We start from the raw sequence: 71,420 nt of genomic DNA, 5'->3' as shown, positions 1-71,420 counted from the left end.
CAAGATCAAGATCCCCTGCGAACAACCTCCCTACTAGCGGGGGCTAATTACTAGCTAAGAGCATCTTTAGCTCTTCCCCAATCCTTTAAACCCTCAAATGACCCCGTAAAACTTAAGTCCTCAAGTCATAAAAAATTGCGCCTATCTCTTCCCCAAAATTCTTCACTCATCAGATGCTAAATTTTGCGCAAATACTCATTCAAACACAAATTGAAACTAGATTTATGTAACTTACTGCTTAAGTATACAATACTTCCATTCATTAAAACTAAAAGTACCTAATTATCGGAACTCCTATTCTTCTCCCGAGATCAAATGAGATTTGGATGAACAGTAAAATAAAAAAAGAATACAAGTTCAAAAACTTTGAAATGTTTTTATGGCAAACTTTATAAAAAAAATTATGTGCTTGAAAAATTTCAGCACGAAATGACATTAGAGGAAGTCATGAAAAGTTGAACACTCCAAAATTATGTGCTTTAAGAATAGCATTTTTGCAGCATCTTTTTTTGCCACGACTTCTCGGATGTACACAAAACATTTGTTAAAGTTTACCATTAAAAAAATCATATTCTTTTGTCTTTTTACTTTTTTATTTTACTGCTCATCATGGAGCATTTTAGCTCGGACCAGATACTCCACGTCCCTTAATTATATAATACTGATCCTAGATTAGAGCTAGACCGTCCTAAAACTACTCATCGTCGAACAAGAGGTTGATCAATGCCGCCTTGCCAGAGCCAAACACCTCATGGTCTTGGGTTGCCCTTCGAATCTACGGGTGCTAAAAACACTAAAGTGGTGTTTTTTTGGCACTTCAATGATGGCTTGGCGCTCATGGAACTGAAACATAGCACTGGTAAGTATACCAAACTTGATGGAGATGAGATTAGATTTACCATTTTCAATATTTTTGTAATAAAAATCTTATTTTCTTGCTTGAAAGCAATTTGAGGTAGAAACGGTAATATACATGTAGGATTTAGACTCATCTTGGATAAAAATTTTCATTTTAACCCAACTTGTCATGTGGGTTTGGAATTATTTTTAGCCGCCACAAGCCTCAGGAAGAACTATCTAGCTAAGCCTAGGCTCAGTGACAGTTAGCTTGGATAAGAATCTATTGGAATTTTCCAGTTAGAGTTTTCCATTTGGGTATGAATATTATATAAAGCTAGGGCTAATCTATGTTGTACGAAGAATCACTAGTAGAAAAAGGGCCATTTGTCCCGGTTCTTAAGGGCCTTTTGTCCCGGTTGTTGAACCGGGACTAAAGTGTCGTTACTAATGCCCTGGACCTTTAGTCCCGGTTCTTACATGAACCAGGACAGATGGGCCTCCACGTGGCCCGTGCGGCGAGCCCAGGCAGGAGGCCCTTTGGTCCCGGTTGGTGGCACAAACCAGGACCAATAGGCATCCACGCGTCAGCAGCTGGCAAGAGCTGAGGTTTTTGTTTTTTTATGAAAGGGGGTGGTTTAGGGGGTAATTTAGGGTGTGTAAGCTAGCTAACAGAGAGAAGTGTCCTCTCTTATTTCCGTGCTTGGTTTACCAACGCTACTGCTATGCCTAAACATGGCTTAGATTGAAGTGAAGGCAACATGTGGTGCATGTCGAAAGTAATATTAATCCTAACTTGATCAAGTTTGGATTAGTACTACTTTCGACATGCACCACATGCTTGTTGCCTTCACTTCAATCCAATCCATGTTCATTTCACCCACTGATATATAATAACTCTTCATGCCCGCATCATGCATCATCGTAATAATAAGTCCTACTAATCATCATCATACAACTTCTACTCGTTATTAATAACAAGTCATACGCTCATCATCCTCATAGTCATCGAACCAACCCTACTTAATTGTTCTAGGCACATGATCATCAGTATTAGGTAGGACCTAAATACCCTCTTTAAGGTAAAATAGCATAAAACAATATAGACCCTGACTCTCCATTATGGAGAATGGAGATCATCCTGTCTCCAATTCTTGCGCTTCGCTTCCTTTTGCTTCCAAGAACCTCCTTACGACCGTCCATACATTTTTTTCCATTCTTTGATTGTCATGTCTCCACTTCTTTTAGAAATCCGGTATGGACAGTTGAGATTCGTAGGATGACCTGGCAGTATGTTCAAAACATCAAGGCGACCACCATGCTGATACATCAGATGAGGCACACAATCGTTCGGGATTATCTGTTGAAAAACATAGTAATAACTTCGTAGTTAGCAATGATGTACTAGTTTGAGAAGTATGCAAAAGATGCAAGGATGTCGTAATAGTAAAAAATCTTACCAGGGTATCTCCATGGAAGTTACTGTTGTTCAACACATGCACTAGTGGCACGTATTGACCATAATGTTGAGGAGTTTGATTGTAGATATTGTAATTCTCAAGATCAGTACAAAATGTGATCAGATGATTTTTCTCCTGATAAGTTAATTCGCAGTCATCATAGTGGGTTTTGTCTACCATCTTTCGCACATTCTTTGAAGAATGAAAATAAGTTGTCAATGGAAATAAGTTGTCAATGGAAATAAGTTGTCAACATTTTGAAATAAACAATATAAATTAGTTAATAACTATGTTTGAGAAACTCACATAGCGGTAGAATTGGAGGCGTATCAACAAGGACCCAAATGTCCAGATTGTTTTGCTCGATTTCAGGATCACCAAGATCCATGGTGACAAGCATATCCTCATGAAAACCATACATCTTGCCAAGTGCTTCCCAATTTTTGCAACCAAAATGGGTTACGCTCTCAGAATTGTACAGTTTTACTTCGAAATCCATACCATGATGGGTCCTTAGGTGAATTTTCTTTGTTTCCATACTTTCATGGTCTTCAAAACCCATCCTCTCCAAGACATAGCGTCTTGCATAGCATGGGATAAGCGAGTCGAATTGTAAAAGATGATAAGTACGCACTGAAATATATAGTTGAAGTCGTGCTTAATTACGAAAAAAAACACTTGTCGTTGTTGCGTACCGTTTCAACATCGAAGGTCTCCTCGAGCTTAATGCTGAAGCGTCGATCTTCGTCCAGCTCAATGAACCTGTCGCACTGACCTCGGTCGTCGTGGCACCAGTCGCACTCCCCCAGGAGACTTTCGTCGTCCGAGTACGACATTTCCTATGTTCATAATTCAAATATTAAACGTCTACAATTAAATATATGTACTAAAAAACCTAAGTTAGATCATTATAATTCATTACGGGTTGACTATCGGTCTGTCGAGTCTTTTCTTGAAAACTCTCAGCTCATGTGGTGTATACATTCGACTGTTGGTGATGGTCGCTCCTCCTTTCATCCCCGAGTGCATTACACCAAAATGTCTAGCACACGGGAATGAAGGAGAAGTGACCCCATGACAATAGTCCGGATTCTTCGTCCTCTCATATATATATGGTGGAACTCTCCCTCACTGATTCCTCTCTGACATTTGCGACCGTCGGTGATGGTAGCTCCTCCTTTCGTTCCCGAGTGCATTACACCAAATTGTCTAGCACACGGGAACGAAGGAGAAGCTACCCCCACGACAACAGTCGGGATTCTTCGTCCTCTCATATATGGTGGAGACTCAACAGACTTAAAGTCAACCCGAAATATCGTTTAATTATCTTTCTAAAACAGGTTCGTGGCTGGTCTCACCTCGAGGTCGGAGGGGGTCGGTGACGGGGACGACGGCGGGGATGATGGAGGGGGGGCTCCTAGATTTCTGCGAAAACAAAAACCCTATAAGCTATCAACTAATCATATGCATACGCCTTGCATAGTGCTCTCCAATTTTAGCATTCAAAGTAGGAGTAGTTTTCCAATTTGAGCATTCAATAAGCAAAATCAAATCACAAAATAAAGTAGTATTCAAATTAGGATGCATTCAATTATAAGCAAAACTACATCATCTCCATGCGTCCGTATATCGTCGAATATTATCACTAATACACCTCGAATACTATCATACATATAGCATCGCTAGTACAGCTAGAACCGTAGCGCCCGACGGGTATCGGCGCGGGCGGTGGACACCCAAAGAGAAGGAACCATCACAGGATCATAGCTCCAGTGAGATCCCTGAAGAACCTGCCAGGTATTGTCGAACCTGCCCTCCAACGCAACCATGTAGCAACGGACGTGCTCGTCCTCCTCGCTGACACGGTGACGTACCGCCTCCGCGGTGTCCGGAAGCCTCGGCACCGTCACTGGCCCACGCGACCGCCACCAAACAAGGATCGGGTCAACGACGGGCTGGCTCCTCACCAACCTACGCCCCCCGGAAGGTAGCACCTCCCAAAACCAGCCCGGCGGAGCCCAGTCCCGGACATGGCCCCTCTGATCAAGCCGGCCTCCTCCGCCGAGTCGACGATGAGGATGCGGGATTGGCAACGTCGACGTCGATGCAGGAATAATTGCTTTAACAAAAAAAATAAACTAGTTCTATTAATTTTCTTGCTAAAAATAAACTACTTCTATAGTAAAATAAACTAGTTTTATTAAATCAACTAGTTCAACTACTAAGCACACTTACTATAAATAGAATAAAGTAGTACTTACTAAAAATAAAATAGTTTAACTAGTTCTATTATTTTTCTAACTAATTCTATTAAACACTTTCTCTTCTTATTCTATGAACAAAATTGCAACAGAAAAAAATCATAAAAATTCTATGAACAAAAAAAAACTATGAACAAAATGACAATAGAAAAAATCATAAAAATTCTATGAAAAAAATTGACATATTCTTTGCATATATATGAACACACAAACATTTGCATATTCAACAATAATATCACAAAAAATCTATGAACAGAAAAAAAATCTAACTTTTGCATATTACAACAACTCAATTAACCACACATCTAAACTACACATCTAAATTAACTACACATCTAAATTAGGAAAATTCATATGAGCTCACTAAGGGGGCGGCGATCGACGAGGAGGCAGGGCACGGGGGCGACGGTGAGGGTTGCGGCGAGCGGGCGATGAGGAGGCAGGGGGCGGCGACGGCGACGGGCGATGAGGAGGCAGGGGGGCACGGGGCGGCGACGGCGTCTGGGCAGCGCGGGACGACGTCGGAGGCAGCGGCGACGACGGCGACGGCGAGGCGCAGAGGGGCAGCCTAGCGGCGTCGTCGGGGCGGGGAAGACGAACAGAATAAAAAATTTCACAAGTGCTAGTTATATAGACTAAGCATTGGTTCCGGTTCGTGCCAACAACCGGGACCAATGCTCCCTTTAGTCCCGGTTGGTGCCACCAACCGGGACCAAAGGCCTCTTTTCAACAGCCCAAAGGCCTTTGGTCCCGGTTGGTGGCACCAACCGGGCCTAAAGGGGGGGCATTGGTACCAATGCCCCCCCCCTTTAGGCCCGGTTGGTGCCACCAACCGGGACCAAAGGCCTTGTGCTGCTGCACCCGCGTCGAAAGTTTAGTCCCACCTCGCTAGTTGAGAGGGGCGCGCAGTGGTTTATAAGCCCCACTGCCGCACCCCTCTCGAGCTCCTCTCCATTGCAGGTTACGTGCCTAATTGTCACTGCTATGCCTGATGGGCCTACTGGGCCTTCTACGGGCCTGAATCCTGGCCCATCGATGGGTTTCTAGTCGTATTCAGGCCGTGGTGGCCCAGTAGGTAGCATATTTTTTATTTTTTGACTGTTTTTTTGCTTTCTTTATAAATACTTTGTTAATTTTAGTTTCATAAATGTTATTAAAGTTTATTTTATTTTGTTTCTACTTATATATTTTATTAAAGTTTATATTATTTTGTTTCTAATTACTTATTTATTTTATTTTGAGCTATAAGACCCTAAAATTGAAAAGCATTTAAATGAACTCTGAAAAGGTTGAAAGTTGGCATGGTATCATCATTTCATCCACATAGCATGTGCAAGAAAGTTGAGAGGGTTACGGCAAAAACTGGATGCACTTCGTGTACAAAACGGACAATCTCTTTCGAAGTATCAGGATTTCATACGGAAACTCGTCTGTTACAAAGGGATTTCATTTTTTAAAACTTATTTGAACTCCTCACTTTTTGTGTGTTCAAAATGTACGACTCAAAGCCACATCATCAATTTTCAACCCTTTCTGACTTCATTTGTTATTTTTCATGCATTTACTGATTATTTTGAGCTATAAGACCCTAAAATTGAAAAGCATTTCAAATGAACTCTGAAAAGGTTGAAAGTTGGCATGGTATCTTCATTTCATCCACATAGCATGTGCAAGAAAGTTGAGAGGGTTACGGCAAAAACTGGATGCACTTCGTGTACAAAACGGACAATCTCTTTCGAAGTATCAGGATTTCATACGGAAACTCGTCTGTTACAAAGGATTTCAAATGAACTACGAAAAGGTTGAAAGTTGGCATGGTATCATCATAATAGTTGTGGAGAGAAAGTCTTCAGTTTTTCTTCGCTTGTGTCCTTTCCTTATTGCGCCGTAACCATGGATAATCTTCATCATTTATCAGGATGCTTGGGTCAGCCTTGACTTTGAAGGGAGGAATTTCATGAAACTTTTCATAATCTTCGGACATGTCTGACTTGCCCTCCACTCCCACGATGTCCCTTTTTCCTGAAAGAACTATGTGGCGCTTTGGCTCATCGTATGATGTATTCGCTTCCTTATCTTTTCTTTTTCTCGGTTTGGTAGACATGTCCTTCACATAGATAACCTGTGCCACATCATTGGCTAGGACGAACGGTTCGTCAGTGTACCCAAGATTGTTCAGATCCACTGTTGTCATTCCGTACTGTGGGTCTACCTGTACCCCGCCTCCTGACAGATTGACCCATTTGCACTTAAACAAAGGGACCTTAAAATCATGTCCGTAGTCAAGTTCCCATATGTCCACTATGTAACCATAATATGTGTCCTTTCCCCTCTCGGTTGCTGCATCAAAGCGGACACCGCTGTTTTGGTTGGTGCTCTTTTGATCTTGGGCGATCGTGTAAAATGTATTCCCATTTATCTCGTATCCTTTGTAAGTCAATACAGTCGAAGATGGTCCCCTGGACAACGAGTACAGCTCATCACAAACAGTGTTGTCACCTCTGAGACGTGTTTCCAACCAACTGCTGAAAGTCCTGATGTGTTCACATGTAATCCAGTCGTCACACTGCTCCAGGTGTTTGGAGCGCAGACTGTTCTTGTGTTCATCGACATACGGGGTCACCAAGGTAGAGTTCTGTAGAACTGTGTAGTGTGCTTGAGACCAAGAATATCCGTCCCTGCATATTATTGAGTCCCCTCCAAGCGTGCCTTTTCCAGTCAGTCTCCCCTCATACCGCGATTTAGGGAGACCTATCTTCTTAAGGCCAGGAATGAAGTCAACACAAAACCCAATGACATCCTCTGTTTGATGGCCCATGGAGATGCTTCCTTCTGGCCTAGCGCGGTTACGGACATATTTCTTTAGGACTCCCATGAACCTCTCAAAGGGGAACATATTGTGTAGAAATACGGGGCCCAGAATGACAATCTCGTCGACTAGATGAACTAGGACGTGCGTCATGATATTGAAGAAGGATGGTGGGAACACCAGCTCGAAACTGACAAGACATTGCGCCACATCACTCCTTAGCCTTGGTATGATTTCTGGATCGATCACCTTCTGAGAGATTGCATTGAGGAATGCACATAGCTTCACAATGGCTAATCGGACGTTTTCCGGTAGAAGCCCCCTCAATGCAACCGGAAGCAGTTGCGTCATAATCACGTGGCAGTCATGAGACTTTAGGTTCTGGAACTTTTTCTCTGGAATATTTATTATTCCCTTTATATTCGACGAGAAGCCAGTCGGGACCTTCATACTGAGCAGGCATTCAAAAAAGATTTCCTTCTCTTCTTTGGTAAGAGCGTAGCTGGCAGGACCTTCATACTGCTTTGGAGGCATGCCGTCTTTTTCGTGCAAACGTTGCAGGTCCTCCCGTGCCTCAGGTGTATCTTTTGTCTTCCCATACACGCCCAAGAAGCCTAACAGGTTCACGCAAAGGTTCTTCGTCACGTGCATCACGTCGATTGAAGAGCGTACCTCTAGCTCTTTCCAGTAGGGTAGGTCCCAAAATATAGATTTCTTCTTCCACATGGGTGCGCGTCCCTCAGCGTCATTCGGAACAGCTAGTCCGCCGGGACCCTTTCCAAAGATTACGTGTAAATCAGAGACCATAGCAAGTACGTGATCACCGGTACGCATGGCGGGCTTCTTCCGGTGATCTGCCTCGCCTTTGAAATGCTTGCCTTTCTTTCGACATTGATGGTTGGTCGGAGAAATCGACGATGGCCCAGGTACACATTCTTCCTGCATCTGTCCAGGTATATACTTTCGGTGTCAGCTAAACAGTGCGTGCATGCGTGGTATCCCTTGTTTGTCTGTCCTGAAAGGTTACTGAGAGCGGGCCAATCGTTGATGGTTACAAACAGCAACGCGTGCAGGTTAAATTCCTCCTATTGTGCTCATCCCACGCACGTACACCGTTTCCATTCCACAGCTGTAAAAGTTCTTCAACTAATGGCCTTAGGTACACATCAATGTCGTTGCCGGGTTGCTTAGGGCCTTGGATGAGAATTGGCATCATAATGAACTTCCGCTTCATGCACATCCAAGGAGGAAGGTTATACATACATAGAGTCACGGGCCAGGTGCTGTGATTGCTGCTCTGCTCCCCGAAAGGATTAATGCCATCCGCGCTTAAAGCAAACCATACGTTCCTTGGGTCACTTGCAAACTCAGCCCAGAACTTTCTCTCGATTTTTCTCCACTGCGACCCGTCAGCGGGTGCTCTCAACTTCCCGTCTTTCTTACGGTCCTCACTGTGCCATCGCATCAACTTGGCATGCTCTTTGTTTCTGAACAGTCGTTTCAACCGTGGTATTATAGGAGCATACCACATCACCTTCGCAGGAACCCTCTTCCTGCGGGGCTCGCCCTCAACATCACCAGGGTCATCTCGTCTGATCTTATACCGCAATGCACCGCATACCGGGCATGCGTTCAAATCCTTGTACGCACCGCGGTAGAGGATGCAGTCATTAGGGCATGCATGTATCTTCTCCACCTCCAATCCTAGAGGGCATACGACCTTCTTTGCTGCGTACGTACTGTCGGGCAATTCGTTATCCTTTGGAAGCTTCTTCTTCAATATTTTCAGTAGCTTCTCAAATCCTTTGTCAGGCACAGCATTCTCTGCCTTCCACTGCAGCAATTCCAGTACGGTACCGAGCTTTGTGTTGCCATCTTCGCAATTGGGGTACAACCCTTTTTTGTGATCCTCTAACATGCGATCGAACTTCAGCTTCTCCTTTTCACTTTCGCACTTTTCCCTTGCATCAACAATGACCCGGCGGAGATCATCATCGGGCACATCGTCTGGTTCCTCTGGATTCCTTCTTGATCTTCAGCTTCCCCCGTTGCAGCATCACCGTATTCAGGGGGCACATAGTTGTCATCGTCCTCTTCTTCTTCGATGTCTTCCATCATAACCCCTATTTCTCCGTGCTTCGTCCAAACATTATAGTGTGGCATGAAACCCTTATAAAGCAGGTGGGTGTGAAGGATTTTCTTGTCAGAGTAAGACCTCGTATTCCCACAATTAGGGCATGGACAACACATAAAACCATTCTGCTTGTTTGCCTCAGCCACTTCGAGAAAATTATGCACGCCCTTAATGTACTCGGAGGTGTGTCTGTCACCGTACATCCATTGCCGGTTCATCTGCGTGCATTATATATAATTATGTGTGTCAAAAGTAAGAAAATTAGACAAGTATCTATCTAAAGTAAGATTTTTTTCTTTCAGAAAGAAGATAAGAACAAGAGGCTCACCACGGTGGTGCCGGCGACGAGATCGGCGCGGGCGATCGACGGCGGTGAAGACGAGGACGGGGCGTGACGGACCGCTATAAACCTAGACAAATCTCGGAAAAATGGAGCTCGGAGGTCGAGCTTCGAGAGGAGAAAGCTTAACTAGTGTGGCTCGGGCATTTCATCGAACACCTCATGTGCATAGGAGGTGAGCTAGAGCACCCAATGCCCTCCCCTCGCCGGCCAGCAAAAAACAGAGCACTGTGGAGTGCTCTGCTCGCCGGCGATGGGGTATATATAGGCAACTCATTTGTCCCGGTTCGTGGCTGGAACCGGGACTAAAGGCCATCCTTCTGTCCCGGTTCCTGCCACGAACCGGGACCAATGGTTGCGGGCCAGGAGCGAGGCCCATTGGTCCCGGTTCGTGCCAAGAACCGGGACAAATGGGCCCAGACGAACCGGGACCAATGCCCACGAGGCCCCGGCCGCCCCCCTGGGCTCTCGAACCGGGACAAATGCCTCCATTGGTCCCGGTTCGTGGCGGAACCGGGACTAATGGGCTGGCCAGGCCCGAACGAAAGCCCCTTTTTCTACTAGTGAATGGATAAACTAGAGGTAATCCTCGGAAAACATTCCGGCATGTATCAACACACGATGCAAGCGAAGCTTATGCCCTGACATAAGTTCGTGGTGGTACTTCATCAGTAATACATACACAGGCCATACATAATTCACAAAAAAGGAAAAAAAAGTAATACATAGCATAGACCATGCATGCCCCTTGCTCATAATAAATAAAAGTTGTCTTATGGTATATCATTTTTTTGATGGTGGTCTTATGATATTAACTGTGGCTACTTAGGATCCTCATTTTATGTTGTGGCTTTTGTTGCAGAACTCACGACAATTGATCATGGTGTCCTGATGCGTGTTTTGAGGCTGTTGGAACAGAAGGGAAAGACAATTATCTTTAAGGGTACTTCGGTGAATGACAAAGGCGTCAAATTTTCTGCTTAAACTTTGTTCCAACTAATAGATGAATAATAATCTTGATGGATGTCATTGAACATAATACATCTCGTCTTACCCGTATGTACGTACACTGATGACATCCTTCTGGTCAGCATTGTTCAAACGTCAGTATTTATTTGATGTCCCAGACTGTTGTAATTAGCATTTGATTCATTTCTTGAGTACCATACTTACCTATAATAAAATCGCCGCATGTTGTGTGCCTCATAAGGAGGCGAAACTAATTTTAATCAAATTTCAGATACATTGAGAACCAAGAAGCATTGTTTGATATATTTGAGCTTGTTATGTGGGAAAAAAATCAAGGAAACGGGCACGCTTAATATGTGGAAGAAAGGAGTGTATTCTGGATATCCATGTCAATTTCTTGTTCAATTGAGTCAGATTCTTGTGAGGAGCTCTCTTGAACCTTGATTGAACCGCACTATCTGTGCTAAAAAGTATTCGTACAGAAGAGAAGCTTTCTTTTTGTGTTATTAGTATGACTATCACGCAAACATAGAAAATCTTAATTTGGTTTTCATGAAGTCGATTCCTCTCTCGCCTATCATTGGCTAACATATATATAAGTCACGAGGAATCAATCAATTTGTAGATTCTTCTTTATGTTACACGCAAGATTATCAGTCCATGTCACCCTTGTCGCCATCCATCAATTAATTTATTCTTGTTCAGAGAAGAAAATCATCATCTGCCACCAATATGAAAAAAAAAATTGAGTTGTTACTTCTAGTTCAAGATAAGTTGTATATATGTAGAGTGGACATGTAGGGTACAATGTAATCTCACCGATATAATATTCATCACACTACTAGGTTTGCATGAGATGGTTATAAGTTATATTGGAAATAATGTAGTCAAGTGTCCCCTATGTTTATACACTCGTGTGCCATGGTGGTCCCTGAACTTGAGAATCACACATTGTATTACCGTCTCAACTGAGGTCCAAATCACACATTTGGGTTTAAGCCAAAGATTTAATATGCTTGTGACCATTCTGCATGTTGCCAATGTGTACTCAAATTTATGCAATCTTATAAGCTCGGCACATTAGTGTAACCACCTAACATGTGCAACCACACGGGCTAGCAATTCAATCAGTTGTTTTATTTGTATGGCTTCAACAAAAAAAATGTTTGTATATTAGAGACATCTTATCGGTATTTATTTATGCAATGGGGATATATTTGGCATTTTGGTATGAAACAAAAATTTATTACAGAATTATCTCTTAGTATACAACTATATGCAGAATTGTAGATGTATGGGTAACTATTTTCCTTAATTAGTTGACCAAGCCATGCTTTTCGGAATGCTTGAAATTGCATTCTATAGGGGTTGGACATGGACATAAAACTAATGCAATGGTGCATCAACTTAAATCAAGTTGATACAACTCCTCAAACAAAATTTATGAAAATCCCACCATATGCTGTCATAGGCTGACTTTAAAGCCCTTTCCATTTGAAATTTTTCAGCAGGACTTGAAATCAGATAGATACTTGAATCACGGGACAGTCACACACACTCACCAGTACATCACGTATTCCATTCCATTTCTCTATGCTCAAGTTTGTTTGAAAGTGTGAAAGTTCAAACTTGCATTTTTTGTGGAAAAAAAAACTATTGATCAAATTATTCGTTAATAGATAGCTGGGAGTGAGCGTGCACCCACACAACAATGACAAATTACAACTGCGGGAATGTATCCATACACCACTTGCATTGATTGAACATTAACTGATCTAAAAGAGCTTGATAAAGCCTAACCTGCAGGGGTGCATGCACCGCACACACAACAGTGACAAATTACCCACTGCAAGAATATATCGATATTCCACTTGCATTGATTGAACATTAACTGATCTCAAAGAGTTCCATAAAAACTAACCAGCGTGACAAATCCATCAAAGGCTTATTATTACATAATCCATCAAACGCGAGAAACTTCAATTTAACTAACCCTGGGCGACCCTAATGAAAACATAACCTAAGGTGTTGCCAAGCCAATGATGGACAGATGTGCGGATGGTCTAGTTGGGAGCAAAGAAGATCTCGGAGTCAAGCCTCTTGGAGCGGAACATCTTTTCCATCTCTGGCGTGGTGTTGAAGGCCGTCTCTAGCACATCCGGCGATATCGCCTTCCACACCGACGTCCTACCAGCCAAGTGGCTAAAGATCGGGCTGCAGTTGTTGCACACAACACAAGCATTAGTTAATCAAATCAATCGATATAACTATATATAAGTGCAATAAACTTGAATATGTCGGAAACTTTCATTTTGGGAAAATGCAAAACATGCCACAATATTGTGCAGCTAATAAGGGTATATACAAAAATGTTAAACATACGGGAGGAATCCAGTCTGTAAGAAACATCCGTAGTTGCAGCTAGAAATAAGTTTATACTTGAATTGTTGCAATACTGAAACAGAATATAGCGAACAAAAATAATGCATCAGATCTGATACACACAGCTATATGTTCCCTATATTTTTGCTACCAAAATGCAGTAAGAAAAGATACAGTGGCATTGTTTAATCCACAATTATTGAATAAATTTGAATATGTTGCAGGAAACTTTAATTTCAGTAAGGGGAAAGGATGCCACAAAATTGTGCAACAAACTAGGGCCACGTATACTTGAATTTCTCCAAATTGAAATATATAATATACCGAACAAAATAATGCTATGAGATCTGATATACAGTAGTGCTTGACATGCTTGATGTAGCAAGAAAATATACAGCAGATCGAACGAGAATAAAAATAAAATAATACGTAGTACGTACTTTGGCGTGGTGATGATGGAGAACCACTCCATGCCGGTGTCGTCGGCGATCTTGGAGACGACGAAGAACCTGGGCACGATGAAGAGGCAGCCCGCCTCGGCGCGGGTCTCCAGCACACGGGTGCCATCGATCCCGACGACCTGGACGCGGCCGCCGCCGCGCACTATGTAGGTGACCTGGTAGGCCGAGTCGCAGGAGAATCCCGGCGAGCACATGGACTTACCATCGATCCTAACCAGGTCAGAGCCCAGCCCAACATCCTTCACCGGCGGCAGGTTGGCCGTGTTGAGCACCACCACGCGGCCGCCGCCCGGGATGTCCACGTCCAGCGGCGCCTCGAGGCAGTTGAGCACGACGCCCTGGCGGTCCTCGACGCGCGGCTCCGGCATGCGGTGCCCCGCGGCGATCTTGACGACGCCGGAGCCAGGCTGGGTGGAGACGATCTTGGCGGCGGCGTCCTGGTCGAGGTCCCAGGCGCGCGCGACGAACTCGGTGGAGAAGCCCGTGAAAATGCCGGCGGCGCCGGTGAGCTGGAAGTTGGTGAAGCGGCCGGGAGTGTGGCCCTTGGAGGTGTCACCGAGGAAGAGCACGACCATCTCCGCGGAGGCGCCCTCGGCGTTGTGCCACCAGGTGACGGCGCCGAAGGGGAGCGCCAGGGTGTCGCCCTCCTTGACGGGGATCACCTTCTCGCTGGCCGCCTCGGGGAGGACGAGGCCGCAGGCGCCGGCGCCCTGGAGCACGTAGGCGATCTTGGCCGAGTCGGAGTAGCTGGGGAGCGCGAGCCCGCCGGCGAAGAGATGCAGCTTGGCGGCGCCGATGGAGGCCGCGCCGAGCATGGGCAGGTCGGCCGGCGACCAGTCGTAGTAGGCGCCGCCGTCGCTGCCGTAGGCCTTGGCGGGCTTCTTGGGCGACAGGTCCATCGACATGACCTCGGCGTTGGAAGTGCGCTGCACCATGGTTGTCAAGATGAGATTGTACTACGTGGGCGAGGAGAAAGATCGATGTGAATGGGATGGAGGAAGTGGATGCGGATGGTGCATATTTATAGCTGCGGGTTAGATAGATAATCGCTAGTTGTTAGAGCTAACTGATCGATCGATCCTGATGGATAACGATGAGTTTCTTGCGGGTTGGATATGCAAGCATGCAGGAACGGATCATACGGACGATGGACGAATTATCTACTTTTGTTTTCATTTTGCAGATCGGCCCGTGGCATTCTTCTTTTATTTTATTTTTTGACAAACGATCGGCCGGTGGCATTAATGTGCCTGAGCATGCACGTTGCACCACTGAAAGTCAATTCATTAATTTAGTACGAAAAACGAGAAAAGAGAAATTCAGGCGCACCATAAAAGAGTAGCTCAAGAAAAAACGTAGGGGAAAAAACTCTAAAGACGCTAACACGGCTAGGGCAAAATTTCCCCTCCAGACTTCACCGGAGAGTCTGTGGGCCCGCCTCCCCTCTGCATGCGGCTCTGGTGGTCGGTGACGGGGAGGAGAATCCCGCGCCTCTGCCCCGGTTAGTAGTTTAGGTTAGAGTTTTTTTAGTCCTCGCGGGTACAAATGCTTCTTCTTTGAGTTTGTCTTCTGGGCTTTGATCCTCATTGAGTTCGTTAGTTTGGACACAGTCGATGCAACTCCGTTCTTCCATTTGGGCATAGTCGATGGAGCTCCGGCATAGATTCATGCCATCTCCTTTGGGCGGTGAGGTTAGGATTTCTCGTCGTGTGGCGAGATTTGGTGTCAGCTACTTCAGATCTATGCAAAAGTCTAAAGAAGACCACTGCGGCTCCAGGGCGCTGGTCCTTAGGGGCATGTGCACGAAGATTTCCAAGTTTTCACCCAGAAAGTCAAAGACGGCTCCGGTAGGGGTGTGGCGACAGTGGTGCGTCGGCGGCCCATTTTGGCGGCAATAGTGCTTGTTCGGTGGACTCGAAATCTCGGTAATTTTTATTATTATGGTTGAGATGTTTTGTATTTCTGATGAACTTTTATAATATAAAAGTTCATCAGAAGTACAAAACATCTCAATAAAAAACATCATTGATGAGCCAAAAACACTACTGCAATGTTTTGAACACCCGTGGATTCGAAGGCAACCCACGACCATGAGGCGCCGGGCTCCGCAAGGCAGCATTCATCAACCTCTCATTCGATGATCAGTAGTTTTAGCATGGTTTAGCTCTAATCTAGGAGCACTATTGTATAACTAAGGGACGCGGAGTATCTGCTCCGAGCTGAAATGCTTCATGATCAGCAGTAAAATTTAAAAAAAAAAGTAAAAAAGAGCTTGGTTTGGCGCCGGGGTGTTCATGATAGATACTTTATGTCAAGAAGACCGAGCTATGCCATGCTTACACAATTAAGTGTTTAGGTAGCATTTTCTATTTTGAAAGGCAGTGATTGTTTTCTAGCATTCTTGCATATTATCGTTTTGATATCAAACTAATAGACTAATGCCTTAAACCACTGGCTTTGCAATATTCATACCGCAAATGATTACATGATTAATAACATGTTGGATAGCATTTCACATCAAAAATTCTACTTTTATTATTTACCTACTCAAGGACGAGCATGAATTAAGCTTAGGGATGCTGATACGTCTCCAACGTTATAATTTTTGATTGTTTCATGCTATTACATTATCACTTTTGTATGCTTTATATGTCATTTTATATTATTTTTATGGACTAACCTTAGTGCGCAGTGCCAGTTCCTGTTTTCTGCATGTTTTTTTCAGGAAGTCCATACCTACAAAAGTCCAAACACGACGAAATGTTTGACTTTTTTGTTGACAAAAAGGGACCCTGAAAATTTCGGGAGAGGACCAGAAGACCCACGAGGTGGCCACAAGGCAGCGGCGTGCCCTGGGGGATAGGGCGCGCCACCCTGGCTTGTGGGCTCCTCGTGACTCCGTTTGCCATAATTCTTGGCCTATAAATTCCTGTATATTCTGAAACCCCCGAAATGAGACCCGAAACAATTATTTTCCCGCTGCAAGCCTCTGTTCCGAAGCAATCCCATCAGGAGGCATTTTCTGGTACTCCACCAGATCGGGAGGGGGGGGGAGGGGTAAACCATTGGAAAGGAAATCTTCATCAACCTTGCTGCTTCCATGATGATGTGTGAGTAGTTCCCGCAGCACCTAACAGATCCATAGCAGTAGCTAGATGGCCTTCTCTCTCTCTCTCTCTCTCTATCTCTATCTATCTATCTATCTCTCTTGTTTGATCCTCAATACAATGATCTCTGAGATCAATTCAATGTAACTTTTGTGGTGCGTTTGTTGGGATCTGATGAATTGTGGGTTCATGATCAAATTGTGAGTCCTTAGAGATCTCTTTTGATTGCATAATTTTGTAGCCTTGTATTTCTCTCTGATCTATCCGTCTTCTTTGGCCAAGTAGATTGATTTATCTTCTAGTGGGAGTGGTGCTTGGTAGTAGGTTCAATCTTGTCGTGACCTTGCTTTGTGACAGGAGGGGTGATAAGGCATGTATTGTATTACTACTAGGAAAAAGCCTAGCAGTAGCCGGGTTTTTTGCCTAGCAATAGCGCGGGTGACTGCGATACTGCTACGGCGCTACAGCTAAAGGTTAGCAGTAGAGTTTGTTTACCCGCGCTACTGCTATATCTACTTATTAGTAGCGCTTCCTGCAAAAAGCGCTACTGGTAATTAGTAGTAGCGCGTCACACAGCCCGCGCTACTATTATTATTCCGTATTCTATTTTTTATGTCGTATTCATACACCTTTATACAAATTTTCATACAGTAGCAATTTAGAGATTTTTTTACATTATAATGAGTTATTAAATCACTAGGTGAAAGAACCGATTAGTTTCAAGTGACTTGGTCACTTAGGATCCATCCACTTGAAACTAATCCACAGTTATTTCACCCAATGATATAATAACTCATCATCATCATCATCATCCTATCCTATATACATAAGAAGTTCATCCCCACTACTATATTTATCTTCACATGAAAATTTCAACAACCGAAAGTTCCTCGAGAAATAGGAAAGTAACCATTTCATCCACTGCCCAACCCTAAATTAACAAAGATGCAATATTATTTAGATACGACATGAAGAGACAATGCATTGAAGTGGTTGTATCTGAAAACGATTACTTCCAAGGACGACGCATTAAGAGACAATGCATTGGGAGTGCGGTAATACGTATTCAATAACATTTACAATAACAAATAGTATATATGATGTAAAAAATATAATCAATGTTGAATCTAATAGTATTGGTTTGGTATTGCATATGTTAATAAGTATTTCATAAGCTTGATCAAAATTTATAAAGTTTTATTTTAGGCAAAATAATATGCAGAGTAAATAAAAACGGAGATAGTAATAGTAAAGATATGATTGATGGGCTCCGTTCCATAATTCTTGTCGTGGCTTTAGTAACTGTTTTCCCTTGTGGTTATATAATATATAGCCTTTCTGGTGATCGTACATCATATATAGAGGGAAGAAAACGTGCAAATCACCAAGAGGCCTATTAGCTCAGCTGGTTAGAGCGTCGTGCTAATAACGCGAAGGTCACAGGTTCGAGACCTGTATGGGCCATTAATCTTTTACATTTTTGAAAATGCACAACGAAAAATGCGAAAAAACAAAAGAAAAAGGATGGCTTCGCCCGGGTTCGAACCGGAGACCTTCAGTGTGTTAGACTGACGTGATAACCAACTACACCACGAAACCTTCGAGTGCACATATTTATTTTTGGTGGAACATATAGAGCTAACCTAAGCTTAAATAATAGCCACCTGATATTAATTTTCTGGCACACAGACAGACATATGAACTAATTTTCAACGGATGTATTCTTTTTCTTCAAAAGCCCACACATAATGGGCACACAGAGAAGCCAAAACTCCACAGCCAACAAACTTATTCACATAGTGGCATCAATACAATACGCGATTCTCAAGTTCAGGGATCATCATGTTGAAATGAGATGTCCACGCGAGTATAGAAACATAGGGTGATGAAATATTACATGGGTGAGATATTTTCTACATATATACAACTTATCTACTCCCTCCGTTCCCAAATATTTGTCTTTCTAAACATTTCAAATGGACTACAACATACGAATGTATGTAGACATATTTTAGAGTATGGATTCACTCACTTTGCTTCATATGTAGTCATTTGTTGAAATCTCTAGAAAGACTTGTTGAAATCTCTAGAAAGACAAATATTTACGAACGGAGGGAGTAGAACTATAAGCAACAACTTAATATTTTTCTTTTCTTTTCAATTTTTTGGTGCAGAATAAGAAAGGGGCTGCACCTGGCCTCATTAACAGATTTTATACAGCCAGTGTTCTAGACAACAATGTATCATTGCTTGAATCAAGCAAGAAAGAAATGAGACCTGCACTAAGGTTCAGTGTTAGATAGAGAGGGGAGAATCGGTTCAAAAGAGGTGGTCACAATAATCGGCCTCAATTGAACTGCAATGTGCAATAAATTGACACAAATTCCCAGATTCCACATATGAAGCATGCTTTCTTGATAAGTTTCGCTTATTTGCTCAAATAGGAACAAGCCCTAATATATCAAACAATGCATAGTTCTGAACATATAGGAATGCGATTTTATAGGTATATATGCTGCTGAACAGATGAATCAAAGGCTGGCTAATTACAACAGTCCTGGACGAGAAATAAATACTAACTGACATTTGAACGATGCCGAACAGAAGGATGTCATCAGTGTACGTACGTACATACGTACAGATAAGAGGGGATGTATCATGTTCCAGGACACCCATCAAGATTATTATCCATCAGTTAGTTGGCACAAAGTTTAAACAGAAAATTTGACGCCTTCATCGTCCGCTGAAGTGCCCTTAAAGATAACCGCCTTTCCCTTTTGTTCCAACAGCCTCAAAGCTCACATCAGGACACCGCGATCAATTCCAGCAAGTTCTGCAAAACATGCCACAGGATAAAATGAGGATTCAAACTAGCCACAATTAATACCATTAGACAACTTTTATTTATTATGAGCAAGGGGCAGGCATGGCCTATGCTATGTATTACTTTGTATGGCCTATGCATTACTGGCGAGGCACCACCGCCAACTTATGTCATGGCATAAGCTTCGGTTGCATCGTGGCGTGATACAAGCAGGAATAGGGTTTTTGGAGGATAACCTCTGGTTTATTTATTCTTCGTATAACACAGATTATCCCTAGCTTTATAGAACAGTCATCCCTAAAAGGAAAACTGTAACTGCATAATTCCAATAGTCTTGTCCAAATTAACCAACCAGGGAATCAGAAAAAAAAACTTATCACTAAGACTAGGCTTAGCTAGATGGCTCCTCCTGAGGCTGGTGGCGGCTACAATAATGCCAAATCCACATCACAAGTTCGGTAAACATAAAAATATTATCCAACTGCTAAGTCTAAATCCTATATGTATACTACCGTTTCTACCGCAAATTATTTTCATCAAGCAAGAAAAATAAGCGTTACAAAAATATTGAAAATGGTAAATCTAATCTCATCACCATCAAGTTTGTATACTTACCGGTCCCATGTGTTTCAATTCCAGAGCGTATATCTTCAATTGTTGTTACTTCCAACCCATTTTCCTTAACCTACAAGCATAACACAGAAACAAATATTAAGTCACTGACACTATTCATTGATAAACTGATAGCTTTGGAAGGAACATGTTTAAAATAATACAAAGTCTTACAAAGTCTAATATGTAGTTAGCCCAATCTTGAATCCGCAGCCAAAGGATGAGACACTTCTTGTGACCTTTGTCAATCCACTCTGCGCGACCTGCAGTTTGAACTTGGCTTTAAGTAGTGTCAAAACACAAAACTAAACACAGGCCAGGGGTAATAAAAGCATCCCTCATCTAGAAAAACAAAACTACACACAGCTAAAACAATAAGCAAAAGATTTCATGTTGTGCAGAATAAACCTTCACTAACAAGAGCTGCAAGGAATGCTTCCTTTGCTTCATAGCTTAGAGATCCTGAATAATATAAAACATGTAAGTTCAGTGCAACGTCAATAGAAATGTCCAAATGCATAATAAACTAGTCGAGTAAATAAAATTTTCATGTACACACTAGTCCGCCATGCTCAAAAGGCTCCATGGTAGGCCCTAGGAACACATTACCATCATACCAGATCACTATGACATACATTTTCCACACAGTAAGACATATTTTTGCTGAACTGCAGAAGAGTAGTAGTCAAAACACAAGGTTCAGATAAATACAACTTACTCTCAATCTTTGGATTGGAGAACAATGGAAAATCTTCTTCCAGGGAGATTATATACATCTTTTGACTTCTACAGTAATCAAGTATCAGCTCTTTCCATAGCTGCACTTGTTTTTCACGTGTTTCTCTCACAGGCTGCAAACTGGGAACAAATGTTGTCATGATATTATTATCGTACATATCAAAATAAGTGTTTAACAGAAGTTTTCAGAGTTGGTTTTAAGACAACATACATTCCGTTACATTACTCAACCAAACGTAAGAATTAGTAAAGCAAGGAAATACTTCAGCTGTTACACATACTGTTGGGATATGAAACAAAGATGCCAGGTCTCAGACACTCTGAACCAGATACTGTGTTATAATTTTGGGATGCTATAAAGTAGAGATTTGTGATGAAAGACATTTGAGTTTTAAGAAAGGCAGATTTTGAAGAAACAAGTGCTTAAGCAGGGAAGGAGCCAGTGGGGGGCAAGTTGGGGCCATGTCTCCCCCCATGGTAACCTTTTTTCTTCTTCTGAAAACAGCCTTAGATTGCTAGTTTAAAGTGCTTTAAATTTATATGTTTGGCCCCGCTTAACATTTTATATCTTCCATTGGCCCCCTTTAGTAAGATTGCTGGCTCCGTTCCTGTGCTTAAGCTTACTAACATAATTCCTTTAGTGATCCTGATGTACAAATCCTTCATACATATTCAGTTCTTCACTTACAAAATAACATTAACCACCCCGTGTTTTTCATTTTGAATCAATAAAATGCCATTCTTTGCCTTATTGACAAGCTAGCTCAGAAAAAAAAACAAGGAATAAGAGATTAAAGGAAATTTACATGATTTAGAATGTACTCACATGATTATACGATATATCCCAAGTAGTAATAAATAAGTTTAACTAACAAAAGGGCAAGAATATACCAAAATCACGAACCACTTTATTTGTCCAGTAAACTCATTGTCAAACAAATAATTTACTGAAGGACGCCGATAACTGCCACACGTGTGGTATATTAGGCATCCGCCCACACATCGTGTGTGGCGTGAGCACGAGGCAGCCCATACGGGCTGTGTGTGAGCGTCCATTAGAATTGCCCACACGTGTGGGCGCGGCTATTTCGTGCCACACGCCTAACAAGTACTACTCATCTCCACCTCGCGCATGTGGCACGAAGCAAGAATGCCCACACGTCCTGGCGCAGCTACATTAGGTACCCACGGATGACGATTTAGTTGCCATCCGGGATGGCAGATGTAGTTATTCGGGATGGCAAGTGTAGTTGTAAAAGCATGGCAACTCTATCTGTTTGGGTTAACTATAGTAGCCATGTCTAATTTATGGTAGTTGCCGCGTGTAATCAAACCGTAGTTGCCTTGTGTGATTAACTACTTGCCACATATGGTCAAACAGTAGTTGCCATGTGTGTTTACCTAGTTGTCACGTGTGGTCCAACCATAGTTGCCATGTATGGTTAATCACAGTTGCCATGTGTGTCTGGTTGCCACGTACGCGCAACTGCAGTTGCCGTCTAGCAAAGAATCACAGTTGCCATGTGTGTGTACCAAGTTGCCACGTTCGCGTAACTGCAGTTGCCATCCACAACGTAGGAGTCGTCGTGTGGCGAAAAGCAGTTCGCCCACACGCGCATGGACTAGGTGGTGGTTGTGTGGGCAGAAACTAGTTCGCCTACACACGCAGCTGGCAAACAGCGTGATGCGGGGCGTGTGGGCAAACCCTCCAACGCCTACACACCAGCCCGGTCATACGTGGCACACCAAATCCACCTTTTTGTGTCAAGTGGACGATGATCCAGGCGTGTGGGCAAGTTGAAGAAGTGCCACACGTGTGGGCGTTAGTGTTTCCGTTCACTGAAAAGTAATTTCATTGCTAACGTAGCACTTGGAGCAGAAGTTAAGTGCCCAATTTTTTCACCAGGCACCGAGTAAGAATCTTCTACTCATATACGGCTATACATACTGCAGAACCGCTAATCATGCAAAATGTTCAAACATGTGACACTAATGCTGGAGGAGGGGGGAGGAGAGAGATTACGTGAAGTAGGGCGGGTAGTTGAAAAAGTGGGGGAGCTTGAAATCCACCGGCCTCTGCATCTCTGCTGAAGCGCGAGCTTGCGGGGCAGAAGCTGCGAGCGCGTAGTGGATATCTAAACCGGCGAGCCGCCTGCCTCTGTGCCTCGCTGCTGGCTGCTGACTAGCCTGCTCCTTGAGACAGTGGCGGATCTAGGAATTTAAAACACACATAAATAAATCAATATGACATGTGAACGTTCTAATTAATTTACCAATAGCACATATAAATAAATCAATACGTTCTTACGGACCCATTAAAATTCTCAATTAAGCCGCTGCTTTAAATACAGAAGTACATACGAATTCTTCAACAATTCTATAAGAAAAAAATTCTAGCAGTTCTATCAAGTGTCAATCATAATTGAACAACAGAAAATCAATCGATCAACATAAGGGTTGAATCAGAAATTGGGAAAATTGGGGAATGGGGATAACCGTACGTGTGTGCTGTGTTTAGTCGTGGGACAGTGGGAAGGCTAGCTGCTGTAGTGCAGGGCAGGGTCACCGGCGGCCACCGGGCAGGACCGGTCTGCGGACTGGGCGGCTGGCCGCGGTGGACCGCGCAGGCAGCGTGCCGCCAAGGGCAGGGCGAGGCACGGATCCAGGCGGGAGGCGTCGACGGCGATTAACCGGCGAGGCAGGCGGGAGGCGGCTGGCGGTGAGTTCAGATCGGGAGCAGAGAGGGTTTATTTAATTATTTTAAATTAACATTATCCAGAATAGTGTATGCTGATGTCAGCAGTCAACAGGGCGTTGACTGGGTCAAACTGACGTGTGGGTCCCAGCTGTCATACCCTGTTTAATCTAATTAGGGTTTAACTAATCTAATTATTGTTTAATTAAACTAACTAATTAATTAGATTACTAAACAGAGTTAACTAATTAATTAGATCACTAATTAAACTAATTAATTAATTTTATTTATTATTATTATTTTTAATTCCTTTTTAAAAAAACTTTCTGGGGCCGGGCCCACTAGTCATAGGCACAGGGAGGGCATAGCGGGCGCACGGGTGGCGGTTTACGGGCGCTGGGCGCACGGGCGTGGGCGCCCGAGCCTGGTCAGGCGCGGCCCAGGCGGCGGTTGCGGCGGCCGGCGACGGCGCACAGCGAGCGGGGCGATGGCGGACGGGGGGCCTCGGCGGTCGGCACGTGCAAGCGACGGCCGGAGCAGGGAGGCTGCGGGGCGCGGGCGGAGCGGCGAGCAGCGACAGAACAGCGCGTGCGCGCGGTCTCGCTGCAGGGGAGGCGACGCGAGGAGCAGGGGTGGCCAGTGTTGGGGCGCACGCGGACGGCGGCAAGCGGCAGCGACAGTGGCAGAGGGAGGAGGGCCTGTGGTGGAGGGCACCGGCAGGGGGGCTGCACGGGAAGGGCGGCCGGGAGCAAAGCAGCAGCAGGGGGCCGGCCACGGCACAGGAGCGAGGCGGCAACAGGGCGGGACGGCGCGGAGCACGTAGCAGCAGGGGCGGGGAACGCCGCGGGGCGGCGCGCAGCGGGCTCCGGACACAGGCGCGTGCGGCAGGAGGCGCGAGGGGGCGTGGGCGGACGTGGTCTGTGCTCTGCGAGCGCGCGCGCGCGGAGGAGGGGGCCGCGGTGAGCGGAGCCACGGGCGTGAGCGCGTGCGCGCGAGGGAGAGAGGAGGAGGGGGAGCTCACGGGGGCCGTAGGGATAGGGCAGTGGGGCGCGGGGAGGATGTCGGGGACGACGACGACGCAGGGGAGGAGGCGATGAGGTTCGGGTGGTGGTGGTGATCCGGCGACGGCGGGGTCCAGCGGCATCGAGTGGCGCAGTGGCCTCAAGCGAGGGGCGACAAGAATCGTTTCCCCGATCCAGATTGGATCGGGAAGGGGGAGGAGAGGACAAGGGAGTGGGGGGAAGTGGTGCCGTCAGGGGGTTAGGGTTTCGGCACCAAGGGATAAGGAGTGGGGACGGGCCGGTCAGGCCAGTGGGCTTGCCAGCATGGCCTTTTGGCCCATTTGGCCGGGGACAGGGGGGGACGGGGGGTGGGTTGTGTTTTTTTTTTGCCTTGCCCTTTTTCTTTTTTACTGTTTTCTCTTATTTTTGTTTTATCTTTGTTTCCTATTATTTTAGTTTCTGTAAAATATATACTTAGCATTTAATTTAGTATTTCAGTTTAGTCCACTGTCAAAAAAAGTCTAGTTCCCAAATAATTTAGTTTGATAATTTATTAATTAGTAAAGGCATTTAAATAATTAGGTTTGCTACTATTTAAATTATTTTAGTGCAGTTAAGCATTTCATAAAAGTTTGGTTTCACCACCATAATCACCTATGCATTATCTGGCACGACCCGAACATTTTAATTTCAATGTTTGAAAATTTTTGTTGTTTACCTTGGTTTTGAAATTGAATTAGAATCGGTTTCGAATCAACGCGAGTTTATCTAAAATAACCGAGGTGACGTGGCATAATTAGCAGAGGGTTACTGTAGCTTAACTATCCGGGCGTCACATGGCCCTAGCGGATGATCTTTATATACAAAGAATATATATTGCATCAGATTGCAAGGTGGTGTTCGATGACATTCAACAGCGAAATCTGGCAAGTTATGGAGCAGTAATTCGGGAGATCATTATCTACTCTGCTTCCTTTACTTCTTGTAAAATAGTTGATGAATGTAGGAGCTCAAATTTTGAAGCTCACAATTTAGTGAAGCATGCTCTTACCTTTGGGGGGCCGCCATGTCTGATTAGATCATCCTAGAAATCTTTCTTTCGTTGATGTAAATATTGTGACAAATTAATAAAACTTCGATGAATTGTCTAAAAAAAGGCAATATAGAACCACGAGACCTATATGTCGCTCTACGAGAGATGCAAACAAGTCTCGCCCGATGGATTTCCTGCGACCTACGCCAGCCAATATTCGTGCATTCCTCACTTGCTAGCCGCCAGTATGCTGTTCGCTTCGGTTTCCTCTCGCTTTTTGTCTTTCTTGTTTCTCTTGGTTATTTGTTTCTTCATCGGTTTTTGGGTTTTTCAGTTTTTTTTTGTTTTTCACCTGGTTTTCCTGTTTCTTTCTTGTTCTTTGCATTTTTTCTTTTCTTTCTTTTCTCTCCGACTTTGTTTGGTTTCTTTGTTTCTTTCTCCCTTTTCAATGTTCTTATTTTGTTTCCTGTTTTCTTTATTTTTCTTCGAATTTATTTGTTTATTTCTCGGTTTTCATCGGGTTCCTACGTTTTTCTTTTATTCTTTCTAGGGTTTTTACTGTTTTCATTCTTTCGCAACGGTTTTAATTTGTTTTCTTGGTTTTTTCTATTTTGTTGATTATTATTGGTTTTTCATTCCCTTTCCTTATAGAACGGGAATATATTTTTATAAACATTAAAAAAATCAAGTTACATGAAACATTTTTCATAAACATAAATAAATCATCTACAAGTTGAACTTTTTTGAAATACATGGTTAATATTGTTTTCAAGCATATATTTCGAGCTCATCCTTTTAAACACACATTCAAAACAATTTATATACATCAGGAACATTTTTTATATACAGGATTAGCATTTTACATACAGGATTAGCATTTTCCAAACACATGCGCATCATATTTAAAAAATTAATATTTTTTTATGTCTACCTTTTTCCATAAACATTGTACCATTTCTGTATACATCAGGAACAGTTTTTATATACACCTTCAAAAATTTACAAATACACGATTAACATTTTTGAAAACATGTATTTTTTATGTCTAGTTTTTTCCAGACAGATTATACATTTTTTGTTACGCCAGGAATTTTTTTGATCTTCTTACTCTTTTCCTCTCACCAAAAGTCTTATTCTGTTTTCGGAAGTATAGTGGGTAACTCTTTCCAAACTTGCAAAAGGCCTATTAGCTCAGTTGGTTAGAGCGTCGTGCTAATAACGCGAAGGTCACAGGTTCGAGACCTGTATGGGCCATTATATTTTCTTTGTATTTTTTACACAGTAGAAAAAAATTGAAAAATAAAAAAAGATTTGTTGGCTTCGCCCGGGTTCAAATAGTATATATGATGTAAAAAATATAATCAATGTTTAATCTAATAGTATTGGTTTGGTATTGCATATGTTAATAAGTATTTCATAAGCTTGATCAAAATTTATAAAGTTTTATTTTAGGCAAAATAATATGCAGAGTAAATAAAAACGGAGATAGTAATAGTAAAGATATGATTGATGGGCATGAACTCGGCCAGTGATCAATTTAACCAGCACCCTCTCCGTTCCATAATTTTTGTCGTGGCTTTAGTAACTGTTTTCCCTTGTGGTTATATAATATATAGCCTTTCGGGCGATCGTATATCATATGGTCGCAAAACAATAGTTAGAAGAGGGAAGAAAACGTGCAAATCACGAAGAGGCCTATTAGCTCAGCTGGTTAGAGCGTCGTGCTAATAACGCGAAGGTCACAGGTTCGAGACCTGTATGGGCCAATTTGTTTTTTTTCTTTTTTTTACTCATTGGAAAATGCGAGAAAAAAAAGGAAAAATAAATTTGATGGCTTCGCCCGGGTTCGAACCGGAGACCTTCAGTGTGTTAGACTGACGTGATAACCAACTACACCACGAAACCTACATGACAATTTGGTCCAACACTTTTAAAATAACATTACAAGCTGGAAATTTTTATAACTTATATATGCTTAAGTCACTGATCCACAAGAAAAGAAGTCATCATGTGAACGCATGCAGAGCTTGATTGCAGGCCAACGATTATCATAATATAGTTGGCACATTTTCAGATAAACTCTTCCCTTCAGATACCAACAGAGTTTTCCGTTAAATGAACTCTTCCCATTTTCGCTCTTGTTTTACGAAAAGCCGGCACATAACCGCACAAAGGGAAGACATTTCACCAACAGATATATTCGGATAGTAGCATCAGTACACCCAGATATGATCTGAGACTACACCACGGTGATAGATCTGACTAACAGCATATATAGTTTGTTGTGCGCCGGTACATTCAAACGACGGTTTTACATGGACAAAAGAGCAAGCTTGAAAACATGAACAGACGGTTTTGTCGAACACATGAACAAAAGAGCAAGCTTGAAATTATGCTGCTGGAAATTTAATGGCACCGGTCTACAGCAGCAGCAGCAGCCGCAAAACATGAGCATGCTACTTGGGCTCATGGAAATGCACCATCTGTACAGCTAGCCATGTAAATAATAGGCCCAAGGCCGTTCGTGTGTGTAAAAACTAATGGGCCAAGGAAAAAAATAAAGTAAAAATGCTACTGAGCTGATTTCCATGCAACTAGAGTAGTAATTCTAAAAAAAATGCAACCAGAGTAGTATCAATCACATAGAGGAATTGTCAGTTCGGTGCAGTGGGAGTTGTTAGCTGCAGCGATACCGGAGCGTTCCTTGGTTCGTCGGTTGTGGTGTTTTCTCAAATGGTTGATCCGACAATTATGGAAACTCTGACATGCAAGAAAGCACAGGCATTGGCCGCTGATCTTCTTGTTTGAAGGTTATTTGTTGCTGATTGTTTGTCAATTGTGAAAGATATTGAAGAAGGTTCAGGGGGGCCATCATTTGTGAGATCAGTGCCACAAGGAATGAGTTTCAGGTCTGTAGATCAGTGCCCATGAACACAGCAACAGAAGTTTTGAAGCTCATGACCTTACAATGATACCTATGAACATTCCAAATGAATAAAGTTGAGAAAGTTTCCCCAAAAAAGCATAAATGCGAAAAAGAAAAAGGAAAATGCTATGAGTCGATTTCGATATGCTTAATTGTTTTTACTGGATCTTTGGCGTTGTTTAACCATATGTCATTGATAATATACTCCCCCCGTTCCAAAATAAGTGTCATGATTTGAACTAAAACCACAACACTGATTTTAGGAAGTAGTTTGTAGTATTGCCCGTTTCCTTTTTATGTTATTTGATCGATTCGAAAGCCATGTTGGCGGACCATGACATGTCCTTCGCTTTCTTAAACTCCCACGTGTTTGTTTTATTTTGGTTCACCGGATGGTGTATTTCACCTGATGTGTGCCTTGCTATAAGTTTGGCAGGGAGGTACCAAAGTAATCCAGGAGTGGATCACTGGACAGCGGTCAAGAACATCCTGAAATACCTGAAAAGGACTAAGGATATGTTTCTCGTTTATGGAGGTGACAAAGAGCTCATCGTAAATGGTTACGTTGATGCAAACTTTGACACTGATCCGGACGATTCTAAATCGCAAACCGGATACGTGTTTACATTGAACGGTGGAGCTGTCAGTTGGTGCAGTTCTAAACAAAGCATCGTGGCGGGATCTACGTGTGAAGCGGAGTACATAGCTGCTTCGGAAGCAGCAAATGAAGGAGTCTGGATGAAGGAGTTCATATCCGATCTAGGTGTCATACCTAGTGCATCGGTCTAGGTGTCATACCTAGTGCATCGGATCCAATGAAAATCTTTTGTGACAATACTGGTGCAATTGCCTTGGCGAAGGAATCCAGATTTCACAAGAGAACAGAGCACATCAAGAGACGCTTCAATTCCATCCGGGATTTAGTACAGGTGGGAGACATAGGAATTTGCAAGATACATACGGATCTGAATGTTGCAGACCCATTGACTAAGCCTCTTCCATGAGCAAAACATGATCAGCACCAAGACTCCATGGGTGTTAGAATCATTACTGTGTAATCTAGATTATTGACTCTAGTGCAAGTGGGAGACTGAAGGAAATATGCCCTAGAGGCAATAATAAAGTTATTATTTATTTCCTTATATCAAGATAAATGTTTATTATTCATGCTAGAATTGTATTAACCGGAAACATAATACTTGTGTGAATACATAGACAAACAGAGTGTCACTAGTATGCCTCTACTTGACTAGCTCGTTGATCAAAGATGGTTATGTTTCCTAGCCATAGACATGAGTTGTCATTTGATTAACGGGATCACATCATTAGGAGAATGATGTGATTGACTTGACCCATTCCGTTAGCTTAGCACTCGATCGTTTAGTATGTTGCTATTGCTTTCTTCATGACTTATACATGTTCCTATGACTATGAGATTATGCAACTCCCGTTTACCGGAGGAACACTTTGTGTGCTACCAAACGTCACAACGTAACTGAGTGATTATAAAGGTGCTCTACAGGTGTCTCCGAAGGTACTTGTTGGGTTGGCGTATTCGAGATTAGGATTTGTCACTCCGATTGTCAGAGAGGTATCTCTGGGCCCACTCGGTAATGCACATCACTTAAGCCTTGCAAGCATTGCAACTAATGAGTTAGTTGCAGGATGATGTATTACGGAACGAGTAAAGAGACTTGCCGGTAACGAGATTGAACTAGGTATTGAGATACCGACGATCGAATCTCGGGCAAGTAACATACCGATGACAAAGGGAACAACGTATGTTGTTATGCGGTTTGACCGATAAAGATCTTCGTAGAATATGTGGGAGCCAATATGAGCATCCAGGTTCCGCTATTGGTTATTGACCGGAGACGTGTCTCGGTCAAGTCTACATAGTTCTCGAACCCGTCGGGTCCGCACGCTTAAAGTTTCGATGACGGTTATATTATGAGTTTATGAGTTTTGATGTACCGAAGGTTGTTCGGAGTCCCGGATGTGACCACGGACAAGACGAGGAGTCTCGAAATGGTCGAGAGGTAAAGATGGATATATTGGAAGCCTATATTTGGATATCGGAAGTGTTCCGGCTGAAATCGGGATTTTACCGGAGTACCGGAGGGGTTACCGGAACCCCCCGGGGGTTTAATGGGCCATAGTGGGCCTTAGTGGAGAAGAGGAGGGGCGGCCAGGGCAGGCCGCGCCCCCCCTCCCCCTATAGTCCGAATTGGACAAGGAGGGGGGGCGCCCCCCTTTCCTTCTTCTCCTCTTCCTCCCCCCCACTCCTAATCCAACAAGGAAAAGGGAGGGACTCCTACTCCCGGTGGGAGTAGGACTCCTTCTGGCGCGCCCCCTCCTGGCCGGCCGCACCTCCCCCCTTGCTCCTTTATATACGGGGGCAGGGGGGCACCCTAGAGACACAACAATTGATCGTTTGATCTTTTAGCCGTGTGCGGTGCCCCCTCCACCATAGTCCACCTCGATAATACTATAGCGGTGCTTAGGCGAAGCCCTGCGTCGGTAGAACATCATCATTGTCACCACGCCGTCGTGCTGACGAAACTCTCCCTCAACACTCGGCTGGATCGGAGTTCGAGGGACGTCATCGGGCTGAACGTGTGCTGAACTCGGAGGTGTCGTGCGTTCGGTACTTGATCGGTCGGATCGTGAAGACGTACGACTACATCAACCGCGTTGTGCTAACGCTTCCGCTTTCGGTCTACGAGGGTACGCGGACAACACTCTCCCCTCTCGTTGCTATGCATCACCATGATCTTACGTGTGCGTAGTATTTTTTTTGAAATTACTACGTTCCCCAACAGTGGCATCCGAGCCTGGTTTTATGCGTAGATGTCATATGCACGAGTAGAACACAAGTGAGTTGTGGGCGATATAAGTCATACTGCTTACCAGCATGTCATACTTTTGTTCGGCGGTATTGTTGGATGAAGCGGCCCGGACCGACATTACGCGTACGCTTACGCGAGACTGGTTCTACCGACGTGCTTTGCACATAGGTGGCTGGCGGGTGTCAGTTTCTCCAACTTTAGTTGAACCGAGTGTGGCTACGCCCGGTCCTTGCGAAGGTTAAAACAACACCAACTTGACAAACTATCGTTATGGTTTTGATGCGTAGGTAAGAACGGTTCTTGCTAAGCTCGTAGCAACCACGTAAAACTTGCAACAACAAAGTAGAGGACGTCTAACTTGTTTTTGCAGGGCATGTTGTGATGTGATATGGTCAAGACATGATGCTAAATTTTATTGTATGAGATGATCATGTTTTGTAACCGAGTTATCGGCAACTGGCAGGAGCCATATGGTTGTCGCTTTATTATATGCAATGCAATCGGCCTGTAATACTTTACTTTATCACTAAGCGGTAGCGATAGTCGTAGAAGCATAAGATTGGCGAGACGACAACGATGCTACGATGGAGATCAAGGTGTCGCGCCGGTGACGATGGTGATCATGACGGTGCTTCGGAGATGGAGATCACAAGCACAAGATGATGATGGCCATATCATATCACTTATATTGATTGCATGTGATGTTTATCTTTTATGCATCTTATCTTGCTTTGATTGACGGTAGCATTATAAGATGATCTCTCACTAAATTTCAAGATAAAAGTGTTCTCCCTGAGTATGCACCGTTGCCAAAGTTCGTCGTGCCCAGACACCACGTGATGATCGGGTGTGATAAGCTCTACGTCCATCTACAACGGGTGCAAGCCAGTTTTGCACACGCAGAATACTCAGGTTAAACTTGACGAGCCTAGCATATGCAGATATGGCCTCGGAACACTGAGAACGAAAGGTCGAGCGTGAATCATATAGTAGATATGATCAACATAGTGATGTTCACCATTGAAAGCTACTCCATTTCACGTGATGATCGGTTATGGTTTAGTTGATATGGATCACGTGATCACTTAGAGGATTAGAGGGATGTCTATCTAAGTGGGAGTTCTTAAGTAATATGATTAATTGAACTTAAATTTATCATGAACTTAGTACCTGATAGTATCTTGCTTGTCTATGTTGATTGTAGATAGATGGCCCGTGCTGTTGTTCCGTTGAATTTTAATGCGTTCCTTGAGAAAGCAAAGTTGAAAGATGATGGTAGCAATTACACAGACTGGGTCCGTAGCTTGAGGATTATCCTCATTGCTGCACAGAAGAATTACGTCCTGGAAGCACCGCTAGGTGTCGAACCTGCTGCTGGAGCAACACCAGATGTTATGAACGTCTGGCAGAGCAAAGTTGATGACTACTCGATAGTTCAGTGTGCCATGCTTTACGGCTTAGAACCGGGACTTCAACGACGTCTTGAACGTCATGGAGCATATGAGATGTTCCAGGAGTTGAAGTTAATATTTCAAGCAAATGCCGGGATTGAGAGATATGAAGTCTCCAATAAGTTCTATAGCTGCAAGATGGAGGAGAATAGTTCAGTCAGTGAGCATATACTCAAAATGTCTGGGTATAACAATCACTTGATTCAACTGGGAGTTAATCTTCCGGACGATAGCGTCATTGACAGAATTCTTCAATCACTGCCACCAAGCTACAAGAGCTTCGTGATGAACTATAACATGCAAGGGATGGATAAGACGATTCCCGAGCTCTTCGCAATGCTAAAGGCTACGGAGGTAGAAATCAAGAAGGAGCATCAAGTGTTGATGGTCAATAAGACCACCAGTTTTAAGAAAAAAGGCAAAGGAAGAAGAAGGGGAACTTCAAGAAGAACATCAAGCAAGTTGCTGCTCAAGAGAAGAAACCCAAGTCTGGACCTAAGCCTGAGACTGAGTGCTTCTACTGCAAGCAGACTGGTCACTGGAAGCGGAACTGCCCCAAGTATTTGGCGGATAAGAAGGAAGTATATGTGATATACATGTTATTGATGTGTACCTTACCAGAACTCGCAGTAGCACCTGGGTATTTGATAATGGTTCTGTTGCTAATATTTGCAACTCGAACAGGGACTACAGATTAAGCGGACACTGGCTAAGGACGAGGTGACGATGCGCGTGGGAAATGGTTCCAAAGTTGATGTGATCGCCTTCGGCACGCTACCTCTACATCTACCTTCGGGATTAGTACCTAAATAATTGTTATTTGGTGCCAGCGTTGAGCATGAACATTATATCTGGGTCTTGTTTGATGCGAGACGGTTATTCATTTAAATCAGAGAATAATGGTTGTTCTATTTATATGAGTAATATCTTTTATGGTCATGCACCCTTGAAGAGTGGTCTATTTTTGATGAATCTCGATAGTAGTGATACACATATTCATAATGTTGAAGCCAAAAGATGCAGAGTTAATAATGATAGTGCAACTTATTTGTGGCACTGTCGTTTGGGTCATATTGGTGTAAAGCGCATGAAGAAACTCCATACTGATGGACTTCTGGAATCACTTGATTATGAATCACTTGGTACTTGTGAACCATGCCTCATGGGCAAGATGACTAAAATGCCGTTCTATGGAATTATGGATCGAGCAACTGATTTGTTGGAGATCATACATACTGATGTATGTGGTCCAATGAATGTTGAAGCTTGCGGCGGGTATCATTATTTTCTCACCTTCACAAATGATTTAAGCAGATATGGGTATATCTACTTAATGAAACATAAGTCTGAAACATTTGAAAAGTACAAAGAATTTTAGAGTGAAGTTGAAAATCATCGTAACAAGAAAATAAAGTTTCTACGATCTGATCGTGGAGGAGAATATTTGAGTTACGAGTTTGGTCTACATTTGAAACAATGCGGAATAGTTTCGCAACTCACGCCACCCGGAACACCAAAGCGTAATGGTGTGTCCGAACGTCGTAATCGTACTTTACTAGATCTGGTGCGATCTATGATGTCTCTTACTGATTTACCGCTATTGTTTTGGGGTTATGCTTTAGAGACGGCCGCATTCACGTTAAATAGGACACCATCAAAATCCGTTGAGACGACGCCTTATGAACTGTGGTTTGGCAATAAACCAAAGTTGTCGTTTCTTAAAGTTTGGGGCTGCGATGCTTATGTGAAAAAGCTTCAACCTGGTAAGCTCGAACCCAAATCGAAGAAATGTGTCTTCATAGGATACCCAAAGGAGAATGTTGGGTACACCTTCTATCACAGATCCGAAGGCAAGACATTCGTTGCTAAGAATGGATCCTTTCTAGAGAAGGAGTTTCTCTCGAAAGAAGTGAGTGGGAGGAAAGTAGAACTTGATGAGGTAACCGTACCTGCTCCCTTATTGGAAATTAGTTCATCACAGAAACCGGTTCCTGTGACGTCTATACCAATTAGTGAGGAAGTTAATGATGATGATCATGAAACTTCAGATCAAGTTGTTACTGAACCTCGTAGGTCAACCAGAGTAAGATCCGCACCAGAGTGGTACGGTAATCCTGTTCTGGAGGTTATGTTACTAGACCATGACGAATCTACGAACTATGAAGAAGCGATGGTGAGCCCAGATTCCGCAAAATGGCTTGAGGCCATGAAATCTGAGATGGGATCCATGTATGAGAACAAAGTGTGGACTTTGGTTGAGTTGCCCGATGATCGGCAAGCCATAGAGAATAAATGGATCTTCAAGAAGAAGACTGACGCTGACGGTAATGTTACTGTCTATAAAGCTCAACTTGTTGCAAAAGGTTTTCGACAAGTTCAAGGGATTGACTACGATGAGACCTTCTCACCCGTAGTGATGCTTAAGTCTGTCCGAATCATGTTAGAAATTGCCGCATTTTATGATTATGAAATTTGGCAAATGGATGTAAAAACTGCATTCCTGAATGGATTTCTAGAAGAAGAGTTGTATATGATGCAACCAGAAGGTTTTGTCGATCCAAAGGGAGCTAACAAAGTGTGCAAGCTCCAGCGATCCATTTATGGACTGGTGCAAGCCTCTCGGAGTTGGAATAAACGCTTTGATAGTGTGATCAAAACATTTGGTTTTATACAGACTTTTGGAGAAGCCTGTATTTACAAGAAAGTGAGTGGGAGCTCTGTAGCATTTCTGATATTATATGTGGATGACATATTGTTGATTGGAAATGATATAGAATTTCTGGATAGCATAAAGGGATACTTGAATAAGAGTTTTTTAACGAAAGACCTCGGTGAAGCTGCTTATATATTGGGCATTAAGATCTATAGAGATAGATCAAGACGCTTAATTGGACTTTCACAAAGCACATACCTTGACAAAGTTTTGAAGAAGTTCAAAATGGATCAAGCAAAGAAAGGGTTCTTGCCTGTGTTACAAGGTGTGAAGTTGAATAAGACTCAATGCCCGACCACTGCAGAAGATAGAGAGAAGATGAAAGATGTTCCCTATGCTTCAGCCATAGGCTCTATCATGTATGCACGGCTGTGTACCAGACCTGATGTGTGCCTTGCTATAAGTTTGGCAGGGAGGTACCAAAGTAATCCAGGAGTGGATCACTGGACAGCGGTCAAGAACATCCTGAAATACCTGAAAAGGACTAAGGATACGTTTCTCGTTTATGGAGGTGACAAAGAGCTCATCGTAAATGGTTACGTTGATGCAAACTTTGACACTGATCCGGACGATTCTAAATCGCAAACCGGATACGTGTTTACATTGAACGGTGGAGCTGTCAGTTGGTGCAGTTCTAAACAAAGCGTCGTGGCGGGATCTACGTGTGAAGCGGAGTACATAGCTGCTTCGGAAGCAGCAAATGAAGGAGTCTGGATGAAGGAGTTCATATCCGATCTAGGTGTCATATCTAGTGCATCGGTCTAGGTGTCATACCTAGTGCATCGGGTCCAATGAAAATCTTTTGTGACAATACTGGTGCAATTGCCTTGGCGAAGGAATCCAGATTTCACAAGAGAACCAAGCACATCAAGAGACGCTTCAATTCCATCCGGGATTTAGTCCAGGTGGGAGAGATAGGAATTTGCAAGATAGATACGGATCTGAATGTTGCAGACCCATTGACTAAGCCTCTTCCACGAGCACTGTGTAATCTAGATTATTGACTCTAGTGCAAGTGGGAGACTGAAGGAAATATGCCCTAGAGGCAATAATAAAGTTATTATTTATTTCCTTATATCATGATAAATGTTTATCATTCATGCTAGAATTGTATTAACCGGAAACATAATACTTGTGTGAATACATAGACAAACAGAGTGTCACTAGTATGCCTCTACTTGACTAGCTCGTTGATCAAAAATGGTTATGTTTCCTAGCCATAGACATGAGTTGTCATTTGATTAACGGGATCACATCATTAGGAGAACGATGTGATTGACTTGACCCATTCCGTTAGCTTAGCACTCGATCGTTTAGTATGTTGCTATTGCTTTCTTCATGACTTATACATGTTCCTGTGACTATGAGATTATGCAACTCCCGTTTACCGGAGGAACACTTTGTGTGCTACCAAACGTCACAACGTAACTGAGTGATTATAAAGGTGCTCTACAGGTGTCTCCGAAGGTACTTGTTGGGTTGGCGTATTTCGAGATTAGGATTTGTCACTCCGATTGTCGGAGAGGTATCTCTGGGCCCACTCGGTAATGCACATCACTTAAGCCTTGCAAGCATTGCAACTAATGAGATAGTTGCGGGATGATGTATTATGGAACGAGTAAAGAGACTTGCCGGTAACGAGATTGAACTAGGTATTGATACCGACGATCGAATCTCGGGCAAGTAACATACCGATGACAAAGGGAACAACGTATGTTGTTATGCGGTTTGACCGATAAAGATCTTCGTAGAATATGTGGGAGCCAATATGAGCATCCAGGTTCCGCTATTGGTTATTGACCGGAGACATGTCTCGGTCATGTCTACATAGTTCTCGAACCCGTAGGGTCCGCACGCTTAAAGTTTCGATGACGGTTATATTATGAGTTTATGAGTTTTGATGTACCGAAGGTTGTTCGGAGTCCCGGATGTGATCACGGAAAAGACGAGGAGTCTCGAAATGGTCGAGACATGAAGATTGATATATTGGAAGCCTATATTTGGATATCGGAAGTGTTTCGGGTGAAATCGGGATTTTACCGGAGTACCGGAGGGGTTACCGGAACCCCTCGGGGGTTTAATGGGCCATAGTGGGCCTTAGTGGAGAAGAGGAGGGGCGGCCAGGGCAGGCCGCGCGCCCCCTCCCCCTATAGTCCGAATTGGACAAGGGGGGGGGGGGGGCGCCCCCTTTCCTTCTTCTCCTCTTCCTCTTCCCCCCACTCCTAATCCCACAAGGAAAAGGGAGGGAGTCGTACTCCCGGTGGGAGTAGGACTCCTCCTGGCGCGCCCCCTCCTGGCCGGCCGCACCTCCCCCCTTTCTCCTTTATATACGTGGGCAGGGGGGCACCCTAGAGACACAACAATTGATCGTTTGATCTTTTAGCTGTGTGCGGTGCCCCCCTCCACCATAGTCCACCTCGATAATACTGTAGCGGTGCTTAGGCGAAGCCCTGCGTCGGTAGAACATCATCATCGTCACCACGCCGTCGTGCTGACGAAACTCTCCCTCAACACTCGGCTGGATCGGAGTTCGAGGGACGTTATCGGGCTGAACGTGTGCTGAACTCGGAGGTGCCGTGCGTTCGGTACTTGATCGGTCGGATCGTGAAGACGTACGACTACATCAACCGCGTTGTGCTAACGCTCCCGCTTTCGGTCTACGAGGGTACGTGGACAACACTCTCCCCTCTCGTTGCTATGCATCACCATGATCTTGCGTGTGCGTAGGAAATTTTTTGAAATTACTACGTTCCCCAACTGCAACAATGTGCAAGGAGGAGGATGAGATATATTTTGTGGAAAATATGTTGAAGCAACGACATGCTATGATCTATTTTTGTGAAATACTTGGCAGAGAGTGAACAGAAAAAAACCATCTCCACATAAATGAATTTGTACCACTTGGATATGATAGCGAATAAGATTTGGAGGCGTCGCTACTGAGAACAAAGATGTAAAGTTGAGGGAGAAACAAGATACCTCCCTACAAGCTAAAGAGACACATGTTGAGAATGGACACAACAAAGTTGAAGATAGGGAAATGGTTATTCATAAAGATTTTTCGAGAAACTTCCGATCTATGAATCTTCAATCATGTGGCAGTACAACAAATATACGAAAAAAATATTACATCTAGATCCATAGACCACCTAGCGACGACTATAACCGCTGAAGCGAGCCGAAAACGGGCTGCCGTCATCACCCCTCTCTTGCCGGAGCCGGGCAAAACTTGTTGTAGTAGATAGTCAGGAAGTTGTCATGCTAAGACCCCATAGGACCAGCACACCAGGACAACAACCGCCGCCGATGAAGTGAATTGTAGATCGGAAGGATCCAACCTGAAGACACACGAACATAGACGAACGAAGTCTAGATCCGAGCAGATCCACCAAAGGCAACCACCGACCGAATCCTACAGAATCCATTGGAGACACACCTCCACATGCTCTCCGATAATGTTAGACGCACCACCGGGACAGTGGCAGGGAGAACCTTTTACATCTCTAGGGAGCCGCCAATGTCTCGCCTTCCTGAGCATGGCACAGACCCTAACGAAATCCATTGGAGCCCTCCCGTCATCAAGGGTCGGGATCCACTGCACCTCCGTAGTCCTAAAGACACAGGAGACGAGGCAGATCGGCGGCGCCGCTGATGGGAGGAAGGAAACCTAGCCACATTTTCTCTTGGGATGAGAGACGAAGGGAGGAGAGACGCGTGCACATTCAAGTCTAAAATTCATTATTCATAAAGATTCATTGGTGCATACTAAGGAGAATAAAGAGGATATACATGATAGGGTTTGTCATATACCCAGCTTCATCCAAGTCAACATGAGCAAAAAAAAAATGGTGCAGTTGCTCAAATTATGTTGCCTTCATACGAATAAGTAGCAAAAGGGCAAGTGCGGGGATGGGGGAAAAAAAGAAAAGTGAGCCGCAAGATCATAGCAAGGTGATTGCAAGCTCTTGGACCACTAGCGAACATCTGGATGGACATAATTCACAGTGTCCCCAAGAAAACGACATACTCCCCCCCCCCCCCCCCCTACATATTTTGTGCCATGAGGTAGAAGAAAAATGAAGTGATAATTTTCTTATGTGGGAATATAAGTCCGGCATAGGAATTTAGGTCGTCAATTTTAACTTGTGAAACATGTTTTTTTCCAATAAAGGGCACTTTTATTAACTCAAAATGTAGCATCAAGCAGATACAAATCGTGATGGGCAACACCTAGCCTCTGCAGAACTAAGATGCAGAGAGCCACACACCAACAATCTGAGAGAAAATAATAATATGGAAACAACACAACAACAACAGTAAAGTGAAATAACAATATGTAGCATCGATCAGTTTAAAATATATCATTAATATGTTTTTTGGCGGTGGATAAAAAGGGGGAATGTCTTGCTAATATTGTCGTGCCAGATCTGGTGCGAAGTGTAATACTATCGTGTCGGAACCTGTCTAAAGCGAATAATTCTTGCAAAGCGAACCTGGTGTGCAAAGTGGCGCTCATGATTTATTTCCGTCTTGTTTTGGCGAAAGGATTCCTTTTAGTCTTAGTTTGCTTTCCCCCAAAGGGAATATATATTTTTAAATCTTTTGTCGAGGTCTACAGTTTAATTAATTCGAAGCTAGAAACTTGATCTTCTCGTAATTAAGATTAATAAGTATGGGTGGTACAGCGGCATCCTTTTTATTTTCCAGCATCAGCATGCTATGGTAAGATGCATCTCCACTGATATTTTCAGTTCATCAGGTACGTCTTCGGCATTTACTAGATATTTATTGTGAGCAAAAAGTCACAACATCCTTAAATCTTTTGCTTATGACCATTTCTAGTAATATTCTCGGCGCTCTCAACTCTTAAGCAGTGTTTTTTCTGCCATGAGGAAGAAGAAAAAGAAGGTGATGATATATGCATACCACAGACGACACATGTATAGTTAATCAAGGGAGGTTTTATTTAGGGGGGCCTGTTTACAATCATGGCATGGCACCTGACTGCTGATGCAGGTCAGGTGCGTACATAAAGGCCCTCGATCAGGTTGCGGTTACATGGTATGGTAGTAGTAGATCGATATGATCGATGATGCACGCACGGCACGGTGCATGCATGATCGATGATGGATCTAGCAGCTGCAGCAGGAGCAGCCGCAGCTGGTGCCGCACTTGCACTGGGTGCAGCCGCAGCCGCCGTTCTCGGCCGCCATCTCCATCCCGCCGGAGCTCCTGCACGTACCCCATCCATACCAAGATCAACATCCAGTCATATTATTACGATCGAGTGCATGATGATGTATGGGTTCAGGAGGAAATTTTGTTAAGAGACAGAAACTTACGCCTTGTGGGTGGCGGTGGCGGAGACGAGGAGGGTGGCGCCGGCGGCCTCAACCTCGGGGTACATGTTGCAGCCGCCGCAGCCGTTGCCGCACTTGCAGGCGGTGCCGCAGCCGCAGTTTCCTCCGCAGCAAGACATCTTCGAGGTTGGGTTGGAGCTTCGGAGATGGAGAGGCTTTGAATGGCTATGAGCTTCGTGTGTGCTTCTTGCTGGCTTGAGGAATAATGGAGGGGCATGGAGGCCTATTTATAGGCAGGGGGCAGGAGGAGAAGAGATGCTGCACGCACGTATAGGCACAGGCACTTTGGCAAAGGAAATTAAAAGGATGGAGGCGAGCGGCCGAGGGACCACCGCGCTTAGGGAAGAGGAATAAGGATAGGGCCGCCTCATCACTCAATTTGATTCCCTCCGTCCATATCTCTACCTTGCTTCTTTCTGTCTGTCTTTCTTACAAGGAACTATAACCAAAATTCATCTGTGGGAATCTAGCTAGCTATTGTAATGTAATTTTATTTGTTCATGTCGTCGGAGAAAATATCGATCTCGGCCGATAACCGATGATGGCTATGCTTCAAGATTCAGGGATTATTTCAGGAATGATTTTATTTCTTGGTGAAATGTTACGAGTATTTACGTCAAAATTTGAACCAAATTCCCAAATTTTAGGAAGAAAATGCCTTTTGTACAAATTTACTAAGGGGGACAAGAGCGCATTGGAGCATCTCTAGCAGACCATCCAAAATATGTAATATGTATCTCCGTATGGTTTATCATGTAAAAACCTTCCACCTCTTACTCATTTCCATCTCCATCGCATCTTCCAATTTATGTCTTACATTTTTCTATAATATCATATAACTACCAATTCAACTATGATTTCCAAGGGAGCGGATTTGAGGCACACAAGTGCGGGGGCACCGAGTCAACCCGCGCGTGCTTTTTCCCTTCTTTCTTAGGGAAGTGGACTATGTCATCGACTTGTTTCTTACGTGGGGTTATTTTAAATATCACTGATATTTCGTGTAGGGCCTCCGGCACCCCAGTTCAGTGGTACAGACCGCATTATGCTATTATTTTCATATTCATGCAGTAACTACATACTTCCTCCGTTCCTAAATATTTGTCTTTTTAGAGATTTCAACAAATAACTACATACGAAGCAAAATGAGTGAATCTACACTCTAAAATATGTCTATATACATCCGTATGTACGGACGGAGGGAGTATTTTACAGCGAGGGAGAAGGAGCAAGAAGGAGAGATGAGATGAGAGATGCTGCACGTACGCACGCACTTTGGCAAAAGGATGTACGCAACCAACCGAGGGATCAGCATATAGGGAAGACGAATAAAGATAGGGCCGCCTCCCCCCGTCATTTGATTCCCTTGGTCTCTAGCTAGCTTCTTTCTCGATATAAGGAACTAGAGCCAATATTCATTTGGTGTTGGAATTGATTTATGTAATTACATTTTTGTGTGATAATCTGCTATTATAACTAATTCATGTTATCACAGGAGAGGAAGGATCTTGGAGATGTTTATCTGTATTTTTTTCTTTATTTGTCATACTTTTGAAAAAACTCAAAACCAATCATAATGTACATGACCAGGTATTATGTACGCTTGTAAAAATTTATGATTTTTCATGCCTTGTGCTGTCAAATAGAAGTAAATATGTGAAAGAATAGAACACCCATTCAAAAATTTAACACAGATCGCATATCAACTCACTTTTGTATATTTGCAGATGAAAGCTATGCAAAAAGGTGAGAAGGAAACTGAGTGGGTGGTGCCAATCACCCCTGTGGAAAGCTCCATCTATGGCTACACAGTTCTTGACATAATTATTCTTCTTACACAATTGGCCGCATATGATGACTCTGTGCATGTTGTGGAGACAAATATCACCAATATTTCGCATCTCGCCTTGGTGCTCCACGCCACCGTTATTTTTCATCCAGGTACATATCTGGACAAAGAATATTGAGGGATATGATGAAAACATTATTTTATTTCTCAGTGGTGCGCGGAAATTGATTTTGGAGCTTCGCCTCCATGAGGCCCTTTTTTGGAAAATTCAAAGACCAGTTCTTGAAGTTCCAAACAATCAAGAAGAAACACACATATAAAAGAATGTATATAGACATGACCGGTCGATAGAGATGTGCCTTGAGCACCATTCGCCAGCCTGCATGTATGGCTTTATTATCATGTAGCTGTTGCAGGATGATTTGCACACACATCACATCACAGAAAGTCAGAAACAATGATAGAAAAAGATTCCAACAGCGACGATTACTTACAATCATGGACAACGAGATGGGAACTAGCAAGATCTATTGTTTTATTTTTGCAGATCGCCTCATGGAGCAAAGATGATTTCTTCTCTTAGCTCGACCCCTCTGATGATTTTCTTTTCTTTTGATTCATTCTCTTATTACTCTTTTCTTCGCACTATTCACCAGATTTATCGTGGCGGAGCTTAGTTAGGGCCAAAGTGGGTATGACTCTCCGACAAAATTTATTTCTTTTTTTTAGAAAAGGAGGATGGCTCCCGGTCTCTGCATCTGGGCGATGCATACGGCCACTTTATTAATTATTTTCACAAGACCTTACAAAGTAATACCACAGTAAGACTAAAGCCGCCGTCTTAAGCAACAAACTATCGCTACATCTATCCAGTTGATGAAGGGGCGCAGAGAGCCTGGGCCTAATACCAAACAAACATCGCAGCCAAACCTAACATCTAAGACCTGAGGACCCATCCAGTACGCCTGCCGGGCATGGGTCTCGCCGGTCCGGCGTGCTCTCAGAGGCCGCCGCTGCCAACTGCCACCGCTCCATCTTTAGAACTGTACTGATGCATCAACCTTGCTCGGTCTAGCTATCGTCGACGCCACCACGGCGCCCAACGGCACCTCCTTCCTGCGCGCAAACAGCTGTGCATGTCGCGGTCGCCATTGATACACCTCAGCACCGTGCTGCCAAGTACCACCAGCCGACACAGCTTGAAGTCTTTGGAAGATCTGTCGTGCGTAGCACCTGCCGACCAGGCATGACAAAGCGTAGCACCTGTCGGTCAGGCATGACTTAACATCTCCACCGAAGCTCCGTGCAAGACGAAGCCGCTCCACCTCCTGCCTCTGACTTCCAGCACTGCTCCACAAACGATGCTCCCAAGAGAGAAACGACACCGCAATGCCGCCATCGTCCGATCTGGAACACCAGATCCTAGGGTTTCCCCCCGAGCAGCACGAGTGGGTCGACAGTAGTTACACGACGATGCCTCCATCAAGGTAACGACGTAGAACGCCGCCATCGCCTGCCAACGGCTCGGTTTTCACCAGCAACCATGTCTCCCCAACTCATAGCCGGGACTAGATGATGGATCTCGAGATCCGATCACCAAGCCTCTGGCCGGCCATCTCTGACGAAGAAGATGACCACCACCATTGGCCAGCGAGACGACGCGAGATGAAGTAGGGCGCTGCCAGCGTGCGTCCTGGCCAGCACCACAGGCGCTCGGCCCGTCCCGGACCACGCCTCATGGCCGAGGGCAACGGCAAGCGCTGCCACGACGAGGACACAGACTGGAAGCCCAGATCCGGCCCACCCGCGCGCCGCCATGTGGCCACCACCAAGCGCCGTTAAAGGGCAGCCCCGCTGCCGTGAGGGACGCCGCCCCACGGGCAGCAGGCGCCAGCCACCGGCGGAACACCGCCGCGCGCCACCGGCCGCCGCAAGATCGCCACCGGCCGCCGCGAGATCTGCGCGAGAACGACGAGGACGCCCCGCCGCCACCTTCCCTGGGGAGCACGCGGGCTTCGCCGCTGTCCCCTCCGGCGGCGGCGAAGCGGGGGAGGGGCGGCTGGCGGCGCGGTTAGGGTTTCCCCCGTGCGCCAGAGGCGACGCGCGGGGGAACACAGGAAAGGAAAAGCCCGTTTTAACACTATTTAGGCCAAAACTGACATAAAAAACTAGGTTAACCCCTTTCATGTCTGGCCATGGCTCATCTATCACCCTCTCAAATCTTGTTGGAGGACCGGCACTGCACATGTATTAGTCGATCACGTTTCACTAGTAATAATAACTAAAAAGGGGACAACATTGAATTTGTACGAGTGGCCTATTAGCTCAGCTGGTTAGACCGTCGTGCTAATAACGCGAATGTCACAGGTTCGAGACCTGTATGGGCCAATTTTTTGTTCTTTTTTAATTTTTACACAATAGAAAATGTGAACCCCTCAAGAAAATAAACACAATAGAAAATGCGAAAACCCTTGTTAACAAGGCCCAGACCGCAGGCCGAGGGGTTCGCTCGTTCTGCTCCGGTTATCCTTCTTTTCTTTTCTTGTAACATTTTATTTTGTTTTTATTTCTTTTTTCACCGGTTTCTTTGATTTTTCTTTTCTCTTTCGCTATACTTTGTGTTTTCAATAGTTGTCTTTAGATTTTTCATTTTTGTCTTACTTCTGGTTTTCTTTTCTTTATTTCTTGGTTTTGTTCGTATTCTTTGGTTTTTGTTTCTTTGTCTGTTTTAATTAGTATCTTTGCTCAACACATGTCTAATTTTTCTCAGTACATAATGCATATTCCTAGCATACATGTGAAACATTTTTTGATACACTTTGGAATTTTTTCGAACATTTGATACACATTTTCTAAAAATGCATGTTCTGAATACTTTTTTGAAAGCATGTCAACATTTTCTGAAATACATGTTGTACTTTTTTAATGATAGAAAGATTATTTTGAACTACACAGACATTTTTTACACTACATAAATATTTTTAAAAATTTCACTGGTTTTTTGACACACGTGAATATTTCTTTACGGCGTCATGTACATTTTGGTAATGGAAATAAACGTTTATTGATATACAGGAACATATTCCTACATTGTATCGTCATCTTTTTAAATATCAGGAACATTTTTTTGAACCTTTGGAATTTGTTTTAAATGTCACGTATATTTTTTAAGGGTACGAAAAATGTTTTTAGGATGGCATGAACACTTTTTACATGGCATATACTTTTTCAAAAAATGTCTCAAACACATTTTGCAACTCGTGATTTTTTTTTTACACAGATGTTTTTTAGTACCTAACAATGTATATTTTTTAAATGTACGAAACATTTGTTTTGATTTACACGGATAGTTTTTTTTCTCTCGCAAAAAACAAAAGATAGTTTTTTCTTACATTATGTAAACATTTCTTTAATGTTAGGTACATTTTGTAGATACGTGACGTTTTGTAGATGTCATAAGCATTTTTTTGTAAATGTCACAACATTATCATTTTTTTGTACACGTTTAACTTTCTAAAATGCATGATTAACATTTTTTAAAATGTCACAAGCATTAACCATTAATTCATTGAGGCCATGCAGTTTTTTTAAGAAAAGGAAGAGGACCCTCGGCCTCTCCATCTGGACGATGCATGCAACCACTTTATTAATTTTGTCTCAAAAAATCATTTTATTAATTATTCACACAAGACATTACAAAGTCATACAACAGTAAGACTAAAACCACCGTCTAGGCAACATCTGTCGCTATTCCTATCTAGTTGGTGTAGGGATGCTGATAGTCTGTGCCTAATATCAAACAGACCTCGCAGCCAAACCTAACATCTAAGACCTGAGCTCCCAACCAGGACGCCTGTCGGGTATGGGGCACCCACACTACTAGGGAAAAGCCTAGCAGCAGCGCGGGTTTTTGGTCTACCAGTAGCGCGGGCACCGGCGCTACTAATAGGGCGCTACAGCTAACCCATAGCAGCAGCGCGTGCGCGCCCGCGCTACTGCTATATAAGTGTAGCAGCAGCGTGCTGCGTGGAAGCTCGCTATTGCTAATAGCTCTAGCGCGCTTTGGCCGTACGCGCTACTGCTATAGTCACGCTGCTGCTAACTTTCCTCCACTCGCTACTGCTAATTTTAGTAGTTTTTGATTTTTTTCTTCTGCATATTTGTTTTGTATTTGAACAGACTTTATACAAGAATCTTTAGCACACACAAATCGCTGCGAGACCACAAATGTAATTATATCATATACATATAAATAGTCTCATCATAATCATCATCCAACACAAAGTGGTATCTCGTCATCATCTCAAAAATAGCGATACATGCAAGTCTCGAATACTTGCAACTACAACGTCATCCATCTAAACAATGATATACGCGAGAAGTGCTATCACTATGAGTGATAGTGGAACTATGCAGTACATGAGGCGGCGGTCATGAGTCCTCTCTCGCGCTCGCCTGAACCTCAAGTAACTAGCTTGTGCTTCTTGTCTGCTTTTGAAGCCTTTATGGCTGGCGCCCGAGACCCCCTGCACTTGCGCCTGACACTCATGCCACTCGTCATACACTCCCGGAACCTTCCCTTCGTACACGACATAGCACTTCGCCATCAAGAAACTAGGTACCTGTTAGAGATGCATCTTCATCAAGAGGATGTACAATCATATGCAACAAAATATACTAGAGCAACACGAAAAAGAAAGGGTTAGCAACTAGATGCAACATACAGTACGCAAACTAATTAACTAGAGGTACGCAGGTCATCGTACGCAAACTAACAAAGTAGCGTTACGCAAGTTCGGCAGGGACCGTGGACATCACAAAGTTTCATCGCTACAGAAAGTATACAAGTTCAACCGACACATATCATCATCATCGGCATCGTAAATCACTAGAAGTTCCATCCTTCCATATCATCGAGGATGGACCCTAGCTTCTTGAACGGCGTGAGGTCTAGACGTTGCATGCCTATGCGAGTTCGGACGTCAGCTCGCGATATAGGGCCGTGGTGGAACATCCCCTTCTCATCGACGACTTCTTTCATGATGATCGTCGCAATGTCCCTTTGGATGCGAAAGAAGTCATCTCTAAGTTTATAATCCGCTTCTCCATGAGATTCTAGCCACTTGTGGATATGATCATCATTTCTGCTTGTCATGCGAAGCTTTTGGTGATCCGTGCTGAACTCAATCATGAGATGGACGATGTAGAATCCATCCTTCTTGCTTGGTTTTGGGACATGGATGCAGGAGAAGTTAGTTTTATGCGCGAAACCCATCTTCTTGTTCCTTTGTTTCCTGATCTGCATGTGGCCACCTCTAATGCTGAAGCCTTGGAGAGCATCATCTAGAATATTCATTATGTGGGTGTAGTCCTTTTTCTCGTAGTCTCTGGAAGGGTCGAAATACACGGCGTGGGAGACTCGCGGGTAAAGAACGATAAGGACGGCGCGCCCGTTGCTGCGGGGAAAAGACACCTCAAATTATTCTCCATATGAGCGAGAAGGAATGATTGAAATGTACGAAAGGGTTGTCCGGAACTGACTTACTTTGGATGATAAGGCAGGAGGACAATTTCCTGGTCCTTATTCTGTACCATGAAGTTTTGGAGGTAGTCCCTAGCAGTTTCACGCTCAAAGTCGCCGAGACTCAAGAAAGACTCGTGCATGTAGTACGGATCCGCCACACAGATTTGCGAGACTTCTTCTCTCTTCATGACGGAGCTCATATGTAGCGCAAAAAGGCGGACGATTGTAAAATCGAGCCGCCTTGTCAGAAACATCTCAAAGATATGGTCAAACCGCAGGAAGAACACCTCCGCGGGCCGTGTGTCGACGTAGCACTTCCCCTCAGGCACACGAGCCGCGTATGTCGGATATCCTGGATCCTTTGAGGCTAGTAGGCTTTTCTCAGTCGACAGCACATGGTCGTGCAGTCTCCTGAGATCCCCTGATAGTGCCTCCAGCGGTTTCGGCGGTAGCATCGGCTCGCCCGTGAGATGGAACATGGCCGCACCTTTCACGGGTACACGCTCTTCAGAATCCATCGTCTGGCTGCTATGTGCTCTGGCTTGTTTGGAGGCAGCTATCTTCCCCGATCTCTTCCTCTCCTTTTTCTTGGGCACACCTTCCAGACCCTTCCTTAACCCCTGCCCCAGTGTTCCCGGGCTAAGTACTGTACGACCCCGCCCGGCTAGTTGAGCCTGTGTTGAGGCGGCATCTTCAGGCGTGTCCTGTGAGGATTTCATGAAGAGAGACTTTTTGCAATCCCTGCTACGACCTTCCTGCCCGGGCATATCATCCATATCCGCATTAGCATGCTGATAGCCCGATTCGTCATATGGTTGACTCATCATATCTATGTCACAGTCATATGCGTTTGTATTGAGGAAACCCATAGGGTCGACCTCCGTCTCATCATCCATTCTCTGTTCTACAGGACCGATTACATCAGCCAGTACTATTGCACCCCCTTCATCACGTCGTCCGCCGCTCTCACCCAGCACTACAGGAGCTGGCAATTGCGTAGGCGGGGTGGTGGTCTCCGCACCTGCTTGTTGATGTGTGGTTATTGGTGTGCTCTCGGCCGGCTCCAGACGAATAAGATTCTTCGGCCATAGCAGCACCCAACCCTTGCAGCTTCCAATCCGCGGCGGGGTCTCGTCGTCCTCTCCCACATGCTGTACTGGAGGAGGCAAATCCTCGTGCCCCGATTTCACACTGGACAAGCTAAACCTGAAGTGCCTAGCGGGGATCGGCTGGTTGTGGAACGTGGGTTGCAAGGGGTTCATTATCATAACCTTTCCCACGTCCACCTTCTGGCCTTTGATCAAGTAGAGTATGGTGCACGGGGTTTCTTTGGCCTGCAAACACAGATGTCTGTGGCGTAAAACATCCGAAAGGCAACGAAAATGGAATATTCTATATATATATATATATATATATATATATATATATATATATATATATATATATATATATATATATATATATATATGTCAGTGCGACATGTAATTACCGTGACGGCGTCGAGCTCAGCCAAAGACGAAGGGCCACCTAGCGCGCTAGAGACTGAGGACGGGCTGCTATGAGCGGGAGCGGCTGCGAGAGGAGGCCCAGTTGCGTAAGCAAGTGTGGTGTGGTGGTGTTGTTGTTCATGGAGTTGCTCCCGACGAAACCGGGCAACGGGAAATCATGTACCGTCTTGTCTGGATTTTCCTTCGTCCAGTTGATGATAGCTGGAACCAAGTTAGTAGCGAAATCATTTCTGCAGGCAGTTACAGCTGCATTGACTGCCTGCTGTAGCAACTCATTTTTCTCCTCGGCTGTTTTTTCGCGTCCTCAGCTGCTTTTTTCTCGACCGCAAGCTTCACCTTCGCGTTGATGTCCGCCTGACTAAACTTCTTTTTCTGCTTCTTGGCCTCCGGGCCCTCGTTGTAAAACACCTTCCACGTGGCACCGTCTCCAGCGCCGTGCACACGACCATATTGCGGCCGCTGGCCCAAAGGGAGTCCCTTAAGTTCGTTCAAGGCCCGGTTGAGAGGGGTGTCCCACTTGGGCCTCATCGGAGAAGTAGGGCTTTCGGCTGCAAGCTGGTGTTGCTTCTCCTGCAGAAGGAGCGTGAACCGTTTAGGAATGTGTAGTCGACTAGATATGGAGCTAAATGTAAGGTGGTAAAAGAATAATTACCAGTAGTCTAATCAATTTCCTCGTGATCTGGTCCGTGTAAAAAACCTTCTTTTCCTTGTCCCACTTGTAGCGGGACCTGATGAAGTCACGCTCCAAGGGGTTGGTGAACTTCGCGAAGGGGTCTGGGATACCCGCGGCTTCACGTTCCGCGTCCTCCTTATCCCATATGGGCCTTTTACCGAGGTAGCCACGGCTTCCGAGGCGATGCTTCCCCGTGTTCCTTTGCTGAAGGCTCTTGAATTTCGCAGCCTTAGCCTTGGCTGCCTCGGTAGCGCAAGTGTCCTTGAACTTTTCGAACTCCTCTTCCGTAAGTGTCGGATTTTCCTCCAGAATCTTGGACAGGGGTTCCTCAGCCTCAATAGCTCGTTTCACCCTCCCTTTCCAGGAGGCCAAATCATTGCTGAACATGCCCATGGCGTGATTGTTAATATTTTTCATCTTCGGATCATCCCACGGTTGTTCTATGTTATCATCCCGGTCGGGGAACTTGAATCTCTTGTGCAACTTCGTCAGGAGCAACTGCGTCAAATGTTCTTTACTCCTTAAGTCATCGTCGTTGATGCTCGCGCATTCCCGTAGGATGCATCCTACTTGGTTCCCATAGCACTTGCAAGGTTCTTCCGGCTCTAATGGCTCAAACTTGCCAGGTGCCATCTTTGTGATCACTAGTCGTCCAATCCATAGTTTGTTAGGTTTTCGTATCCTCTACTTCTTCGGCTTGTTCTTTTCGGTAGCAGCATCGGCGCCGGTACCTTCCCCGCCGGTCTCGGCGCCGCCATCGGTCGGCGGCGCCAACGGTGCCGGAGCCGTCGGTGTCGATGTCGGCGTCAGTACCATCATCGAGGCCGACCTGCAAACCTCTCTTAGCAGTCAAATAGTCGAGGTACTCTTGTTCACCCTCATAATCCATCTCGTCTGCATCTTGGTCAGAAGGCCCAGTTTCTTCGTTGTTCGACATGTTTCCTATGATTAAGTCTCCTCGTTTAATTCTAAAAGTATGAAAAAAAATGAAAAATGACATAAAAAGGAAATCTATGTTTGCCGGAATCTCGTTTCCCAGCAACTCCCAGCACTCGATATGCCTACTATCTAGCACAAATCATGCCAAAATTCATGGAAAATTTCGGCATGACCTTTGCTAAAAAATGGACATATCGAGCGCCTGAAATTCACCGGAACGGAAATGAATCAACATTCCGGCGTAACATAGGCCACTCGGATCATATACCCTGCACATAATCATCATTTTCCAAATATGACATGTCCAAAACATCACATGTCCAAATGACATGTCCAAATTCCAAACATGACATGTCCAAAACATGACATGTCCACATATCACATGTCCAGTTCAAATTTGCATATAAATTCAGCCTACCTAAATTTGCTTTAACAAGGCATGTTGATTTGGACAATTGCTTAAATGCTGCCTTTTCTTTTAACTACAATTGCTTAACCCTAAATTTCTGTCCTATTTTAAAACCTAGCTAAATTCATAACTAAATAGATAACCTAATTAACCTATTGCCCTAACTAAAACCTAAGTAAATTAACCGAAGAACCCTAGCTAGCAGAGAGAGGAGGAGCGCGGGGGGGGGGGGTTACAGACGGTGCAGGGGCGAGGAGGCAGGCCCGACGACGGTCGAGGTTGGGAGGGAAGGAAGCAGAGGGAGGCGTGGCGCGTCGGGGTCGGGGGCGAGCACCGGGGTCGGAGCCGAGGCCGGGGTCGGGGTCGGGGGCGAGCGCCGGGGCGTGGCGAGGGCAGGGCCCCGGCGGTGCGACGGGGAAGAGAGAGTGGGGATTTGGGAGGAAAAGAGGCGGGATGAAGCCGAGAGAGTGAGGATTTTGGGTTAAGTGGACGTAGCAGTAGCGCGTTTAGAGCAAATGCGCTACTACTATTACAGGCAGCTATAGCGGTTTTATACGGAAACCGTTACTGCTACCTTGACTAGTTGTAGCTCTTTTTCAGTAAAGCGCTACTGCTATAACCAGTTTCACTTTTTCTTTTCCTTTATTTTCTCTCACTTTTCTTTTCTTTTTTCCCGAGAGCAGTGAACGAAGGGAAGGCGATATATATTGCATCATTTGACGGTTAAATATGTATACAAAATAGGAACATATATATTACATCATTGGACCCATGCATAATAATGGCTAAGTGTGTATACAAAATAGGAACATATATATATATATTACATCATTTGACCGATAACATACGGTTCCTCAGCGTTGACATTTTCGTTTTTGAGTCGGCTTCTTTCCCTTCTTGTTCGTTGAAGAATAATTGAGCCCCTCATTGTGACTTTGCCTTTTCCATGGAGTACGATTTTTCTTAGGTAATGTAGTATTGATTCTTCTTTTGACATATACTTCATCATCATCGTCATCTTCCCTCATTGGGTTGCCGTACTGATCGTAGTCTTCCTCGTTGGCGACTCCATCCATTTCAATGATGTTCCTTTTGCCTCTCCTCACGACAACACGGCTGGGATTGCACGGGTCGGTTATGAAGAAGCATTGTGTCACGTGCTTAGCGTGTACCCATGGCTCGTTTTTTGCGATAGCGTTCACGGTAGCGCTCTTGGCGTCGGGTATAGTCATGGTAGTGAAATTCCGGTTTTCTCTTTCGACATTCTTAGCCCATCTGACACGGAACATCGTCGTGTTGTGCAGTCCAGTGTAGTCAAGCTCCCAGATCTCCTCGACCCTTCCGTAAAATCTTTCAGTTGCGCCGTTGTCGCTGCCGGTCATGCATTCCATCGTCACCCCTGAGTTCTGATCATCACTGTCCATATCTTTGGCCTCCGTGTAGAACGTGTATCCGTTGATATCATATGCCTGATAGGTTACGAGGTTGGGCGAGGGGCCATGTGCTAAGGTGTATATGAGCAATCCGTCCTTAGAGCCCTCCTCCGGGGGATTAGCAATAATATGCTCTTTGAACTAATGCAGGAAAGTGGAGTTGTGCTCTCTAGTAACTTCGCGTCCGTCCTGCATACCCCCGGTCACGATACTTCTTTGCGATAATTTCTTTGTGCAGTGCCACGAAAGGATCTACCTCGTCTAGGTGTTGTAGCACTACCAATTTTGCTCTGTCAAAGTCGTTGCGTCGATCTGAGTATGCCACGTTGATACGTCTTCAACGTATCTATAATTTTTGATTGTTCCATGCTATATTATATTCTGTTTTGGACATTATTGGGCTTTATTATACACTTTTATATTATTTTTGGGACTAACCTATTAACCGGAGGCCCAGCCCAGAATTGTTTTTTTTTGCCTATTTCAGAGTTTCGCAGAAAAAGAATATCAAACGGAGTCCATACGGAATGAAACCTTCGGGAACGTGATTTTCGGAACGAACGTGATCCCGAGGACTTGGACCCTATGTCAAGACATCAACCAGGAGGGCACGAGGTAGGGGGGTGCGCCTACCCCCTGGGCGCGCCCTCCACCCTCGTGGGCCCCACGTTGCTCCACCGACGTACTTCTTCCTCCTACATATACCTACGTACTCCCAAACTACCAGAGATGGAGCCAAAACCCTATTTCCACCGCCGCAACTTTCTGTACCCATGAGATCCCATCTTGGGGCCTTTTCTGGAGCTCCGCCGGAGGGGGCATCGATCACGGAGGGCCTCTACATCATCTCCAAGGCCTCTCCGATGAAGTGTGAGTAGTTTACCTCAGACCTTCAGGTCCATAGTTATTAGCTAGATGGCTTCTTCTCTCTTTTTGGATCTCAATACAATGTTCTCCCCCTCTCTTGTGGAGATCTATTCGATGTAATCTTCTTTTGCGGTGTGTTTGTCGAGATCCGATGAATTGTGGGTTTATGATCAAGATTATCTATGAACAATATTTGAATCTCCTCTTAATTCTTTTATGTATGATTGGTTATCTTTGCAAGTCTCTTCGAATTATCAGTTTGGTTTGGCCTACTAGATTGATCTTTCTTGCAATGGGAGAAGTGCTTAGCTTTGGGTTCAACCTTGTGGTGTCCTTTCCCAGTGATAGTAGGGGCAGCAAGGCACGTATTGTATTGTTGCCATCGAGGATAAAAAGATGGGGTTTATATCATATTGCATGAGTTTATCCCTCTACATCATGTCATCTTTCTTAATGCGTTACTCTGTTCTTCATGAACTTAATACTCTAGATGCATGCTGGATAGCGGTCGATGTGTGGAGTAATAGTAGTAGATGCAGGCAGGAGTCGGTCTACTTGTCGCGGGCGTGATGCCTATATACATGATCATACCTAGATATTCTCATAACTATGCTCAATTCTATCAATTGCTCGACAGTAATTTGTTTACCCATCGCAATACTTATGCTCTCGAGAGAAGCCACTAGTGAAACCTATGGCCCCCGGGTCTATTTTCCATCATATTAATCTTCCGTCAACAAGCTATTTCTATTTCCGTTTATCTTTGCATTATTTACTTTTACTCTTTATCATAAAAACACCAAAAATATTATCTTATCATCTCTATCAGATCTCACTCTCGTAAGTGACCGCGAAGGGATTAACAACCCCTTTATCACGTTGGTTGCGAGGTTCTTGTTTGTTTGTGTAGGTGCGAGGGGCTCGCGCGTGGCCTCCTACTGGATTGATACCTTGGTTCTCAAAAACTGAGGGAAATACTCACGCTGCTTTACTGCATCACCCTTTCCTCTTCAAGGGAAAACCAACGCGGTCCTCAAGAGGTAGCAAGAAGGATTTTTGGCGCCGTTGCCGGGGAGTCTACGCACAAGTCAAGCAATACCAAGTACCCATCACAAACTCATCTCCCTCGCATTACATTATTTGCCATTTGCCTCTCGTTTTCCTCTCCCCCACTTCAACCTTGCCGTTTTATTCGCCCTCTCTTTTCCGTTCGCCTCCTTTCGCTCTTTTCTTGTTTGCTTGCTTGTTGGATTGCTTGCTTGTCACGATGGCTCAAGATAATACCAAATTGTGTGACTTTACCAATACCAACAATAATGATTTTCTTAGCACTCCGATTGCCCCTCTTAATGATGCTGAATCTTGTGAGATTAATGATGTTTTGTTGAATCTTGTTATGAAAGATCAATTTGCCGGCCTTCCTAGTGAAGATGCCGCTACCCATCTAAATAGCTTTGTTGATTTGTGTGACATGCAAAAGAAGAGGGATGTTGATAATGATATTGTTAAACTGAAACTATTACCTTTTTCGCTTAGAGATCGTGCTAAAGTGTGGTTTTCGTCTTTGCCTAAAAATAGTATTGATTCTTGGAATAAGTGCAAAGATGCTTTTATCTCTAAGTATTTTCCTCCCGCCAAAATCATCTCTCTTAGAAACGATATTATGAACTTTAAGCAACTTGATCATGAACATGTTGCACAAGCTTGGGAGAGGATGAAATTAATGATACGTAATTGCCCTACTCATGATTTAAATTTGTGGATGATTATACAAAAATTTTATGCCGGATTGAATTTCGCTTCTAGAAATCTTTTAGATTCGGCCGCGGGAGGCACTTTCATGGAAATCACTTTAGGAGAAGCTACTAAACTCCTAGATAATATTATGGTTAATTATTCTCAATGGCACACCGAAAGATCTACTAATAAAAAAGTGCATGCGATAGAAGAAATTAATGTTTTGAGTGGAAAGATGGATGAACTTATGAAATTATTTGCTACTAAAAGTGTTTCTTTGGATCCTAATGATATGCCTTTGTCTACTTTGATTGAGAATAATAATGAATCTATGGATGTGAATTTTGTTGGTAGGAATAATTTTGGTAACAACGCGTATAGAGGAAACTTTAATCCTAGGCCGTTCCCTAGTAATTCCTCTAATAATTATGGTAATTCCTACAACAATTCTTATGGAAATTTTAATAAGATGCCCTCTGAATTTGAGAATAGTGTTAAGGAGTTTACAAATTCGCAAAATAATTTCAATGCTTTGCTTGAGGAAAAATTGCTTAAAGTTGATGAATTGGCTAGGAACGTTGATAGAATTTCTCTTGATGTTGATTCTTTGGAGCTTAGATCTATTCCACCCAAGCATGATATCAATGAGTCTCTCAAAGCCATGAGAATTTCCATTGATGAGTGCAAAGAAAGAACCGCTAGAATGCGTGCTAAGAAAGATTGCTTTATGAAAGCGTGTTCTTCTAATTTCTATGAGAATAAAGATGAAGATCTGAAAGTTATTGATGTGTCCCCTATTAAATCTTTGTTTTGCAATATGAATCTTGATAATGATGGGACTGAAGATGAGTCACCTTTACCTAGAAGGCGTTCCAAAATTTTGGAGTTTTTAGATCTTGATGCAAAATTTGGTAGAAGTGGGATTGAAGAAGTTAGAACTTTAGATCTCAATGAACCCACTATTTTGGATTTCAAGGAATTTAATTATGATAATTGCTCTTTAATATATTGTATTTCCTTGTTGCAATCCGTGTTAAATTCTCCGCATGCTTATAGTCAAAATAAGGCTTTTACTAAACATATCGTTGATGCTTTGATGCAATCTTACGAAGAAAAACTTGATTTGGAAGTTTCTATCTCTAGAAAACTTTATGATGAGTGGGAACCTACTATTAAAATTAAAATCAAAGATCATGAGTGTTATGCTTTGTGTAATTTGGGTGCTAGTGTTTCCACGATTTCGAAAACTTTGTGTGATTTGCTAGGTTTCCATGAACTTGATGATTGCTCTTTAAATTTGCACCTTGCGGATTCCACTATCAAAAAACCTATGGGAAGAATTAATGATGTTCTTATTGTTGAAAATAGGAATTATGTGCCCGTAGATTTTATCGTTCTTGATATAGATTGCAATCCTTCATGTCCTATTATTCTTGGTAGACCTTTTCTTAGAACGATTGGTGCAATTATTGATATGAAGGAAGGAAATATTAGATTCCAATTTGCGCTAAGGAAAGGTATGGAACACTTCCCTAGAAAGAAAATAAAATTACCATATGAATCTATCATGAGATCCACTTATGGTTTGCCTACCAAAGATGGCAATACTTAGATCTATCCTTGCTTTTATGCCTAGCTAGGGGCGTTAAACGATAGCGCTTGTTGGGAGGCAACCCAATTTTATTTTAGTTTTTTGCTTTTTGCTTATGTTTAGGAATAAATAATATGTCTAGCCTCTGGTTAGATTCGTTTTAATTAGTGTTTGTGCCAAGTAAAACCGTTAGGATAACCTACGGTAATAGTTATTTGATTCTGCTGCAGAAAACAGAAACTTTGCGCGCACGAGATTAGTTTTCATAAATCACAGGAACGTTCTTTTCAGTTGATTCTTTTTGCTGTAGATCAATAAACAAATTATCTAAAACTTCCTAATTTGGAGGAATTTTTCACGTTCCAGAAGTTTGCGTTAGTTACAGATTACTACAGACTGTTCTGTTTTTGACAGATTCTGTTTTTCGTGTGTTGTTTGCTTATTTTGATGAATCTATGGCTAGTAAAATAGTTTATAAACCATAGAGAAGTTGGAATACAGTAGGTTTAACACCAATATAAATAAATAATGAGTTCATTACAGTACCTTGAAGTAGTGTTTTGTTTTCTTTCGCTAACGGAGCTCACGAGATTTTCTGCTAAGTTTTGTGTTGTGAAGTTTTCAAGTTTTGGGTAAAAGATTTGATGGATTATGGAACAAGGAGTGGCAAGAGCCTAAGCTTGGGGATGCCCATGGCATCCCAAGATAATCTAAGGACACCTAAAAGCCAAAGCTTGGGGATGCCCCGGAAGGCATCCCCTCTTTCGCCTTTGTCTATCGGTAACTTTACTTGGAGCTATATTTTTATTCGCCACATGATATGTGTTTTGCTTGGAGCGTCTTGTATGATTTGAGTCTTTGCTTTTTAGTTTACCACATTCATCCTTGCTGTACACACCTTTTGAGAGAGACACACATGAATTGGAAATTGTTAGAATACTCTATGTGCTTCACTTATATTTATTGAGCTATATAGTTTTTGCTCTAGTACTTCACTTATATCTTTTAGAGCACGGCGGTAGACTTGTTTTATAGAAACTATTGATCTCTCATGCTTCACTTATATTATTTTTGAGAGTCTTGAAATAGCATGGCAATTTTCTTTAATTATAATATCATGAGAAAATTTGATACTAGATAATTGTTTTGAGATATAAAGGTGGTAATATCATAGTTGTGCTAGTTGAGTAATTGTGGAATTGAAAAATACTTGTGTTGGAGTTTGTGATTCCCGTAGCATGCACGGATGGTGAACCGTTATGTAACGAAGTCGGAGCATGAGGTATTTGTTGATTGTCATCCTTTTTGTAGCGGTCGGGATCCCGCGATGGTTAACTCCTACCAACCCTTCCCCTAGGAGCATGCGTAGTAGTACTTTGCTTCGAGGGCTAATAAAGTTTTGCAATAAGTATATGAGTTCTTTATGACTAATGTGAGTCCATGGATTATACGCACACTTACCTTTCCGCAATTTTCTAGCCTCTTCGGTACCGTGCATTGCCCTTTCTCACTTTGAGAGTTGGTGCAAACTTCGCCGGTGCATCCAAACCCCGTGATATGATACGCTCTATCACACATGAACCTCCTTATATCATCCTCAAAACAGCCACCATACCTACCTATTATGGCATTTCCATAGCCATTCCGAGATATATTGCCATGTAACTTTCCATCGTTTCGTTTATCATGACACGCTCCATCATTGTCATATTGCTTTGCATGATCATGTAGTTGACATTGTATTTGTGGCAAAGCCACCATTCATAATTCTTTCATACATGTCGCTCTTGATTCATTATCCCGGTACACCGCCGGAGGCATTCACATAGAGTCATATTTTGTTCTAAGTATTGAGTTGTAATTCATGAGTTGTAAGTAAATAAAAGTGTGATGATCATCATTATTAGAGCATTTTCCCAAGTGAGAAAAGGATGATGGAGACTATGATTCCCCCACAAGTCGGGATGAGACTCCGGACTAAAAAAAAGAGGCCATAAAAAAAGAGAAAAGGCCCAAATAAAAAAAATGAGAGAAAAAGAGAGAAGGGACAATGTTACTATCCTTTTACCACACTTGTTCTTCAAAGTAGCACCGTGATCTTCATGATAGAGAGTCTCTCATTTTGTCACTTTCATATACTAGTGGGAAATTTCATTATAGAACTTGGCTTGTATATTCCAATGATGGGCTTCCTCAAAATGCCCGAGGTCTTCGTGAGCAAGCAAGTTGGATGCACACCCACTTAGTTTCTTTTGTTTGATCTTTCATACACTTATAGCTCTAGTGCATCCGTTGCATGGCAATCCCTACTCCTTGCATTAACATCAATTGATGGGCATCTCCATAGCCCGTTGATTAGCCTCGTTGATGTGAGACTTTCTCCTTTTTTGTCTTCCCACATAACCCCTACCATTACACCTTATTCCACCATAGTGCTATATCCATGGCTTGCGCTCATGTATTGCGTAAGAGTTGAAAAGGCTGAAGCGCGTTAAAAGGTATGAACCAATTGCTTGGCTAAAACCGGGGTTGTACATGATATGAATATTTTGTGTGGGGAAGATGGAGCATAGCCAGACTATATGATTTTGTAGGGATAACTTGCTTTGTCTATGTTATTTTCATAAGACATAATTGCTTGGTTAGCATGCTTGAAGTATTATTGTTTTATGTCAACATTAAACTTTTATCTTGAATCATATTAAATCTGAACATTCGTGCCACAATAAGAAGAATTACATTGAAATTATGCTAAGGACCATTCGACATTAAAAATTCTGTTTTTATCATTTACCTACTCGAGGACGAGCAGGAATTAAGCTTGGGGATGCTTGATACGTCTCCAATGTATCTATAATTTTTGATTGTTCCATGCTATATTATATTCTGTTTTGGAAATTATTGGGCTTTATTATACACTTCTATATTATTTTTGGGACTAACCTATTAACCGGAGGCCCAGCCCAGAATTGCTGTTTTTTTTGCCTATTTTAGAGTTTCGCAGAAAAAGAATATTAAACGGAGTCCAAACGGAATGAAACCTTCGGGAACGTGATTTTCGGAACGAACGTGATCCAGAGGACTTGGACCCTACGTCAAGACATCAACCAGGAGGGCACGAGGTAGGGGGCGCGCCTACCCCTGGGTGCGCCCTCCACCCTCGTGGGCCCCACGTTGCTCCACCGACGTACTTCTTCCTCCTACATATACCTACGTACTCCCAAACTACCAGAGACGGAGCCAAAACCCTATTTCCACCGCCGCAACTTTCTGTACCCATGAGATCCCATCTTGGGGCCTTTTCCGGAGCTCCGCCGGAGGGGGCATCGATCACGGAGGGCCTATACATCATATCCAAGGCCTCTCCGATGAAGTGTGAGTAGTTTACCTCAGACCTTCGGGTCCATAGTTATTAGCTAGATGGCTTCTTCTCTCTTTTTGGATCTCAATACAATGTTCTCCCCCTCTCTTGTGGAGATCTATTCGATGTAATCTTCTTTTGCGGTGTGTTTGTCGAGATCCGATGAATTGTGGGTTTATGATCAAGATTATCGATGAACAATATTTGAATCTCCTCTTAATTCTTTTATGTATGATTGGTTATCTTTGCAAGTCTCTTCGAATTATCAGTTTGGTTTGGCCTACTAGATTGATCTTTCTTGCAATGGGAGAAGTGCTTAGCTTTGGGTTCAATCTTGCGGTGTCCTTTCCCAGTGACAGTAGGGGCAGCAAGGCACGTATTGTATTGTTGCCATCGAGGATAAAAAGATGGGGTTTATATCATATTGCATGAGTTTATCCCTCTACATCATGTCATCTTTCTTAATGCGTTACTCTGTTCTTCATGAACTTAATACTCTAGATGCATGCTGGATAGCGGTCGATGTGTGGAGTAATAGTAGTAGATGCAGGCAGGAGTCGGTCTACTTGTCGCGGACGTGATGCCTATATACATGATCATACCTAGATATTCTCATAACTATGCTCAATTCTATCAATTGCTCGACAGTAATTTGTTTACCCATCGCAATACTTATGCTCTCGAGAGAAGCCACTAGTGAAACCTATGGCCCCCGGGTCTATTTTCCATCATATTAATCTTCCGTCAACAAGCTATTTCTATTTCCGTTCATCTTTCCATTATTTACTTTTACTCTTTATCATAAAAATACCAAAAAATATTATCTTATCATCTCTATCAGATCTCACTCTCGTAAGTGACCGTGAAGGGATTAACAACCCCTTTATCGCGTTGGTTGCGAGGTTCTTGTTTGTTTGTGTAGGTGCGAGGGACTCGCGCGTGGCCTCCTACTGGATTGATACCTTGGTTCTCAAAAACTGAGGGAAATACTTACGCTGCTTTACTGCATCACCCTTTCCTCTTCAAGGGAAAACCAACACAGTGCTCAAGAGGTAGCACACGTGCAGTTCCCTGCGACCGTTGGAGTGACCTTCTCCTTCGAGCCTCCCATCGTTCTTGTTAACGGGCAAACCAACACTAACACCAGGCGGCTGCAGGTCTGCGCCATATAGAAAATTCTCGCAGAAAGAGATGCACTCTTGTATCAGATAGCCCTGGACGATGCTTCCATCCGGACAGGACATGTTACGAACGAATCCTTTGATGATCCCATTCATCCTCTCAAACGGCATCATGTTGTGCAGAAATGACGGCCCCAAGTCTATTATGTCGTCCACAATATGGACACACAGATGCACCATCACGTCAAAGAACGCGGGCGGGAAGTACATCTCAAGCTCATTCAGTATCACAACAATCTCTTCCTGTAGCCTTTGGAGCTGCTTCAGACTGATCGATTTTCGAGAGATGACGTTGAAAAAGTTGCAGAGACCAATAAGCGTGTCACGGACGTGCTTGTCCATTATCCCTCTAAGGGCAACAGGTAGTATCTGCGTCATCATCACATGACAGTCATGGGACTTCATCCCGCTGAACCTTTTCTTGTCCGTGTCTAGATATCTGCTTATCTTGCCATAGTAACCGGAACTAACTTTGACTCCGGTAAGGCACTTAAAGAATTGACCGATCTCAGCCTGACTTAAGGTGAAGCAAGAAGGGGGGCAATAATCCTCTTTCTTTATTTTCTTGCCCTTCTTCTCCCGTGCCTCTGTCTCCGTCTCTGTCTCGTCTGACATTTTACGGGGCGGCATGTGCAGATCTTCCCTGATTTTCAAATCTTGCAAGTCTTTTCTTGCCTTCGGCCCATCCTTGGTCTTATCCGGCATGTTCATTAGTGTCGCGAGCAAGCTCTCAAGGACATTCTTACATATATGCATTTGATCAAGGCAATGAGGTGTATCGAGTTTGTGCCAGTACTCCAAGTCCCAGAACATAGACCTCGTCTTCCATACCTTCAGCAGCGGCTCCGGCGCCTTTTTCATCGTCTTTCCCGGCGCGGGGCACTCCTTCCAGTTTTTCAACAGCTCATCGATTTTGGCACCGCTCCGCTTAGGTGGAGGTCCTCGATGCTCAGCGTGACCATTGAGTAGTTCTCCACGGTTTCTCCACGGGTCGTCCTATTCGAGCCATCTTCGATGCCCCATGTACACGATTTTTCCAGACCCGCCATCTTTCCTTGACGTTAGCTGCTGAGACGTCGTATCATCCATGCACCGCGTGTATCCGCAATATCCATGGCACACCTGGCCTGCGACATATCCGTAACCGAGACAGTCGTGCACCGTCGTGATCAGCGCAGCTCTCATGTAGAAATACTCGCCTTTGCTGGCGTCTCATGTCTTGGCCGGTGTTTTCCATAACGTGTCTAACTCCTCTTGAAGTAGCCCCAGATACAAATTAATATTATTTCCTGGTTGTTTCGGCCCTTGAATAAGCATGCTCATGTGAATGTACTTCGACTTCATGCACAACCAGGGGGGAGGTTGTACATCCATACAAACACGGGCCATGTGCTATGGTTGGTGTTCTGGATGCCAAACGGAAGCACGATGTTCCTTGCATCACATTCGAAATACCGATAGAAGTTGTTCAACGCTCTCCACTGGCTTCCATCCTTGATGTGTCTCAGCTTCGGATCATCTCCATCCTCGGGCTTCTTCCTCTCCGCGTGCCAGCGCATTAGCTTTGCTTCCTTGGGATCTACAAAATACCGCTGGAGACGGGGAGTGATCGGTAAGTACCATACAACTTTCTGGGGACATTTCTTCCCGGCCTTCTTGTATCGAGAAGCATTGCACACTGGATAGCTTGTTTTTTCCGCGTGCTCCTTCCGATAAATTATGCAATCATTGATGCATGCATGGTATCTAACGTGCGGTAGATCAAGAGGGCACACGATCTTCTTGGCCTCATCAATACTAGTAGGACATAGATTCCCCGCGGGAAGAACATCCTTTAGGCACTTGATATGCTCATCCAGGCTAGTGTCGGTTCATTTGTTTTTAGCCTTCGTCTTCAGGAGTTGGAGCGTGAAACTCAAGCGGGTCACCTCAGGATTGCAACCATCATACAATGGAGTGTTTGAGTTTACCACCAGTTGCTCCAGCTTAGCCTCCTCTCTAGAAGCAGCTCTCTCAGTACTCGTCTCCTTGCGAAGCAGTGCTTGAACATGAGGGTCCCGCACGATTGAACTTAGTACCGACGAATTCTGCTGCGTGGAGTCCACGTCATTCTCTCCGCCGCCATGTCTGGCCCCTTCTCCTCCGCCATGTCCGGCCCCTTCTCCGCCGCCATGTCCGGCCTCTTCCCCGCCGCCATTATCGATCATCTCTTCGTCTTGCCCCGTGTCATCATTGCCTGCCCCGTCGGCGTCCTCAACATCGTCATCCTCATCTTCGATTATCCACCGAGTATAGCCATCCATGAAACCAGTCATGAGCAGGTGCGCTTCGACACGACATCGTCATAGGGGTCGAGCCAAACTATTCCTTTGCATTTTCGACACGGACATAAAACCTCTGTCAGGTTATTTTCTTTCATGTCCTGCACCGCCGACCGCAACCACCTGTCCACCATCGTTCCACTGACCATCATGAACGTCTGCACGGTAATAATAAACAAATTGATTATAAAAATGCGTGCATGTATCAAAGTCATACAAAAATTCGGCATGACCTTCCCTAAAAATAGGACACATATAGATCTAGAGTTTGCCTGGAATTCGCCGAAACAGAAATAAATCGTCATTTCGGCAAAACATAGGCAACTCAAAAGCACAAGGCGTCAACTCATGCCACACACACAATTTCCATCATATTGCCCAATTATCATATCACACACACATACACATATTTCCATTTGCAAAAGCATGAAATTTTAATTACCTCTATCTCGAGATCGAGCACACGATGGAGATGATGATGTAGGGAGATCAAAAGTGCACAAAGCTCTTCTTGACAAAGATAGATCTAATTAGGGGGAAAATAGGTCACTTGACTAAATGCTACATCTACCTAGCTAGCTAATTTGGGAGGAGACAACTTCAACTAGTGGAGGGGGAAGGAAAAAGATAAAGGAGATGCATTAATGGAGGTGGTGTAGTTAGCTAGGAGTAATGAAGAGAGAGAAAGGTAGGTAGAAGAGGGAGAGTAATGGGGGGGAGAAGTCTTGAGGAAGAAGAAGAGTGAGAGAGGGAGGATGTGGGAGGTAGGGGAAAGGGAGGAGAGGAGATGGGGGAGGGGAGGGCGGGTGGGGAAAGGTGTGGGGTACTGCGCCTTAGCAGTAGCGCGGGTGGAAAAGCGCGCTACTGCTAAGGGTGTAGCAGTAGCGCGCTTTTCTCACACGCGCTACTGCTAAACGGGCCAACCGTGTGGACAATTTCGAAATTAGCAGCAGCGACGTGACTAAAAAGCGCGCTGCTACTATTGCTTTAGCAGTAGCGCGCATCATGCCACCGTGCTGCTGGTAAACTTAGGTTGTTGGGTACTTTCGGTACATTTTTGTAGCAGCGCGGTTTATCCATCACGCGCTACTGCTAAATTTTCATCAGCAGCGCGCTTTTCCTAACATCGCTACTGCTAATTAGCAGTAGCGCCTCTTTTTATGCCGCGCTGCTGCTAAGATTCTGTGTATAAGGTTTTCCCTAGTAGTGCCACCAGTCCGGCGCACTCCTCAACCAGGACGCCTGCCGGGTATGAGGCCGCCGCAGCCACCTGCCACCAATCCATCTTCAGTGTTGTACTGCTGCATCTACCTTGCCGGTCTAGCTTCCGTCGACGCCACCACGACGCCAGACAACGCCACCATCATGCGCTCGTCCATCATCACACGCCCACCGGCGAGACCCCACTGCTCCATGCTGCTGAGACCCGCCGTTATCGACGTGCCAGGTGCCACGCCGCTCCTCCGACGCGAAACACCACCCATGCAGATGGGAGGGGCTATGTCCTTAGCAGCAATTGTTCACAACTGCAGAATTTTATCGATGGAGTTTGTAGAGATATCTTATGAAAACTACCAAAGAGATGCCAACCATGTTGTTCGCGAGCTAGCTAAGACGTTATTCTTTTGCCAGAAAAAACTTGTGAGCTATTCATCAACTCTAAATGCAGTACAAAGAACACCACAAGTAATAGAAATTACGTCCATGTTCACAACAATATTTCATGTAACTAGGGCGATGACCCCTCAAATGAGATACATCATTTGTTTTGTAAACGATGTGATGCTTTTGTATAAGCAATACAGCTAACTGAGTGACATTCGCCGAGAAAAAGCATTAAACATGACCATATGATTTTATTTTTAGGAAACATATAATGTCCTCTTTTTTAATTAATAATCAAAGTGGATCACAAGTTTTTCGTGTAAGCTACCGGCCTCGAGCTGCTTGGCATGCGATTGCTACTGGCCGTCGGATTAATTCGATATGATAAAACCCATTAGCGCAAGCTCTACTTAATTAAAATTTTGATTTGAAAGGAAGCATAACGGGGCGGTGGCGCAGTTGGCTAGCGCGTAGGTCTCATAGCTAAATTATGCGAGTGATCCTGAGGTCGAGAGTTCGAGCCTCTCTCGCCCCAATTCTTTTTCCTTCAATTTTTCTACTACTAGAAAAAAAAATGTAACAGATCTGAACTTGACTTTCAGGTCTCGAGGACCAGGCAGGCATGAAAACCGAACCAGGCCTCGCCCTGCTTCTTTAACTAAGATAAGAGACTAACGACGACGGGGATCAATGGATGGACAAACATCATATGACGATCCTGGCTGGGAAGCTGGACAAGGACGAAGATGTATTGTTGTATTTTGTAGATGGCTCCTACGAGCAAAGATGGTTTCCCTACTTGCTCCTTCAGATGATTTTTTCTTCTGATTCATCCTCTTCTTAACTTTTTCTTCTTCTCATCATAAGATGGATATACAACATTTATCCCCGTGCATACGTCCATGGCTTTAAACGTCCCAAACCAAAGATTAACATGATGATGAGGGAAGTGAGGTGACTAGTATTTCATATTATTATTTTTAGAAAAGAAGGAGGACCCCCGGCCTCTACATCTAGACGATGCATCTGTAAGACCTTACAAAGTCATACAACAGTCACACTAAAGCCACCGTCTAGGCAACATCTGTCGCTACTCCTATCCACTGATGAAAGGATGCCGATAGTCTGGGCCTAATACCAAACAGACCTCGCAGCCAAACCTAACATCTAAGACCTGATGTCCCATCCAGGACGCCAGCCGGGAATGGGGCACCCACCAGTCCGGCGCACTCCTCAACCAGAACGCCTGCCGGGTATGAGGCCGCCGCAGCCACCTGCCACCAATCCATCTTCAGTATTGTACTGTTGCATCTACCTTGCCCGGTCTAGCAGCCGTCGACGCCACCACGACGCCAGACAACACCACCATCCTGCGGTCGTCCATCATCACACGCCCACCGGCGAGACCCCACGGCTCCATGCCGCTGAGACACGCCGTTGTCGACGTGCCAGATGCCACGCCGCTCCTCCGTCGCGAACACCAACAACATGAAACGCCCTAAAGATACAAGGGGCACTCTGCACAGCAAGGCAACGGGAGAGCGCCTCAGCACTACACCCGCCTACGGCCAAAGCCCCCACCTTCAGCAACCCACACCCGAATCCTAGCTCCCCAGGCAACGCCTCCAAGGAGGGGATGACACCCATGGCGCCACCGCTGCCCAATCCAGGCCGGATTTTGGGTTTTCACCCGGGAGAGGACCGGAGGTGGCAAGAAGAGGGACCACGACACCGCCTCCAAGAAGGATGCGTAGCCCGAAGCCGACGCCGCTGTCGAGCCGAACCAGCCGGCCTAGGGTTTCCCCCGGTCCCAATCTGCACCACCATCCCCAAGAGCACCGGATCCAGCAGCAGCCGCCGGCATCAAGCGCAAAGGGGAAGGAGCGGGAAGGAAGGAGCAGCAGACCTCTAGATCTGGCGAGGAAGAAGGCCCCCACGCTGCTGCCGCAAGCGCCGACGCCCCACCACCCGAGCGGTCGGGGACGCCGGTCAGAGCCCCTGCGCACACCGTCCTGGGCGTGAACGGCGGCGCCGCATCGGCAGGGGCCGCCGCCCCGTGGATCCAGATCTCCGCGGACGGAGCGACGAAGGCCTCGCCGCCACCGTCACCGGTGGTCGCGCGGGCTTGCCCGGCGACCTCCTCGGGTAGCGGCGAGGAGGGGGGAAGGAGATGTAGGTGGCGGCGCTCGAAACCCTAGTTGCCGCCCGAGTCGCCCGAGCGGGCGACGCGGGGGCTGGGTGGGTGCCGAAGTCTAGTATTTCGTATGCCTCTTGGATGCTTCATGATAGCCGTTATTTTCCTATCCAGGAATAGAGAAGGGAGGGATACCGCGAAAAACATAGTTCTTCTTCCAGGAGATAGTGCCCTCACTCCCAAAAAGATATAATTAATTTGGTTATGAGCATCCTGTGATGCAGAAGTCAAGAGTGATTATTTTCTCTTCAACCACTTATAGTGGGTATTACCTGCCCGCAGTAATGGAAACTATGCACATATGGCTTTATCACTATGTGGCTATTGCAAAATATGGCACAGATAGAGATAGCATAGTCGAATTTGCAAATTTGGCATAGCTGTCACTACTTGCCCGCTTGCACGTATGGTTTTATCACTATGTAGCTGTTGCAAGATGGTTTAGGTACCCATCTCATCACAGAAACAATGACAGAAAGGCTCCAACAGCTACAAATAATTACAAACGTGGACAGTTAAATCGGAATCTAGATAGCCAAGGACCAAGATCTGTTGCTGCATTTTGCAGATGGCTCTAACGAGCAGAGATGGGTTTTTTATTATGATTCATAAGATCAGCTTAACATCCAAAAAAGGCCACAGTGATCATATTCTTTCCATCTCACCACAAGAGGAGTGGTACGAGTCTTATTCTGTTCGAATATATACCTCAAAAACTATTGCAAACCAAGAGGCCTATTAGCTCAGCTGGTTAGAGCGTCGTGCTAATAACGCGAAGGTCACAGGTTCGAGACCTTTATGGGCCAAATATTTTTTTTCTTTTTTTTACTCATTGGAAAATGCGAGAAAAAAAAGAAAAAAAATTGATGGCTTCGAACAGGAGACCTTCAGTGTGTTAGACTGACGTGATAACCAACTACACCACGAAACCTTTTTGTTTATTTTGTTTCATCCAACATATCTATATTAATAAATAATGTTCAGCATTCTTCCAAGACATACAGTACACGTCATGTGCTGTTCATCCACTATTTTTACAAGACAAGTATCCTTTAAGTAAGGATTTTTCATGGAAAAAAGTCTCAGCATTGTCTTCCAAGATTTATGAAGATGAGCCCGCAATAAATTATATATAGATGAAGAAAGGACCAATGGAACATGTACATGGGCACATGGAGAAGAAACAAAAACAAACGCATCCAACATGATGACTGGGGAAATCCCCATTGGGCACAACCTGTCTCGAACCTATCATCAATGTTGAAAAGAGCTAACCGACACCTCCAATTGGAATGGACGAGGAAGAGTCCCCTAGTGCCATCGAAGATGTTGAAGCACATGCATCGATGATGACCACAGACTGGGGGTCAAACCGAATAAGGGTTGGCAACATTGGATATCGAGCTCACATCAATCCATTCTCTGCCGCGGGACCTCTGAAAATGAGGTTAAAGGAGGAAATGGCAGCTTGACCGGGACGAGACCAACAACAAAACATGGGCCTCCTGGCACTATTGCAGAACAGGCCTTTATCATCGGTTCGTAAGGGCCTTTAGTGCCGGTTCTGCAACCGTCACTATGGAGTGGAGACTAAAGCCCCCCCCCAGTACCGGTTCGGCACGAACCGGCGCTAAAGTGCCACCACATGGCACCAACCGGTACTAAATGTTTGGAGGGTTTTGGTTTTAATTTTTATTTTCCATTAATTTTGTGTTTTTCATTTAATTCTTTTTTGTTTGCTGGTATTTTACGATACTACATATTGTACACGTCATGCATATATATAAATAGATTTTCTCGTAGAACTGATCATATATATATAATCGAATGTCTCACAACCACCATTAATTATTCACACATACACATGTATATATATACAATTTCTCCTACATGTTGCCTTGGTGCCTTCGGAGCACGATGACAAGTGGTTCATGGGGCGGTAGCGGGTAATAGTATTCTCCTTTGGGATCTATGACCTGGTCGAGCAAAAATCCCGCTATTTTCTTTTGAAGTGCTCGTATGCGCTCCTCTGATAGGAGCTTGTCCCGCACCTCTTTGAACTGTTAAGAAGGAGATCAATATGCATGTGTATTAGTTGTGTGACTAGATATCGACAATCATGTAAGATTTGTGAATAGCGTTCTGGCAAACGTACCCAGTCCTGTCTATCAGATCTGCTCCTTTCGGACGCCATCATGCGAATGTTCTCGCAAACATAGTATGCACACACTTCAGTCCCCGGCACCTGCTTCAGGGCCTTTACGACAATAGAATTTAATCAGATAATAATTAATCAAGCATGTTAATTAATTAATGGTATTGAAACAAGAATTAAAGAGATGGTAGCTAGCTAGCTAGTACTACTTAATTACTTACCTTGGGTCGATACCAACATAGCTTTTGTCGCCATTTTTCTGGAGTCACCTTGATGTACTTTGCCCAAGCCCTACCCGCCGGCAAAGAAAATTAATACATCTTCATCATGCATAATACCACAGAAAAGAATATATAGTGAGGATATATAATTACAGGTAATTAATGATCAATCAATGAGCACTAGAGCTAGCTTGAGACTTAAATTACAGAAAGAAATCACTTACAGACAATAGCAACTGACGATAGATTTGTCGAGTGCATCTTGATTGAATAACTGAAATAGTTCTGAATACTCAACGGCCAGAGCTTTCTTATGGAAGTAATGATCTTCCTCGACTTGCACCATGAGGGACTCTCGATTGGAAATCTTGGTAATTTTCATGTACCAATCATGCAATTCATACATTCTCGTTGGGAGGTTCTTGACCTCCTCGGGCTCGACCAAAGGTTCGCCGCGGACATATTTCCGTTTTATTTCCTCCTCTCTAAGCGGAGGCATGGGCTCGATATCGAGGAGTTGTCCAACAATGATCTTGAGCATTTCAGCCTGCATTATATGCTCCTCAGTTATTACCACATCGCCCAGCTCGGAAACGTAAACGGTTTGCCCACAATAATATTGGGCGCGCATACTCTCATGTGTTGTTGGCACAACAAGCGGGGGGGGGGGGGGGTCGATTGCGCCGCCTGTTCTCCCAGCTGGGGAACGGTTTTCCCGCATTTTTTTGACAGCTGCTTGTTGGATCGAGCTCGAGCTCGCTTCTTTCTGTAGTCGTGCTCGATGTGCCTTCCTGATTTGGCGCTCATAGTCTGAGTCAACAGGCTTGGGAGCTGGTGGTCTAGCCATACGAATGAAGTGGTCAATCTTTTCCTCAGGCACTTTCTCCCTCGGCGGCGTTGCCGGTTTCGGTCGAAAATGAGCGTCTACTTCGGCCCGCACTATTGCATCA

General features: G+C 44.2%; 3 protein-coding genes, 8 non-coding genes and 1 pseudogene across 11 annotated transcripts; 6 read left to right on the top strand and 6 right to left on the bottom strand.

Moving 5' to 3' along the window:
- Positions 1–10,116: 10,116 nt before the first annotated feature.
- On the bottom strand, positions 10,117–10,248 carry LOC123081163 (uncharacterized; annotated as a pseudogene).
- A 2,419-nt stretch (positions 10,249–12,667) lies between these two features.
- On the bottom strand, positions 12,668–14,630 carry LOC123081015 (11S globulin seed storage protein 2). Its single transcript, XM_044503979.1, has 2 exons — positions 13,633–14,630; positions 12,668–13,024 (listed from the first exon to the last, which is right to left on the bottom strand). Exons 1-2 carry the CDS (start codon positions 14,586–14,588, stop codon positions 12,874–12,876), a joined length of 1,107 nt encoding a protein of 368 aa, XP_044359914.1. The 5' UTR covers positions 14,589–14,630; the 3' UTR covers positions 12,668–12,873.
- A 3,520-nt stretch (positions 14,631–18,150) lies between these two features.
- Positions 18,151–18,224, top strand: TRNAI-AAU (transfer RNA isoleucine (anticodon AAU)). The gene has a single exon. It is a non-coding gene; the product is annotated as a tRNA-Ile (tRNA).
- Positions 18,225–18,285: 61 nt separating this feature from the next.
- TRNAV-AAC (transfer RNA valine (anticodon AAC)) lies at positions 18,286–18,359 on the bottom strand. The gene has a single exon. It is a non-coding gene; the product is annotated as a tRNA-Val (tRNA).
- Positions 18,360–19,414: 1,055 nt separating this feature from the next.
- On the bottom strand, positions 19,415–23,674 carry LOC123081016 (vacuolar protein sorting-associated protein 25). The gene is made up of 7 exons (XM_044503980.1): positions 23,436–23,674; positions 22,958–23,145; positions 20,915–21,054; positions 20,605–20,658; positions 20,371–20,459; positions 20,200–20,269; positions 19,415–19,593 (listed from the first exon to the last, which is right to left on the bottom strand). The coding sequence occupies exons 2-7, from the start codon at positions 23,014–23,016 to the stop codon at positions 19,559–19,561; spliced, it is 447 nt and encodes a 148-aa protein (XP_044359915.1). The 5' UTR covers positions 23,017–23,145; positions 23,436–23,674; the 3' UTR covers positions 19,415–19,558.
- Positions 23,675–26,843: 3,169 nt separating this feature from the next.
- TRNAI-AAU (transfer RNA isoleucine (anticodon AAU)) lies at positions 26,844–26,917 on the top strand. Its single transcript has one exon. It is a non-coding gene; the product is annotated as a tRNA-Ile (tRNA).
- Positions 26,918–27,355: 438 nt separating this feature from the next.
- TRNAI-AAU (transfer RNA isoleucine (anticodon AAU)) lies at positions 27,356–27,429 on the top strand. Its single transcript has one exon. It is a non-coding gene; the product is annotated as a tRNA-Ile (tRNA).
- A 65-nt stretch (positions 27,430–27,494) lies between these two features.
- On the bottom strand, positions 27,495–27,568 carry TRNAV-AAC (transfer RNA valine (anticodon AAC)). Its single transcript has one exon. It is a non-coding gene; the product is annotated as a tRNA-Val (tRNA).
- Positions 27,569–40,545: 12,977 nt separating this feature from the next.
- LOC123081014 (metallothionein-like protein 2C) lies at positions 40,546–41,239 on the bottom strand. The gene is made up of 2 exons (XM_044503978.1): positions 40,945–41,239; positions 40,546–40,834 (listed from the first exon to the last, which is right to left on the bottom strand). Exons 1-2 carry the CDS (start codon positions 41,079–41,081, stop codon positions 40,735–40,737), a joined length of 237 nt encoding a protein of 78 aa, XP_044359913.1. The 5' UTR covers positions 41,082–41,239; the 3' UTR covers positions 40,546–40,734.
- A 3,826-nt stretch (positions 41,240–45,065) lies between these two features.
- Positions 45,066–45,139, top strand: TRNAI-AAU (transfer RNA isoleucine (anticodon AAU)). Its single transcript has one exon. It is a non-coding gene; the product is annotated as a tRNA-Ile (tRNA).
- A 21,205-nt stretch (positions 45,140–66,344) lies between these two features.
- Positions 66,345–66,435, top strand: TRNAM-CAU (transfer RNA methionine (anticodon CAU)). Its single transcript is given in 2 exon segments — positions 66,345–66,382; positions 66,400–66,435. It is a non-coding gene; the product is annotated as a tRNA-Met (tRNA).
- Positions 66,436–68,826: 2,391 nt separating this feature from the next.
- Positions 68,827–68,900, top strand: TRNAI-AAU (transfer RNA isoleucine (anticodon AAU)). Its single transcript has one exon. It is a non-coding gene; the product is annotated as a tRNA-Ile (tRNA).
- Positions 68,901–71,420: the final 2,520 nt, after the last annotated feature.

This window comes from Triticum aestivum, chromosome 3D, assembly GCF_018294505.1.
Source record: "Triticum aestivum cultivar Chinese Spring chromosome 3D, IWGSC CS RefSeq v2.1, whole genome shotgun sequence".
In the NCBI taxonomy this organism is placed as follows: domain Eukaryota; kingdom Viridiplantae; phylum Streptophyta; class Magnoliopsida; order Poales; family Poaceae; genus Triticum; species Triticum aestivum.
This window is presented reverse-complemented; position numbering and strand designations above follow the sequence as displayed.

Coding starts and splice junctions, on each gene's coding strand:
- LOC123081015 (XM_044503979.1), bottom strand. CDS start 14,588: ATGGTGCAGCGCACTTCCAACGCCGAGGTCATGTCGATGGACCTGTCG. Junction 13,025..13,632: donor TCCATCATCACCACGCCAAA/GTACGTACTACG, acceptor CAACAACTGCAG/CCCGATCTTTAGCCACTTGG.
- LOC123081014 (XM_044503978.1), bottom strand. CDS start 41,081: ATGTCTTGCTGCGGAGGAAACTGCGGCTGCGGCACCGCCTGCAAGTGC. Junction 40,835..40,944: donor GCCACCGCCACCCACAAGGC/GTAAGTTTCTGT, acceptor GGGTACGTGCAG/GAGCTCCGGCGGGATGGAGA.
- LOC123081016 (XM_044503980.1), bottom strand. CDS start 23,016: ATGCAGAGGCCGGTGGATTTCAAGCTCCCCCACTTTTTCAACTACCCG. Junction 21,055..22,957: donor AACTACCCGCCCTACTTCAC/GTAATCTCTCTC, acceptor ATTTGTTCCCAG/TTTGCAGCCTGTGAGAGAAA. Junction 20,460..20,604: donor TGCAGCTCTTGTTAGTGAAG/GTTTATTCTGCA, acceptor TTCAAACTGCAG/GTCGCGCAGAGTGGATTGAC.